General features: G+C 36.9%; 1 pseudogene; it reads left to right on the top strand.

The window, feature by feature from the left end:
- Positions 1 to 20,680: 20,680 nt before the first annotated feature.
- Positions 20,681 to 52,094, top strand: LOC112834986 (glutamate decarboxylase 1-like; annotated as a pseudogene).
- Positions 52,095 to 72,089: the final 19,995 nt, after the last annotated feature.

Genomic DNA, 72,089 nt, shown 5'->3' with positions numbered 1-72,089 from the left:
TATCAGAGGAGGAGACCTTTCCAGTGGGAAGATGTGGATGATGAGACAGAAGAATCATAGCAGGATGAAAAAAGTAAAAACAAACAAAAACCCTATATTTTTTGGTTGCAAAGGGATAGTCATAGCAATAATCATGGTAGGAGATTGGAAACAATTTTTACAATCTGTGCTCTCAGATCCCAAGAACTCCAATATGGAATGAAACAGGAAGACAAATTCACCTTAAATTTTTTTAAAGGATAATGATGTAATTCTTCAAAATTTAAAGAATTCATTGATTTGCATTGTAATAACAGACTAGTTCCTTTAACCTGTTTTTTTAAAAAGATTGATTTATTATTTAAGAGGGGTGGTGAGAGGCAGAGGGAGAGAGAAAGAGAGAATCTCAAGCAGACTCCCCGCTGAGTGCAGAGCCTAATGTGGGGCTTATCCCAGGACCCTGAGATCATGACCTGAGTAGAAATCAAGAGTCAGATACTTAACCTACTGAGCCACCCAGGTATCCCTCCTTTGATCTGTTTTTGAGAGCACAGTATTTTCCGTATTTATTTCTCTTCATCTCGTTCTGTAATACATATCTGATAAATTGAAGACATATTTCCATTTAGTTATCCCATTGCAGACTCCCCTCAGTTTCATTGGGTGCCATTTGCAGTAATTAGGAAAACGTTCCATCACAACTTTTAACATATCCATAAGTTTAATCCTATCTCTCATGAATCACCTTGTTTAGGTTTAGAGTCTCCAGAACTCAGGAGAATATAGAACAAAAATTCTAGAATTGAATATAGAATTGTTTCATCATTTTCCACCTCTCAACAGTGTCCTCAGCTCATTCCCTCCTGATTCACATCCCTTAAAAGTGGAGACAAGATTAGTCTCCAGAGGCTTTAGTATTCTTGGTTTGGAGGGAAATGTGGAAGGCTTACTGTTCCACTCCTAAATCAAACTGTCTATGATCCACTTTATGGTTAATAGTAATATGGAGAGTATTTTGAACTTGCTTACTCAAAGGTATTGAATTAAAATCTCCTACAAATTATTGATCCAAAATATCTATAGAAATATAGTATGAATTTGAAAGTCAATATACAAATGGGGGAAATGGGGGGATTGTTATGAATATTTAATTCTCTTCTTACACTGAACTTGTATTAAATACACTATACATTTACATACTTGTTCAAATAACTTAGAGGTATATAATATGTATTTGTTGCTTTTTTCCTTCTTTTTCTTTGTAGTATAACTTAAAATCTAAGAGCATATGGAATTGACATTTTCACCATAAATCCACAGGATTCCCAACTTTAGGGTTTAATTTCTGTGATAGTATAGGAATATCCATGTATTCACTACCAATCTTAACATTGATCCTGTTTGTTTAATATCTTTTCACCGGTTTGACATACAGTATCTGACACACAGAGGGAATATCTATAACACAAACATAACTTAAGAAGCAAAATGATGAAACAGACACCCATTAACTAAGCTACCTACTTTCCCCTACACTGTCTCATTTCCCTGCCTCAGATCTTTTGTCCCGAAAAATAAAGCATTTCCAATCTTACTGATGCCCCGTGTGCTTCCCTCAGTTCTCTATCTGTCCCCACTGTCTTGAATTTGTTGTATATAATTCTCATGCCAGTTCTTCTCTTTTTTTAACATTTTTACAACAAATATATGAAACCTAAACAATGTGTACTAATTTCATATAAGATTTATTAATTTGATACTTGGAGCTCCAGTTAATTAATTTTATCTAAATATTAAATTAATATGTCAATATTATTTATCCCTTTTTCCAATGATAGTGTTTGGTAGTGATATATAGATATATTTTTTTCTGTATGTGTTAATGCTTTGATGAACATTCTTATGCAAGTTGTACACAGATGCTGAAGTTCCTGTAAGGTGGAGGTTAATTTTTACTGCACATTGAAATCACCTGGGGAGTATTAAAAAACTCTGATGCCTCACTCTCACCCCCAGAGATCATAGCTTAATGGATCTGCAGAATGACTTGGGCATCAGGATTATATTAAAGTTCCCCATAGTGAACTGAGTTTGATATAGGTTTATATATGATATAGGTTTATGTATGGAGAGTTATTAGGTTGTAGGTAATGCATATAAACATCTTCAGATTTACCATATATTAATACAGTGTTCCTTTGAGTGGGGGTACCATTTTACACTTCTAGTGAAAGTGTGTGAAAATTCCCTTTTTAAAAAAATTCGTGGGGCGTCTGGGTGTCTCAGCTGCTTGTGTCCGACTCTTGATTGCGGCTCACGTCATGATCTCAGGGTCATGAGATCAAGCCCTACATCGGGCTCCACACTCAGCAGGGAGTCTGCTGGAGATTCTCTCTCTCTCTCCCTCTGCCCCTCCCCCTGCTCTCTCTTTCTCTAAGATAAATAAATCTTTTTAAAAACTTCTTGCCACCACTTGATATTGCCAGGCTTTTACATTTCTGCCAGTTTAATTAGAGTACGACATTTTATCTTCTATGGGTTTTAACTTGCCCTTTGCCGGATCATTAATGAGAAGGAGTAATTTTTCAATGCTATTGGTATTGAGGTTTTTGTTCTATGAATTATCTTTTCATATTTTTATGCATTTTAATTAAACTTTTTTCTTTCGTGCTGAAGTCATTAATCAGTTCCATATTGTTATTTGTGTATAGCGTAAGAACTCTAACTTAAAAAAAGTTTTCTATTTGAATTTGACTGTCTCAGCATCATATTATTGAATAATCCTTTCTCCACTGATATGCAGTGTTGCTTCAATGATGAGTCAAATTTCCACGTATGTATGGGTCAGTTTCTTGTCTCCTTATTCTATCCCAATAGTTTGTGTATGCCCGCATGAGTAAGTCGCTTCTGTAATATTGACTTTATAATAACTATTTCTATCTGTTAGGATAAATTCCCTTGTCTTTTTCTTCTTTAACATTGCCTCATCCGTGTTGGATCCTTTATTCTTCCTTACTAATTTTAGAATTAGTTGGTCAAGTTAAGATCTTTTTCTTTTTCTTTTTTTTCTTTTTTCTAAGAAAAAAGCCCAACATGGGGCTTGAGCTTACAACTCTGAGATCAAGACCTCAGCTAAGATTAAGAGTTGGACACTCAACCGACTGAGCTGCCAAGGTATCCCTGGTTAAGTTTTTGATGATAATTCCAATGAATGTATAGATAAATTTGAGAAGACTTGCCATCACAAGACTAGGTCATCTTATGATGAGGCAAATAATTCCATTTATTTAGATCTTCCCTTATGGCTTCCAATAAATGTTTATTATACTCTCTCTAGACTAATTGCATCATTTCATTGGATTTCTTCTTAGGTAGCATTTAATTTTGTTGCTATTATAAATGTCTTTTTTAAAAATATAATTTTTAGTAGTCATTCGTGGTATATAGGAACATAACTGATTCCTGTAGATTGATTTTCAATCCAATAAACTTGAATTCTGTTAGCTCTGATAGTTTTCCTGTATATTTGACTGGATTTTCTGTATTGACCGTGATATTGTCTGTGAGTAGTGAAAATTTTAATCTTTAGAATTTATTGATTTTGTTTTACTATGCTCTCTAGGACCTGAAGAAAATTTTGAACACAGTGATAAAATTCATCCTAGAAATATTCCTGATTGTTTTTTTTCTCTTACTCTAAAGCCTATTTTGTCTGATACTAATTTAACCACACAGTTTATTTGTAACTGTCTTCTCCTAGTTTTTCTTTTCTTTCCTTTGACTTTTCATCTTTGGTATCCTTATACCCTTATGTGTGTTTCTTGTTAATAACATACATCTGGATTATGTTCTTTATGCAATTTGATTAACCACTGTCTTTTTTTAAATATAGTTTTATTGGGATACAATTTGTAGAACCATAAAATGCACCTATTTAAGTTTACCTTTCATTTTTTGTGGTGAATTTATAGAATTGTGAAAGCATCACCAAAATCTAGTTTTAGAACAGTTTCTTTTCCCCTAAAAGATCCCCGTCAGCTGTTATGGGTAGTGATGAATTGTACGTTCACATACAAAGCTCGTGTGGACATAGCTCTCATTTCTTTAGAAAAATGCCAGGCAGTACATTTGCTGGCTCTGATGGCAAGTTTATGTTTCACTTTTTGAGAAACTGCAAATTGTTGTCTGAAGTGATGGCACCGTGTCACATTCCCATCAGCAACATAGGAGAGGGTCTCGTTTCTCCACGTTCTCCAACATGTGTTACTGTCATCTTGGAGATGGACATTCAAGTATTTGTGAAATCGTATCTCATTGTGGTTTTAACTGGAATTTCTCAGATGACTCATGATACCGAAGACCTTTTCATGTGTTTATTCACCATTCATATACCTTTGGTGAAGTATCTATTCAGATATATTCCTCATTTAAAAAATTAGGTTATTGTCTTATTATTGAGTTGTTAGTGTTCTATGTTTTAAAATAAGTCCTTTGTAAATGATATGATTTGCAAATATTTCCTCAGAGTAGGTGGCTTTTTCTTTCTCATGTTAATGGTGCCTTTTGAAGAATACTGTACTTTTGATGTTATATATTCAAGAGCTCTTTGCCTAACAGAAGGTCATGCAGAAAGTCCCAGAAGGTCCTGTGTTTTCCAATCCCTCTCCTCAGCTGATGAATTTAGTCCATCTGTTTTTTTGTTTTTTCCTGTCAGATTAGTTTTTAGATCTATCCTTTAACATTTTTTATTCTTTAGTGTCATCTTGTCAGCAGTGAGAGGATTCATGAGTTCAAAGGATGTTCATAGTATTACAAAAGGACAATAATATAAAAGGATAATAATATTATACTTTTCCCTCTTGTTCTCTCATAAGTGGACAGCGTGGGTTTTTCAGAGGCCACATGACTGATGCTGAAGGCAGAACAAGATGTGAGGATCCGTTTCTCTTCCCTTAAGTCATATTGAAGGAGATCGGCAGAAATGTGAAACAATGACACCCTTAGTAGTTTTGGAAAATATATTTTTCATATGAATGTTAATATGGAAGAGGCTCGTTTTGTTTTCCCCAGTGACTTATAACACTCAGAAAAAACTGAGGCCAAGGTGTTTGAGAATTACTGCCCTGCCTCGTGTGTAGTGCAGAGTGGGCTTTGTGTATGTGTGTGTTTGAGTCCTGCTCAGCACGACATGTTCTTTGGCATGAGGGCCCAGAGCTTTCTTCCCTTTCTGGAACATCAGCTGTGATCTCGTCCATCAGCAGCGTCTTCCCCTCTCCCCTCACTCTAGTCTTCCGGACTGTTTACACCCTCTCGTGCTGTCTTCTGTACCTCTCTGTCTCCGTGGTAGTTTTCATTTCTGTCGTACATCCGGAGTGATTTCTTCACATCTGGTTTGAAATTTGTTAACTTATCGTTTGTTTTTTCATCCTTTTTTCTCTCTTTGTTGAGGTGTAATTGACAAATTAAAAAAGTATATATTTAATGGGTATGTGGGATGGCTTTATATACATATACCTTGTGAAAGAATTACCGCAGTCAAGCTAATCCATCCATTACCTCACATAGTTACCTTGTGTGTGTGTGTGTGTGTGTGTGTGTGTGTGTGTGTGTGTGTGTGTGTTTGTATGGTGAGAATCATTCCTCATTAACGGAGCTATATCAAATATGTTGTTTAATTGTTCCACTTGATTTTTGATGACTGTAGATTCATTTCTAGAAATAATATTTGGTTCTTATGAAAATCTGGTTGGTTGGTAGTGTTCTCTTTTGCAGCCTTAAGAAGACTCTATCCCTACCAGTATGTGGGCATCTAAGCTTTTGGTTCCTGAGATGAGCAAAGGCCACCTCTTCTAAATTTCCTTCCCAGTGATAAAACAGTGTCAGCTCATGTGCTTGTCACTATTCTTTCCAGACCTGCAAAGATTTCCCCAGTTCTTTGGAAGGGCTCATGAGACTCCAAAGGGCATACTTACGTGAGGCTTTTACTTAAAGGCAGAGATTGCAGTGTAATAAGAGAAAGAGAATGCAGCAAACATCTGAAGTCCTAGACATCTCAAGAGCAAGATGTCCAATGGTCCTATTCACATGGACCGCACCGTGTCTCCAGGTTGAACCCCAGGATCAATATGAGAAATCATGGCTTTGTGAAAGTTTAAAGAGAAGCTTTCAAGGAGGCCCTTCAGGTAATCAAGCCAAGTTTATCAAAGCAGGTAGACCACCTGCAAAAGCTAGGTAAAGAAGCTAACTCCGGAAGTTACCAGGGAACCTAAAATAAGACATAAAGTAGGATATCCTAAACAGTGCATCTTAAATCCCACTGCCTTGATCTTGACTCAGAGTAAAAACCAGACATGCACACTTCTCTTGAGATAAGCTCAGAGCTTTTCCATTCCATCTGAAAGTCAACTTGATCTCCTCAAGGTCTCTCTTTCCTTTGATTCCCGGAAGTTTCTTTTACTTTCATATGAGCTCAGTTATACAATTGAAGGTATGATTTTTGTATTTTATACAGAATTTGTAGGTGATTTTTAATAGGGAATAGTCCAAGTTGTCTTGGTGTTACTTAAATCAATAATCCTCCATTATTTTTAATAATGGGAGTGACCGAAATTCACTGGGTTTACTATAATCCCAGCGGGCTACAACCCTTTTCTGAACCTGCACACTTTTTTTTTAAAGATTTTATCTTTAAGTAATCTCTACACCCAATGTGGGGCTCCAACTCACAACCCTGAGATCAAGCATTACACGCGCTACTGACAGAGCCAGCCAGGCAGCCCTGAATCTGCTCTTTATTGCGTGTCTGATCTTCTCTCTGAGGTTACTAGATCCCATTTCTTATACTTTAGGCCACTGGCTGGATTGCTAGATAAAAGAACTGTTGGCCATCTTACTTCATCTATTTTACTCAAATTCCTGTTAGTAGAACTTATCTCAATTATGTCTGTTTCCTTTTTTTTGGGGGGGGCGTCCTTGTAACTACAACAGCTCCTTCAGTGCCCCAGCAGTCTCTTGCCTTCATAGGCCACCACTGCTGATATTTGATTCATTGAGTACACTTTATAACAGGGAATTTAAAAATTAAAATTTCATTGAAAGCAAAGAGCATATTTTGATCTATTTTTTTTCCTGTATGAAACAAATATTTTTCTTCAGTCATTTATCTTGTTGGAATTAAAAATTCTACTAACAAAGAGAGATCCCTCCACATAAATATGGAAATAAGACTGATTTCTTGTTAAGCATAAGAGAGAACATGCGTGTAGGTAGTCCATAAAAACTATAGAGCCAGGATAAAATACTACACAATTTATATAGCGAAGCATGTATAAAGTTCACTCGGGACTTGAGATAGCTATTTGTTTAGTTAATTGACCTCCTCCAAAAGAATATTAAAACTTCTTTTATCTTCCCAAGAAACCAATGGTTGCACCTGGCACTGTGCACCTAAAGATCAGAGGAGGGAGTGAATGGCAACATTTTTTCCTACACTTTCATTGTCATGCCTGAGCCTCACAATTACCCAGGGAAGGAGGAAATCACCCCATTTCACAGACCGCAAAGACCCCAAAAGTTTGAAGTGACATGTTCCAGAACATGCAGTCAGTTGGTGTAGTGTTATGACTCCCCTCCCTCCCTCCCTTCCTCCCTCCCTACCCCCCCTTCCCTCCTTCCTTCCTTCTTCTTTTCTCTTTAAACAACAGTTGGAAGTTATTTTTTTCACATCAAAGTAGCACACAGGGATGTAAGATTGTTAAAATATTGCATTTGGGCACTCTTCCACTCTTTAGTTTTCTTTTATATCTTTTGTTCTTATTTTATTCTATATAGTTAAGTTCATTATAATTTTCTATACATGACTAAGCTTTTAAATTACTGCGACATGTTCAAGTCTCTCTCTCATTATTGGGGAAGTGGAATTTCCCCAGAGGGGAAATTATAATTAACTTGATTACCTTTTATCCAGAAAATAAAATAAAATAATATAGAATTGTTTTCCAAGTCAGGTTTTTAAATAAAACTTTCCTACCATTGATTAAAGTAAGATGTTAAGTGTGCTTTGAACTCTGTATTATTTTTATAAATATTCAAAATTATTTTCTTTATAATTTTATCAGGAATTTTTTTTGGTGCTCATTGATTCTTTATTCTATGCATTATATATACATATATACATATTCTATGGCTTACATATACATATAATCTGGAATATGTCAAGCAGAGATTTTGAGTGATAAGTCTACAACAACAAATAAAGGAAGGCTCAGCTTTCAAAGAACTTACACTTCTTTGGGGGAGAGAGATAATATACAATTAAATATATAATATTTTAGGTACAATACTCTGCAGTTACAGCTGTGCAACATAATAGAAATTTAGATAAATTCTCAAGTTTTGTACAACATTGCTGCAGGCATATTGGTTTATCACTCTTAAGGGAACCTGCAATGGAGTCCAGTACCCTCTCTGATAATAGCAATTATTGAGTGCTTTTTCTTATTACCATACACACTTGCAACTCTGAAACACAAATCTGATAATGTCATTTCCACAGTAAATTCCACAGTGGCTTCTTGTATCCTAGAACACTCTTCTCAAGCCTTTCCACCAAAGTACCTCAGTGAGGAAAGGATACAATGAAGGGTGTGATAACCAAGGCTCGAATGATTGTTGAAGACTGTGAAAGTACTTAAATCTTGTATTTTGATATAAATATGCCAGCAGATTTATACTCTATACATAATATGCTTACTTTAAAATAATATTTTATTTATAATTACATAGTATAAGGAGAAAACTTAACCATCATTGATTCGTGGGTACAATGCTGGTGAATTTTGCCTATTAGTTTTAGAAAATTGAATTGAAAGTTGATATATTATTTTCATTTCAGTTTAATTTTGATTCTCAGATTTTGTATTGCATTATTGTAGTGATCTTTATTACCCAAATCGAGTGACATTCTTGATAAGGGAAGATATGTGTGACATAATGCTCCTTTCAAATACCAAGATTTTACTTTATCCTCTTTTAGCTTTGTAGCTGTTAGAAAAAAGACCTTCAAGATAATTTATATTCCTTAGCATAGCAGTGTTGTTTGAACTAGCTTAGTAATAAAGATAAAAAGAAGGAAGAGGTGTTGGAAAAACATTAAGAATATTGGAACAGTTCACAGAAGGAAGTGTTCTAGAAAATAGGGCCACTCTGTTGCTGGGTGAAGTGGGGAGACACTGGGGCCCTAGGGCCTGGACCCAGCTGGACCCAAAGGAGTCACCTAAGGCTCTTGGGCTTGTCATGAGAAGGAATTCAAGGACAGACATGCAGCACAGTGGATGAATAACAGAAGCAGGAATGTTTATTAAAGTGAAAAGTACACTCTAGAAATATGACAACAGGTGAGCTCAAGAGAGCCAGTGAGCTGCTCACCCTGGGGGTTGGGTTTCTATCTTTTATTGACAGTTGTTAGTAGGGCGTGGAATATTGATTACTTGGGGTGCAGAAACAGTTTCTAGCTTTTTCGTCCTAATGTGGTCAGGGGTTTCTTGTCATGACACCCACCATCCTGGGCCTGTCTGGTTTGATCTGACTTCTTGTAGAGTGCTGCCAGGATAGGCCTCGGATTTTCCAATAGCTGGCCATAACTTCCTCATTGCTGACCCCCAGAGTATCCTGTTAGAACTTAATTGCTTACTCTAACAGCTCTCGAGTTCCTCGAGAAAGAACCAGAGTTTGGTTGGATCCAGAATTTTCTTTTTCTGCTTCTGTTTTTTATGTTCTCTGATAATCAGCTTCATTCACTCTGGCTGATTCATGTGGCACAGAACAGTTACCAGCAGTCTGGGGTCAGACACTGATATGTTAGTGAAGTAAAAAGGTCTTTAGCACCTGCTTCAATTAAAAAATTCTTGGAGAAGGGCTCTGACTGTTCTCGCTTGGGTTATATGTTCAACCCTGGATGAATGACAATGGTCATAGGATGTGCGATTGATCATGTCTTAGGGTGTATGATTGGCCCTTGAAGACCTATGTGTTTGACATGAAGTGGAACAAAATATTCCACCCCCAAATATGCCTCTTTGGTATACTGACTTTTTGAGGCTGATTATTTTTAAGAAGGAGCAGATCCCAGAGAAGCTCTGAAAACCGGGTAGAAGTTACTCTTTTGTAAGAGACATTTACATATATAATGGATAGCTCCATTTATAAAGGTGTCTCCATCTCTGTACCAGAAAAGGAAGGTGACTAAATCTTTAGAAACTCTTATCAATAGAGAAGGCAGTGACTTAATCTGAATAACAACCATACCTTTGTTTATTGTGCTTCTCTGGCAACCCCCCATAAGTGGTCTCTGCTCCCTGTACCCCCAACATTTTCTTCTGTCTTTAGCTGGAGATGGTGTTTGAGGTGGTGGCTTGGACCATTTTGGGGAATTACTCAGTTTCTCCTGGATATCTCCCATTGTATACAGAAGGTATGTGTGTTATTAAACTTCTTTTCATTTTTCTCCTGTTAATCTGTCCTCTATTTTGGGGGTCTCAGCCACGAACCTAGAAGGGTAGAAGAAAAATTATTCTTCTTCCCTGACCGACGTATCAGTAAAGGTCCTTAGACTAAATCAATGCAGGAATATGAGTAACACTCACTTGGCTATGGTTTGTAGGATTAGAAGGAAACAAGAGCATAGAGAAGAAATTCAGTTAGGAAGCTACTGAGATTTGTTGGCAACTTAGAAGATGAATGACACAAAGTTGTGATTAAAAGTTGACTCTTCACAGTGAACCTTGATGTGACACATGCTCTAGGTGTCTCAACTCTAGGTCACATCTCTAAAACTCCGTCTCTCCATAGAACTTAATATTTAGTAATTAGGACTTTGACATAATTTAGAGGGAAAAAAATAAAAGACTATATATATATATATTTTAAGATTTTTTATTTTATTTTTGACAGAGAGAGAGAGAGTGTACAAGCAGGGGAAGCAGCAGGCAGAGGGAGAGGGAGAAGCAGGCTCCCCACTGAGCAGGGAGCCCGATGCGGAGCTCGATCCCAGGACTCTGGGATCATGACCTGAGCCAAAGGCAGACGCTTAACCGTCTGAGCCACCCAGCACCCAAAAGACTATATTTAGTATTTATCCTAAGATTTAAGAACATAGATTTTGTGTTTTTTTCTTTTGCAATAGGAAAGAAGGTATTCTTTCATTCTCATTCAATAATAATACAAAATATGAAGATGGTACTCTTGCCACTTGACTTTCCCTGTATCAAGTTTGTTTTTTGTACCTCACAGCAGGAGATTTGTGCTGAGCTGATAGAACTTGCTGAGGTTGTTTAATTTGTTTTAGTTAACAGAAAATAGCCATCTACTAAGTTCTTTGCTGTGCCCCAGATCAATACAGACAGAGCTGATTAAGACACAAAGGTGAATAAGACACAATGCCAGTTTACTTCAGGGAACTGATAATGTAGTCAGTGACATAAAATGTATATAAATAATTACAGTCCAAGATATTTGATAGGCATTTTAAGGTAAAAACAGAATAAAACTTAAAATACCCTATGTTAATACTGAGGAAACAAAATTATTTCATCTTAAGGTATTAAGAAGGATGTAAGGGAGCCCTGTAGGAATAAATAGGACTCAAATAATAAAGGAAATTTGGAGAAGGCATGCAAAACTGAGTTAGCAGTTTTAACAGAGCTTAACTTTTAATTCATGCAAGTAAACTTTCACAAGGAAATAAATATATTTGGACTTATACACAAGACCCTATCATCTGATATATATATAGATCACACAGGAGGCTAAGTGAATGAGTTTGAGTGGGTAGATAGAACTCTACCTCACTCCCAAAAAACTAGAGAGATGAGAGGTAAATGAACTATGCTCTGCTCTTTCTTAATTATCATCATTTCTATCAGTTTTAAAGTTTCCTAATGTGCAAACAAGACTCAAACTAATATCTCATTTTCAAATGGCGTTCAATTATGTAAATCTCTATCTTTCATTTTTTGCTTTTATTAGCATAACGGTGTCCAGTGACTATAATGAGAGAGCATTTTCTCAACTATTCAAATGTCACTTATTTAAGAAGCAAAATTTTGCATAATACACCTACAAAAGATCAAATAGATAAATAATTCAAGGAATATTTATGAGTTTATTCATTTATTTTGCAAGCCTTCCTTCTCGGTAGGTGAATTAAGGTGCAAATTAAATATTCATGAGCCAATTTGTGTTATTGGCTTATTTTGTGATATCCAGATGTTATTTTTTTTCCTTCTTTGTATTCAGTAATGATCATTTGAGATTCAATTGCAAACACTAGGCATGGTTGTCATACCTATGTATCATTAAAAATGAATAATAAGGCACCATAAGAAAAAGCATTTTACTTATTGCGTTCTTTTCAATTTCAATAAGACAATACCATTGGAAATGTTACTTTCTACTTTAGAATAATTTTATATCTACAATATCTATGCTTATGAAGGCAGCATTTTATAACGCGGTAGTTTTAAAACTTTTTGGTCTCAGAATCCCTTTATATGCTTATAAGTTATTGAAAACCTCAAAGAAACCCAAAGAACTTGTTTTATCTGTGGTATAACTAATAATTTTGACTGTATTAGAATCACAGACCTGTACCTCTGAAACAAATAGTACATTATATGTTAAAAAAAAAAAAAAAAGAAGATAGTAGGAAGGGAAAAATGAAGGGGGGCATTGGGAGGGGGAGAGGAACCATGAGAGACGATGGACTCTGAGAAACAAACTGAGGGTTCTGGGGGGTGGGGTGGGAGGGATGGGTTAGCCTGGTGATGGGTATTAAAGAGGGCACGTTCTGCGTGGAGCATGGGTGTTATGAGCAAACAATGAATCATGGAGCACTATATCAAAAACTAATGATGTAAAGTATGGTGATTAACATAACAATAACAAATTTTTTAAAAAGAAGATTTCAAAGAGAAAAAATATTAAATTTAAAAATATCAATTTATTTTAAAATAATAGTTATATATTATATTAATGATCATATATATTAACATTAATAACATTGTTTTATAAAACTAATCCTATTTTCCAAGACCAAAATAAAAATTGTACCAACATTCACTTGTCAACCCACCAGCCTGGCTTCTGTTCTTAATATTTCACTGTGACTTGTTTTGGCAAGGACAAACAATATTCTCTATACTGCCAAATCCAACAAGTACTCCTTGCCCTTACATTCTTATATTACTGGTTTTCTCTGTTGCATCTGAGGAAAATAGTTATATATATGTGTGTGTGTGTGTGTGTGTGTGTGTGTGTGTGTGTACATATATATACATGTATATATTTTTTGCTTTAAACAATTGTTTTTTAAAAACTTAAAATAAGAAAAATGCCTTTACTCACATACTTATCATTTCTAACCACTCTTCATTCCTTTGTGTAGAGCCAAGTTTTTTAAAAATATTTCAATTTTTTTTTTTAGCTTGAAGAACATCCTTAATGTATCTCATAGTACTGTCAACAAAGTCCCTTTGTGATGGAGAATGTGACACAAAATTCTAGTTAGTGTCTAGTTAGTGTCTGCTTGTTTTCTTTCAGTACTTTAAAGAAGTCTTGTTTCTTTGTTTGTTTATTTATAGCGCAAGTGGAGGGAGGAGCAGATGGAGAGAGAGAGAGAATGTCAAGCAGACTCTGAGCTGAGTGTAGAGCCTGACATAGGGCTCAATCTCAGGACCCTGAGATCATGACCTGAGCTGAAACCAAGAGTCAGATCCTAACTGACTGAGCCACCCAGGCACCCCTAAAGAAGTATTTTCATTGCTTTCTGACTTACACTATTTCTGATGAGAAATCTAGTCATTATTTTTTTTTATTAACGTTAGTCCCCTGTACATAATAAATCTTTTCTTGGCTGTTGTAAATTTTTTTAAATAGCTGCTTTCAGCAATTTGATATATGTATTCAGGGTATGGTTTTCTTTGTTTATTCACTTTGGGATTTGTAGAGCATTCTGGGATCTGTGTGTTTATAATGTTGATCAAATTTGGAAATTTTTTTAGCCATTATTTTCTTCAAATATTTTTCTGCATCTCCTCTCCTTCTGGAACTCCAGTTAAGGATATATTAAATTACATTATTTTGCTGCACACATCACTAGATTCTGGTCATATTTTTCCAGCATTTTTTCTCCCTGTGTTTCAGTTTGGGTAGTTTTTATTGCCCTTTCTTCAAATTCATTAGTCCTATCTTTTTTTTTCCTATAACCTATAATAGAAGGTTTTCTATTAGGCCAAGCCAGTGAATTTTTCATTTCAGTTATTTTTTTCAGCCCTAGAAATTCTATTTAATTTAGTTTTATTGTCTCCATTTATCTTTTTATTATGTGCAAGTCTTCTTTAAATCCTTGAATATATTTGTAGCAGATGTTTTTTTAAAGTCTTTACCTGCTTATTTCATCATCCTGTCATTTCTTGTTCTGTTTCTATTCACTGATTTTTTTCCTGGTTGCAAGTCACATTTTTTTCTACTTCTTTGTATATTTTATAATTTTTATTGCATGCTGGACATTGTGAATTTTTTGTTATTTTGAATTTAGATGTCATCCTTCAAAGAATGTCGAGTTTTGTTAGGTAGTTAACTTACTTGTGGGTCACCGTTATCCTTTTAAGGATTCTTGTTTTTAGGCATTATTAGGTCTAGATCAACCTTTTTTCCTAGGGCTATTTTTTAAAGTAAGAAATCATTCTCTTTGTCCAGTCTAATAGGCAATAATTTTATAATTTTAATTTTCAAAATACTAATAATGTATTATCAATTAATTTGTCAATTATTAAAATTTAAAGAGTTTATTAAAGTCATATTTACATGCCATTCCTTGATTTCTTTTGAGATTGATAATTTTTTCACTTCCCTAATGTCTATTTAAAATTTTTTTTTCCTTTATTTCTTGTTTGCAATCTTCGTAGTATCTTCAGTTCAAACTTTGGCGATTTGGCCTGGCTGGAAGGGACTGATTGATTCCAGATTATATAACCTGATAAATACTAATAACCCTTAATTCCTAAAAATATCAAAAAGTTAGTTGGTTTAATTACCAATTGTTACATATGTATTTCATTCAGTTACTGGATTAAGTTATCTCTGAATAACAACAATTCATAATGAAGTAGGTGCCATTTAGCTGTTCTATGGTTTACATAACTGGGATAACTTGAGGTTTGCCTTGATTTTCCAAGGATGCTATAAGTCAGTTAGCATAGATGTTATAGATCTGGTTCAGGCCAGGTTATATTGAAACCTGTGAGATTCAACTTGGAATTATTTGTCCCTATTGGTCCATATTCGAAAATCATTCTTCAGGGCACCTGGCTGGCTCAGTCGGTTAAGCGTCTGACTCTTGGTTTCAGCTCAGGTCATGATCTCAGGTTCATGGGATTGAGCCCCGCGTTGGGCTCTGCACTTAGCAGGGAGTCTGCTTCTCTCCCTCTCCCTTTGCCCCTCCCCCTGCTCCCACACTCTCTCTCTAAAATAAATAAGCAAATCTTAAAAAAAATCATTCTTCATAATGCAGGCTTTGAGAAAATGTGGGAACTTTGGAGAAAAAATATAATTTACATGTGTCAACAAATAGGATGTGGAGATACGAATGGCAATTCAATTCCCTCATTGTAGGGAGCCATTTAGAAAGGCCTCAACGAACTCAGATAATTGGAAGAATTAATGTTGAAAGCAAAGAATTGGTGTTGCTTTACATGTTAATATTTTGTGTTCAAGTAAAAGCATACATTACCTGAAAACAATTTCAAAGTTTGATAACATCACAAGGTCTATTTACTAAGTCACTAGGTAGGCAGGAAGAGTTAGTATGTTATGTTTCAGCAAAATGAAGAGATTAAGGTTGGAAGATCTAGTTTTTGGTCTGGGGTCAAAACTCTGTTCTGAGAGTTGCTACTTGTACTTTGTTGGGCAAACTCTCTTAAGTTTTCTGTAGGTTTCTATACTGTGGATATTTTGTTAGAATTATACATTTGTATAATGCAAATGGTGATTTACAAAAACAAAACAAAACTCTTTTCTTCAACTTTAAAGATCAAGCTAATAAAAGAAAGATATCCTGTAGTTATCCACAATAACTACAAAGAACAATATATGGTTCTGAGTATTTTATATGATTGTGATCTTTTCTCCTTTCAATATGTATAAACAATAAGTTTGCAAGTGCTTATGGGAAAATGAAGGTGAAATGAAAGATGAAAGAATCACATGAATGTAAAGACCAGATGAAAGCATGAGAGATTTTCTCTATATTTTGTGTATTTAGAATATCATGCTTCATGGTATTATCGAAAACAATTTCTCAGAGATGAAAAGAAATTTTCCCAGAAGACATCAGTGATTTACAAAAACAGATGAAGTCAAACAACACAAAGTAAACACGTATCAATGTCTCTGGGTGTTTATCGAGTTATCATGTCTTTCTGTCCCACAGTTTTAGCTGTTTATCTTCAAATTTATCTTTCTCTTTGAACCCATATAATCAGAAATTATGTGGACAGAAAGGCTAATAAGTATGACCTAGGTGAAGGGAATGATGTAACCCTTCTTTGGATATTACAGTGTGACTACACATCATATAAATGTGTAAAGCATTACATGATATTAAGCACTGTGAAAGTGTATAAGGAATTGAATTATACTTTTTCCTCACCTTCAAAGTTCATACAATCTGAAGTATCTAGAGTATCGACATAAGTAAGTTAAGAAATAAGAAAATATTAGGTAACAATTGTCACAATCTTTTATGTATAACATGTTGAAATACCAAACATTTTTTATATCATGGACCAAATATAATTTTTTCCACTTTGAGTAGCTAATAAATGCACAAATGTGGGCAAGGTGCATAACGTTTTTGTGCTTCCCTTTCCTTATCTGAAAATGAGTGCCACAGTATCTGCACATGGCGTAGATCGTTAATGCTTCCCAATATCCATCTCATCTTTGTATTAGTAACGCTAAACCTTCTCTTCTCTGCTCACCTCTTTCCTCCCTTATATACAGTGTTAGCAGGGAAGATGTCCATCCAGCAGGAGACTGTAGTTTCTATCCTAACCTCCTAGCAGCTCTGTGTGGCCATGTCAGCTCTCTGGTCATGTGACTAAGTTCTGGCCAATAAGATGTGCACAAGTTCTAGATCACACCTTAAGTGATGGTCTAATTTCTCTTGTTTCCCTTTCCCCCATTCCTTGGTTTAGAATGCAGATACAGTGCTAATGAGCTAGCTTTGTGGATGAGAAGTGGGTGAAAGCAAAGTTTTGACCTGTGCTGTCTAGTTCAGTGGTTACCAGCCTCATGCGGCTGTTCAACACCTAAAATGTGGTTAGTGTAACTGAAGAAATTAATTTTTTATTTTATTTGGGTTAAAGAACTTTTTAAAAATTTTATTTATTTACTTGAAAGAGAGAGAGAGGGAGAGAGACCATGAGCTGGGGGAGAAAGGGAGAAGCAGACTCCCTGCTGAGCAGGGAGCCCAATGCAGGGCTCAATCCCAGGACCCAGAGGTCACGACCTGAGCTGAAGGCAGCCACTTAAATGGCTGAGCCACCCAGGTGCCCCTCAAAGAACTTTTAAGTATGTTTGAAGCACACATAAATTAGTATTTTTATCTGTTTTTTCAAATGAAGCTTTTATGAAATCTAAATATGGACTATTTCCCAATTAACATGTAATTAAACATCCACTTAACATCTAATTGAGATGCAACACATGTTTGAATTACAATATTTTGGATATAATAGGTTAAACTGAATGAATTTTTAAACATAATTTCACCTGTTTCTATTTTTTTAAATGTGATTAATAGAAAATTAAAAATTACACATGTTATTCCTTACATATATATATCTCAGAGAGCACTGGTCTCGGGGATGGGAGAGTCACAAGATAGAAGGAACCCTGGTCTTTGGATGACCTCATGGACAGAATAATACAACTGCCCTGAGCCATTTACCAGTTTAGACTTCTATGTAGGAGAGCAATAAATCTTCTAATTGGCTTAAGTTACTATTTTTTGTTTCTGTTTAAGCAGGCATATATGGTTTTAACTAATAAACTACTTCATAGAGTTTGGGAAGAACTAAATGAGTTAATGCTCATTAAAGTTTAGAACAGATTGTGCCTCAGACTAAAGGCTCAATGCCTATAAATTATTATCATTATTAAATCTCTCAATTTCATTGAAATTTTCTACCCCCTTATAATTCGTATCATTTTATGTATTTGTATAATATAGTGCCATCATCACTATCAATTTCATGCATTTTTTAAAAGATTTTATTTATTTATTTGAGAGAGAGCGAGACAGAGAGAGAGAAGGAACAGAGGGAGGGGCAGAGAAAGAGGGAGAAGCAGACTCCCCGCTGAGCAGGGATCCCAACGTGGGCTTGAACCCAGGACTCCAGGATCATGGCCTGAGCAGAAGGTAGACACTTAACCAACCCAGGAGCCCCTCGATTTCATGTATTTAAATTAGAATGCACTTTGGAAAATTTTTCAGAAGGCATATGTTCCTTTTCTATAATCTGTTAATCTCAAAGATGATAAACAGCTCTTGCTCAGAGTTTTACTAATATATGTATTACGTTCAACCACCATCCCTTCACGATTGTTTCTACAACCATAAGGAAAACACAGTCATGTCACTGCATATCTCAAACCCTTCTCTGGTTTTCTCTTATTTCTTTTGCTTTAAGGATAAGCACCAAACAAATTCATGTGCCCTTCCCACCTCCCCAGGATTACTTCTCCTCGTTGGTTTTCTGGGCTGTCCTATACTCTGGTTTTCTCTTATTTCTTCAATTGACATCTCAATATCTTGTGCATTTGATTCTTCCTTGAATACGTCTCTTCCCTCAGCACGTAGTTAAATCATACTAATCCTACATGTTTTAGCTCACATGTTGTCCTCTTTAGAGAGGCCTTCCATGTTCGTCTCCTGCTAAATGTTCACAGAGCACCTTGATGGCACCTTCCTGTACCACCCTGTCCCGTGTCTCTTCTAGACTCTATGATTATCATCCTTGTTATAAATGCAGCACTTTTCCCCCTTATTAAAATATGACACTTTTCTGTCCATTACTCACTTTTCTGCTAAGTTGTAACTTCCTTACAGGCAGTATTGAATGTACATTTGGTACTTCCCCTCCCACATCAAAACAGAACCTCTTTTTTTTTTCTTTACTGTAAGCTCTACACCCAATGTGGGGCTTGAACTCACAACCCCGAGATCAAGGGTCACATGCTCTACTGACTGAGCCAGCCAGGTGCCCCAAGACACAACTTCTAATAAATGTATTAAGCTGCCAAATAAACTGTACAAAAATTGACCAATATTTGTTGTGATAATTCAGAGAAAAATAAAGATCACTTCAGCTCACTGATGGAGATAAGAAAATATCTATGGAGCTACTAAGATGTGAGTTGGAACTTCTCGGATAGAATTCAGGATAGGGTTAAGAGAGTGGATTGTAGAACCAGAATAGCTGGGATTGAGTCTTGCATCTGCCAGTTAGTAGCTATGCGATTCTTAGCAAATAACATGAATTCTCAGTGCTTTAGGTTCTTCATTTGTAAAATGGAGTAAGTAAACAGTAGTGTTATAAGGTTTCAGGGAGAATTAAATGAGTTCATACAAATTTAGCTTGGAAGAGTGCTTGGCACATAGAAGTACTTGATAAATATGGATTAAATGTAACTTTTGGATTAGAAGAGAGGAGGAAGGAAAGCATTTAAAACAGATGAAATTTTACAAAATATAATGAGGCGAAGTAAGAAAAAGAGTGAATGAACTTACTTTTGAGATGCAGAAAATTTCTATAAATGCATACTAAGAGGTAACACAAGGAAAGAGTCAATAAAGGACTTTATCAAATAGTGGTTGGGAAGCAGGGCACGCTTTTGGTCAGAGCAAGTGGTGTTCTCAAAATGATTTTTTGTTTGTGTTTGTCTGTCAGGATTGCCAGAGAAAAGAGTGACATAAAGAATTAATATTAGAAGACCTTAAGAGGCATTGTCTCGATACCACAAAGCCATGAGTAGGTATTAGTACCGTGCCCACTTTATTGATGGCAGAACTGAGGTAAGGAGACATGCCAAAATCATAGACTCTCTATGAAGACTCAACATGTGAAAAATATTTAGCACGGTACAAAATACAACAAGGGTCCAGTGAAAGAAATCTACAGGTGTTAATATTAGTACCAATCATAAGAGGGGAGTATTGTCTTCTTTTCCCCTTTGTAGTCCTATATAATGTCGTGTAATAATAAGAAAGCTTTCACATGCTTTGGGGAGAAAAATTGTGGGTTTTAATTTTAATTTATTTGTGTTTACAAATGTATAAAATTAGGGTAAGGTGAAACAAACAACAACATTAATTTTCCTTCGGGCTGGGGAGGGTTTTGTGCTGAGCATGTCTACAAATAAAAGTCTAATTGCCAATGTGAGGACATGAAAGGGAAGAAATGAGTGATAGCTAGAGAGTAACTTATAGCTCAAAACCCATTTCCTCAGAATTGGGATTGTTTGAGGCTTGAACGTAGAGTGCTGCTGGTTATTATGTGTGAGAAAGGAAGGGGCAGGTGAGGAGCTTCGGGGATGAACTTGGAATGTGAGGGATGACTCACTGCACAAGTAGTGGGCGATCATGGGTGGGCCTATTGACGGAGATGAGGGTGAGTCCAGGAATCCTGAGAAGGGTTCATCTTTGCAGAATGAAGATAATGGGACAACCTTCCTTAATGGATGTCATGATACTATTAGAGCAAAGAAGTTCTGCAGATCATTCAAAGGAATGGAAAGACAGCTGTGGGCTCCTTGCGGTTTATTTTTTCTATTTTCCCACATATATGCCACTTCTACCATCATCAGTCAATTCCACTGGAAAACAATGGAAGGGGGAAATGGTTTTCAAATCATCAAATATATATATTTTTGTGTGTTACAGGCTCTAAGTGGACTCCTTAATGAAGAAAAAGTTGCAGTAATGTCTCAAATTGGGTTGAAAGTTATAAATGGCTTTTGATAAACCACAATGCTTTTTTCATTATTGTTAGAATAAATTAAGTTACTTAATCATTTTATAAATTGTACCCAAATGCCTAGGATAGAGGATAATGTATTCCAGATGATTTTCTTATGTGAATCATCTGTGTTTTCCTGCTCTTTCATTAACATGCTTAATAAAGAAAAATAATGTTGACCAGCATATTATTCAATAGTTGTAAATCCCAAGGGATAAGTGGACATTTGATTAATTCTGGAGAAAATGCGTACTTGGAAATGAGGCTCAGAAGTGAAGACCATTATGTATTTTTGGATTATTTAAAATGTTAAGGTTGTCAGGCAGCTGGTGGCTCAGTCGGTTAAGTGGAAGCCTTCAGCTCAGGTCATGGTCTCAGGGTCCTGGAATCGAGTCCCGCATCGGGCTAGCTGCTCAGCGGGAAACCTGCTTCTCCCTCTCCCTCTGCCTCTCTCCCCTGCTTGTGCTCTCTCTCTCTCAAATAAATAAATAAAATCTTAAAAAAAAATAAAATGTTAAGGTTTTCAATCCAAAGGCAAGTAAATACCTGTGTTACAAGGGTGTGAATTGTATTGTTAACATGCCCATGCATTTTTTTCATTTCTGCCCTAGAATGTTAAGTACCTAACACTTCACCCTGCAGATAAAAATTGTAATTGTCAAAAGGGAAGTTGAAGCCCATTCCTTTTTTGACAGGAAATCATACTTTTAAAAAGCCTTAGCGTTTAAACACAAATACATTACAATCATCTTTTGTTTAATTCTCTAAACAAATAAAGGCATTTTATCCCTGCCCTTTTTACAAATAATGAAATTGCTTCAGATTTCTGTGCCATCAATAAAAAGGGCTTTAAGAGAATCTATATTATGTTAGGGCAGTTATACACCTTTCATGGTCAGGTTCTTTTCCATCACATAAAATCACTCCCTGGCTCCAGGTAATCCTTGAAAGCAGATACTATTTCTTCACAGAACATGGATGTCAAGGATTGTGGAGATAGCCTGACAAGTAAATTGAAATTTTGTGAGAAGAAGTGGGAATTCAATGGCAATTATTATTAACTGAAAGAGTGGGATTTTGAGTGTTACTTGTCAAAAAGTGCAGACTGTCAAGTCTTACTTATTTTATATGATTATTAATCACATATATTAATCATATATCACATATTTTGACAAAAACATATTAGCACCAGGAGAGATGATGGACTCTGAAAAACAAACTGAGGGTTCTAGAGGGGAGGAGGGTGGGAGGATGGGTTAGCCTGGTGATGGGTATTAAAGAGGGCACGTTCTGCATGGAGCACTGGGTGTTATGCACAAACAATGAATCATGGAACACTGCACCAAAAACTAATGATGTAATATATGGTGATTAACATAACAATAAAAAATTAATAAAAAACATATTAGCAGTCTTTGTCTTACATATTTAAAAAATCATTTTGTTATTAAATATAAATTTAATATAATTTTAGGTTGTAGATTCAATGTATAGTTGAACTATTTTTTTTAAAGATTTTATTTATTTATTCATGAGAGACAGAGGAGGAGAGAGAGAGAGGGAGAGAGAGAGAGAGAGAGAGAAGCAGAGGGAGAAGCAGGCTCCCAAGGAGCAGGGAGCCCGATGCGGGACTCGATCCCAGGACCCTGGGATCATGACCTGAGCCAAAGGCAGACGCTTAACCATCTGAGCCACCCAGGTGCCCTGTAGTTGAACTATTAATGAAGGATAATTCTTATACCAATATATCAGATCTTTGGTTTTTACATAATTTCTTTATAAACATTTGTAATACTGTTCCATGTGTAGAATTTTTTAAATTTCACTTTCTCTTATAATTGTTATTTCCACCAATTATTTAAAAGGAGTTATGCTTCTAAAACTTTATTTACTTTAGGATTTATGTTATTAATTATTATTCATTCTGTATAGCAGTGACACTTTAAAAAGCAATTTTCCTCTAGAAAAAGAATTTTTATGAAGAATTAACCTAATATATGTCTATCTACAGGGTCAACATGTAATATGGAAATTTGTTTTTAAGTACTTTGCATGCTTTACTAACAATCTCACGTTTTTGTAATTTCTGTCTTGCACAGTTTTTTCATGTATCAGGTTTTTATTCTTTATGAGAAAAGGTCTAATAGAACATTTTTATCTGTCATACATAAACACTTAAAAATGCTTAAACATTGTATCAAAACTAAACCAAATTGATTTTGCTACAGTCTAAAAATGCAATCTGAAATATATAGAGAATGGCTTATTTTATTTTAAGAAAAATCCATTAGAACTGGAAGCATTTAATACCACTAAGCTTATAAAGTCAAAACTATAAAATTTAGCTAGAAACTATTTTCTGATTGCTTCATATTTTCTGTCTAGCTGTAGGCCAACACCTTGATATTATGAATTACAGTTTATACGTCCTTCCCTGTCCCACATGCCCAGAACATTAAAAGATATTTAAGAATGACTTGTTTGCTTGATTGGATATTTGGTTTAATATTTTTATTGAAGAGGACTTCAGGATTTGCTGTTTTTAAATACTGATTTTTAAAGGATAACTTAATGGTCTTTGGATTTAAACATCTGTCTATAAATCCTAGTTCTACCATATAAGCTATTTTTGTTAATAATAATAGCACCTATATCATAACCCTGTGTTATGAGGATTGAATAGAACAATACATATGAGATTTTAGAATTACTTAGAATTATTTATATTTAGGATTATTACTATTACTTAACTTCTTTAAATTTGTTTCTTTATCTGCATACTGGCAAAATGGGATTATGTTGTAGAATTATTGTGAGGATTAAAATGTGTGCAAGGCACTTAGAGCTCTTAATATATAGTAGACATTATTACATGTATTAAAAGTTAGTAGCAGGATCTTATTATGAAGTGGGCATTGTTATTTATAATTAAACATTATAGATCTCAATTACTAAATTCCTAATCCTGTACACTAAACTGATATGAAACTAACAACCACAAATTGTATCATTTGTTCTCTATACAGTTATAAAAGAGCTTACATAATTTCAGTAGAATTAATGCTTCTCGCCAGTTTATACCTACCCATCAGAGATCACATGTGGATGTAAATAAGAATTTCACTGGTTATGAATTTCTTGAAAGCATCTATTTATAGATAAAAGCACTAAATACATATTATCAGCATGCTTTAATAATCACAAAATACTTCCTTTTTTTAACTTAGGTAAGGAACAGAGGAGAAAAAAGTCTGGTCATGCTTTTCAATCAACTGAGAAAAATGTGACAAAAGATGCTCAGACAGACAATGTAATGACTAATTTATCAAATGCTTATGCTTCAGGTATGGATGTCGGTAACAAATGTTGTTTGTTTCATTCTTTTTTGTCATCTACATATTTATTGAAGCAATTGTAATTTCTTTAAGATTTGATGCTTTAACTTTTTTTTTTTTTTGAGAGAGAGAGAGAGAGAATGTGCACGGAGGGACAAAGGGAGAGGGAGAGAGCGAATCTCAAGCAGCCTCCATGCCCAGGATGGAGCCCGACGCAGGGCTGGATCTCATGACCCTGAGATCATGACCTGAGCTGAAACCAAGAATCAGCCGCTTAACTGACTGAGCCACCCAGGCGCCCCTCGATGCTTTAATTTACTTTTAAACGTACAATTATCAGCTCATTTTTTGACTAGACAATATAATAAGATCCACCTGGGGGATCTTGATGGTTCAATTACTCCAATGGCATTAATCTAAAATGGCTTTTTTCTTCTTTTGGTGAAAATTGTTATCCAATGGGACTTTGAATGAAAATTATAAGTAAGATTTGGACAAATGCTACTTGTTACTTGACATGGCCTTTTAATATCTTTAATCTCCAATGAGCAAAACTCTATCCCCAGTGGTGATTTTCTTTGGTACCCTAGTTACCAACCTGGCTGTTTAACTCTTTTTTTTTTCTCTAGATTTGTTGCCATCGAAGGATGTGGTAAAGATTTAACAAAATGTTTTTTGCTACAAGTGGTAAATGTTCTTGTGCATTACATCAAAAAACTTTTGATGTTAAGAGTAAAATACTGGACTTTCATCATCCTCATCAACTTCTTGAAGGTTTGGATGGGTTTAACTTGGAACTGTCTGACCTCCCTGAATCTTTGAAGCAGTTACTTGTTGACTGTACAGATACCTTAAAATACGGTGTTAAAACAGGTAATTTTCAAACTGATGCTCCTGAACTGAAGATGGATTGAATAGTCTTAAGTTTATGTGTATGTTGAAAATGGTCCAGTTTTACTCATTTTTATTTAAAACATTGGTGTTATCACATATGAATTGTTTATTAATTAACAAGAAAAGTAAATAAATAGTTTTGGTTTGGGGAGTTATATCCCAATGGCAACTAAATGTCCCATTTTAACTTATTTTCACTTATCTATTTCGTTCGGTCATATTTAATATTGATGCTCAATTGATTATCCTTTTACATCAATAAAATATAGAGATAAAAATTATATATGTATAATTATGTATATGTACATCCTATATTTTAGAAATTGTGTTTTCTGATTAGCTTTATTGTAACTTTATTCTTTTTTTTTTTTTATTGTAACTTTATTCTTAACCACTTAAAGCAATGATACTTCCAGGAGTTAACACTGTTTCAATAGGCTCTATGGAATTCTATTTCTAAAATCTTAACTGTATACTAAATAATGTATTGGAAACAACATAATCTTTGGAAAGACACACACACCAAAAGGGTTCAACTATGACCTATATCCCTGGGTTTATTATTCATTTCTTACTATGTGATCTGTGAAAATATTTCATGTATATTTTAATAACTAGAAATCATTTGTGTATGATGACTAGCCAATATTTGATAGACTTCAAATAGACACTTAAAATAATGTATTTTTGACATTCCAGAAACTTTCAGCATCACAAATATTTTATCTTCAGACCAAACTGATCAACCATGCCATCAAGCAAAAATGACTTATATTTAAGAATGCTCATTTTTGCATTAATTTTAATACCAAAAACCCAAAAAAGTATATTCATTTTGACATTTATCTTATATAAACTGGATATCCTTTGAGAGGATACTATGCAATGTTACCATTTAAAGTCCTAGGAAAGTCATGGGGAATTTCTCACAGAATTTTAATCATTATAAAAAGACATACCACAATATACACAATGGAATATTATGCAGCCATCAAAAGGAATGAGATCTTGCCATTTGCAACGACGTGGATGGAACTGGAGGGTGTTATGCTTAGTGAAAGAAGTCAATCAGAGAAAGACATGTATCATATGACCTCACTGATATGAGGAATTCTTAATCTCAGGAACACACTGAGGGTTGCTGGAGTGGTCGGGGGTGGGAGGGATGGGGTGGCTGGGTGATAGACATTGGGGAGGGTATGTGCTATGGTGAGCGCTGTGAATTGTGCAAGACTGTTGAATCACAGATCTGTACTTCTGAAACAAATAACGCAACATATTTTAAGAAAAAAGAAAAGAAGATAGCAGGAGAGGAAGAATGAAGGGGAGTAAGTCAGAGCGGGAGAGGAACCAGGAGAGATGATGGACTCTGAAAAACAAACTGAGGTTTCTAGAGGGGAGGAGGGTTGGGGGATGGGTTAGCCTGGTGATGGGTATTAAAGAGGGCACATTCTGCATGGAGCACTGGGTGTTATGAACAAACAATGAATCATGGAACACTACATCAAAAACTAATGATGTAATGTATGGTGATTAACATAACAATAAAAAATTTAAAAAAAAGAAAGAAATAGTATACATACGAATTAAAGCTTATTGTTGTGACTTTAAAAAAAAAAGACATACCACAAAATAATATGCTTAATATGATTTCAATTATATTTATACTTTAAACTCTGTGTGAAAGTGTATATATACACACATATAAAACTACCTATTTACAAAAACACATTCTTAAGTTATACCTTCCAAACGTATTTATTGTAAATATTGAGATAGCTATGTAGATAATTTCTCTACATATATGCATAAAAATTACTGTTCTGTATCACTTTCTATTCTATGCGCTTCTCTAATATATAGTATATTTACAACTAGAAAAATATTATTGAACAAAGCAAAAAGAAAGCCTCTTAGGATTCCGAAATAAAAGGCATGTTTTAAGACTAAGTTCAACATTTACAAAGTAAATGTGAAGTTGAAACAAGTTTTCGTTAGAAATAAAAATAGCAAAAGAAGTTCTGAAAAAGAGCAGAGCAAAGGGGAAGCACTATGACAGATGTAAATCAAGTTCTTTTTCCTTCCCTTATTCAGCATTGCAAATGTAGATGAATCTCTAGGGGCCCATTGCCTGCATTTGCATTTCCCAGGATCAAGCACAGAGGGAAAAGGCAAAGATGCTGAGAAAGCGAAAAGTAAATAATAGAAAGAAGCACTTTGTAACAGCCACAACTTCCAGGCATTCCATTCGTTTCGTTTCGATTTAAGGAACACTTCCTGAGCACCTACCTGTTAAAACTATGCAGGCTCTATGGGAAGAGGGGCGCTGCAAGCCAGGGAAAGTGACCTGAGGAAAAAGATGTTTGCAGAGTGTTGTGATGCATGTCATCCTTGAGCTATGTTGTCAAAGAAGTGCAAAGGAGCTAAGGAGGAAATTAATTTAAACTGAGTTGAATATAGAATGTTCAATGTGGCAACTAATGCTTGGTGATTCTTCATTAATATAAGTCTTCAAAAACTCATTGTAAATATCAGTCCAAAAAAACGTGGAAGCAGCTTTTGAGAAAAAATTATTTAATTTGATTTCGGTGGTCCTTTCCCCACTCACTGAGGTGGTTTCATGCATCCCAGCCTGGGTCTTTCTACTTTAGACCCGGGATGGGTCCCTGCCCCTCAAGCTTAGGAGCTCTTCCTCAACTCCCTGACTCCTCACAAGCTGTCCTGCTACCCGTGATGCGTCTCCTCCACTCTCTGTCGGGAAGCTAACTTTAGATCTTGCTTGAAAAATTACTTTCTCCAAGAAGCCTTCTCTAAAGATTGCTTCTCCTGCTCCCCTGACTGCCTTAGGCCCTCAAGGAATGGTCTTATGGTCTTATAACACGCCCATCTTTTCCTTTGTGGTGCTTTTCACAATTGCAGTTAAGCACATTGGTGTTTTCTTCCACTGATCAGTAAGATCCGCACAGTAGTGGCTCTGTCCACCTTATTTACGATTGTGTTCCCCCGTGTTGAGTACTGTCCCTGCCTCTGATAGCTCTCAGTAGTATTTATTGAATGAAATAATTCGTTTATGTGTGCTTGATCCCTGGATACTTGTTAACTGAGAAACTGCTAGAAAATTGAACTGCTTTTTAGCCCCGTGTTTTTATTTTGGCTCATTTGTAGTTTTGTCTTTTTTCTAGGTCATCCTCGCTTTTTTAACCAGCTCTCCAGTGGGCTAGATGTGGTCGGACTTGCTGGGGAATGGTTGGCCGCCACTGCCAATACCAACATGTGGGTATCCTTCTGGGCCAAGGAATGTGAGCCTCAGAGACACGTGTAAACAAGAGTGAAGATGTAGATTGTATATTTTTGCTGGATACGATGATTGCCATATCAAAAACAAATAGTCCGTACCCTGAGAGAAATGCAAAGAAGCTGCTCCATGTTCTCTGGGTTTATCCAGTCCTCTGGACAGTCTCTAGAAACTTTCAGAATCTGAATTCCTTGGTAAAGAGTAAAGGTCAGTTGATTAGTCCGGGTTATTGGTGCGCAGACTGTGAGTCCAGTTCTAGGGTTGGAATCATTTAAACACTACCCCCAAAGAGCCCACAGCATACGGTAGTCTAAAAGACATGCACAAGTGTATGGGAAGTTGCCTGAATATAAATTAGAACCCGAATCTGATCAAAGGTGAAGAAAGTAAACTTCTAAAGGAAATCTAAACCCAACTCCAGTGTGATTCTTTAAAAATTTGACCTTTGCCATAGCAAAACTGTTGGTCATATAAAAATCAGATCTACTTGCCACAGTGTTTTGAAGTAAAGTTAATTTTAGGGCAATATTTTTCAAGGTTAAAAGGACAGGGAAATGATTGGGTATGAAATTGAAAGGAACAGTCTGTGTCAAATATTAATTTAATTTAACTAGCAATCAAAAGAGAGGGCTGGTAGGAATTTAAACTTTAAAACCAAGAACTAAATGTTTACGAGGAGAGACTGCTTTGCGATGTGGAAAAAGTAAGGTTTACTTTAACTGTTTAGTTATCACTGGGGCTTTAATGATGCATGGCTCATGGTAGTAATTAGCATTTTGTAGGTATGAAAGGCAAACATAAATGGCTTACACATGCTACTGCTATTTTTAATTTTCATTGCTTGATTATGGCCTTTGAAATATGCACAGAGTAATGTTACTTAAAAAAACTTTATCTTTGGAGAGAATATGTTTCTTTGCTCTATAAATGATGACAGAAAACTCAATTTCTAAATCTTACTCCATTGTTTAGAATCCCACTGTTATGAGACTTAATCATTCTCTATTGAAGAAAATAAAGAAGAGTAGAAAGAACACATGGGAGATGCAGAGAGAAAGGATTTCAGAGAGTCTCCTTGACCTTCAGTTTCTTCCTTTTTGATGAATGGAGATCTCTTAATACACTCTGAGACAGTGGGATCATGCGAGGTAGAACTAAGGAGAACCTGATTCCAGTCCTAATTCTACCCTCTGCAGTGCTGGGAAGTTTAGTGAGTCTGTTGCCTGAAAATAATAATGCCTACTCCATGGCACGGAGATCGAATCAGAAAGGTAATGTGTGTAGATGTTGAAGCTGGCATACCATGTGCTGGCAGAAATGAGCCGGTTGAAGTACCAGTGCATACGGCTTGCTTCTTAACTTTGTTTCTCTTAGGACTAGAGTCTTAATTCTCAGAGGCAATGTGTTTCCTTACTGGGTCTCTGTGTGGGGCCCCCTGGGCAAGAGCTTATGCGTAACTACTTTATTAGGCCATGCCATCCTGAAGAACAGGGTTGAGGAAAGATGAAGGGAGTCAGGACAGGACAGAAGAGCAACATGAGGGAGATGGTAGACCTGTCTATACCATTAGTACAAGCAGAAGCGAATGCTTCATCATCTGGGATGCAGTGCCCTCTTGTAAATGACTGCTTCAAAGGGCAGTCCATCTGTCGGGAACAAGGGGAAAGAACTGATTTTCAACCAGCTCTCTTATGGCCAAAGGACTGCACTACGGGATGTTAACTCCCCCATTAACATTGGGAGTTAACACTGGGCATTCTTGGGACTCCCAGAAGATTCCATGCCTTGTCATGGCTGGAGGCAAAAGGCGACCCCCAGGCTGTAGGTCAGTGCCTGCCTTGTAGGTGGCAAGGGATTCTCTGTCGGCTTGTGAGTGTGTCTGAGTGAAAGTGGTCACAGCAGAGGCTGGGCCTCCATCACATCCAGAGGCTTTAGAGACAGGGGAAGCTGAGAGCATCTCAAGTGGCACATCAATGGTGTCTGATACTGGGGTATCTCTATCTAAGAACACTTACAGGGGTCCTTAAAAGGTGTTTGAGGACAAATAAAAGAATTTCTTGAAAATAACCGAACCAACTCTGATTTCAGAATGCACAGTAAGTACTTCACTGCTTATTGTATACGGCATGTATAGACAAAAGCTGATAGCCTTCTTTTTAATCTTAGCTGCTTCTTTTTGTGGAAGGGACTCTAATCTCACGGGGTGACTCAGAAGAGAGTGAGTCCCCATTGCTATGCTCTCTGAATTCTTGTTCATGAATCCCATACTGTTCTTGCCTTATACCATCTACTTGCTTCGAGCTATTACTGAAAACATAATAGTTTTTAGCCTTTTTTTGGTGTGCTTGTCCAAAGTACTATCTTTAGGTAGAAAATCTTTATCAATCAATTTTGAGAAGAGGCTTTTTCTACCTATTTCATGTTCTGCACAATATTGTTTGTAGCTCTAGATCTCTTTCTGACTTGTGATATATGTATATATATATATGGGCATTTTCTGGCCATAAACGGTATTGTGTATGTGCTGAGGGGTAGGGTTTACTTTCCAAAATTACTTTTGGTGGGAAAGAAATTCCCAGTTACTGCACAAAACAATGGAGTCCATGATACTTTCCTTGTAGAACTTTGTAGAACTAATATACTCTTAATCTGGAAGGGACGATTTAGAGCATATAAGTTTTAACTATTTCTTCTACAGTCTTCTATAGAATACCAAAAAATGTGCATAACCTTATCCAGCACATGATTTTATTTATCCTTTTCCATTTTATATGATTCACAGTAGAAATCTATGTATATAATATAGGTTTACCTATGAAATAGTTCCAGTATTTACTGTCATGGAAACAGTTCTTCTTAAGAAAATGTATGAAATTATTGGCTGGCAAGAAACAGAAGCAGAAGGAATATTTGCACCTGGTAAGAAAAAGCAAGAAATCATTTCTCTAAACTAAATAAAATACATATTAGGAGACACTCAAAATATATTTCAGCGAATGCTATTATTTTTAAGAGATAAATGTTCATGAGCCATTGTGTTAGTTATAATTATAAACAAAATTTCCATAAATCTAAAAGTTATGAATTTTGGTGTTCGACATTTCTCGCAACACTTTCAAGGAAAGACAGTTTTAAAATAATGCTGGTGCAGGACGCCTGGGTGGCTCAGTCGGTTAAGCATCTGCCTTTGGCTCAGGTCATGATCCCAAGGATCTGGGATCGAGTCCCCACATAGGGCTCCTTGCTCAGTGGGGAGCCTGCTTCTCCCTCGACCTGCCACTCCCCCTGCTTGTGCTCTCTCTCTAATAAATAAATAAAATCTTTAAATAAAAAAATAAAATAATGTTGGTGATTTGGCACCATGTTAGTTTCAGAAAGCTCTCAGATTGTCATGATTTCAATAAACATTTCTGATTGTTGAAATTAGGTTAATGTTACTATTTCTTTTGCATAGGTGGAAGTATATCCAACCTCTGTGGTATGTTAGTAGCCCGTTATAAGCAATATCCGGAGATAAAAAGACAAGGCATGACCGCACTCCCGTGCATTGTGTTATTTGTTTCCAAACAAGTAAGTGCCAAGTCTAGATTTTTCCAACTTTTAAGAGTCTTCTGGGATAAACTGTAAAGTAATTGGAAGTCAGAATATTAGCTTCACTCTAACAATACATAGATTCAGTAATCTCTGTGTCTGGGTCTGCATACTGATATTAGAAAGAGAAAAAAACAACTTTGCAGTCAATATAGGCTCTAGAGATTAGCAATACAGATAATTCAGGATTAAAATTTAATTTCAAAATATGAGAAACTAACAAAAAATGTGATTATAAATATAAAGCATTGTGCTATCTTTACCAAAAAAAAAAATCAAGCCATAAAAATTGTAAAGATTTAATGATTTTCTCTATCATTGAATGTAGAGAAGAATGTGATTGATGTTTTATTTTTCCAGTGAGGATCAAAGGAATCAGTTAAAGAGAAAGGCTTATTTTTATAGACTAGGTCCTCAGCCAAAGGTTTCTGATATTGACAATGTATCCAGTGATGTCTCCTCTTGTTTTAGTGTTCCAATCTTGTATACGGCATCATTGCTTCTTTTTTAAAAAATCGATGCTTCCCTTTAATAAATCTGGTCACATTTTTCTTTTCCACCTGAGCAACATTTGTGATATTAAAATGTAATAGTCGTTCCAGTTTGAGAATTCCACCTAAAAGTGCCTCTAAACATAGGGTTTTCTTTGAAGTGTCTCTGTGTTTATAATATGTTTCTATGACCAAACTCAAATTGGCATTATATATAAGCATATTATCAAGTTGGAGACCACTGCTGCATAACTAATGTCATTTACTGTAAAACTTACATAATTTAAGGTGCTGGTTTACAAATGTCATTTTCATCATTTGACATATAACTTTTGCATAGAATGAGTAAATATGCTGAATTTCCATAATGTAGATTAAAAAAATCATTTCCTATTTAACTGGTGCATTCTCCATTGAAATGAATCATAGTTAGGGTTTTAAATTTCTGCATTTTTTTCTTTCATATATCTGGTCTTTTCCTGACAACTAAAAATAACCAGGTCCAAGTTTAGATCTTGAGCTGTTAATACCTCCATCTTACTGATATTATTTACACCAGGCAGAATGATAGTTATCTAGAAGGCAAGAAATCGAAGTTGATGTCAAAGCGAAAATTCAGAATTGCAGGCATCAGAAGAATCAATGCATTTCTCCAAGCCTTATACCTTAAAAAATATATAGATATAGATGATATAGATATCTGTAATGCAAGAGTTACAACTGTCTGGAACTTGTAAGGATTTTATCACTGGAGAATATTATTACTAGATTTATAAGTGACATGACTTCCTGTGTATATCGAGAACTAGAATATTCAAACCCCCACTGCATGTGAAGAGTTGTGTGATGGTGCCTTCTAAATGAGGTGTCACAACCTCCTACATCTGAACAGATGTCACGATGAGGGCCTGGAAATATGCCTTGAGACCCGTGCGTGTGTATGTAGATGTATGTACACATGCGCAAACCCATTCAAAGCTATGTGTTTATGCCCCCAAATGCACTAGTGTAAATGATCATGAAAGGCAGAGAAATGAATGCCCTTCCTATTTTCATTTTTGTCCAAGGGTCATTATTCAGTAAAAAAAAGCTGCAGCAATCCTTGGTATTGGAACTGAGAATGTAATTGAAGTAAAATGTGTTGAAAGGTATGTTTCTAACACATTCTTAAAAATCATTATTATCATTATGCTTCGTAGATTAAAATCCTATTTCCTATTCCAATTTTTAGCAAGAATACTCTCCCAATTTCAATAAATTTTAACTGCCATTAGTATGATAAGAAGTGCCAAAGTTATCCTATCCTATTCCTAAAATTTCTTTACTAAATATAGTCTTATATGAGAGGGACTGTCTCAGATCTTCCCTATTTTAAATATATTGAATTATATGCATAATAAATACACATAAAAATGTAATAATATTTGTAGATAAAAATTCAACTGCTTTAGCAATCTACAAAGTAAAAAGATATTTCCATTTTCCTTAAATACCAGGTTTCAGAAATAAATAATATGACAAATAGTACATATATTCTGAGGATCATTTTTATTCATAGCAAACTTACACGTCAATTCTATGTGTATTCTGTAACTTGCTTTCATAGTTTTTTGGTTTTAGAATATGTTTCAGAAATCTTATCCCATGAATTCATGCAGACCTTATTCTTTTTTAATTACTTATAGAGTTTTCCATTTTATAAATGTAACAGAATTTCATAAATTGTATTTTAAAAGACAATTAAGGGTTTCCCGCTAGATGTTAGTGTTTAAGAACAATGATTAAATGAATATAATTGTATAAAAATATTCAAGAGTCTGTTTGAATATCTCACATGAATTCCTAGAAACTGAATTATTGATTCAAAGAATGTCTGGATTTACAATTTCATAAAGATTTTTTATTTGCCCTTCAAATATGTTTAAGTTAATTGATGCTCTTATCTACAATGCTAACCCCAAATATTATCCATACTTTTATCATTGAAAATTCTGACCAGCCAATTGCATATTACCATGATTTGTTCATGTTCTTTGCCCATTTTTTATTGGTTGTTATTATTTGTTATTGGCTGGTAAGGAATCTTTATGTATTTAGAAATTCTGAAATATAAAGTAAATGAATATAAAATATCTTGCAAATGTGTTTTGTGAGTTTATTATTCAGTACTTTATCACAAGTTGTTTGATTTTCTTTATATATTCTGGGTGTATCTCCTGAGAATCACCCCCACCCAAGATACTTTGCATCTTTTTTATTATTATGAATGGGATATTCTATTATTTATTCACAACAATTAGTTTTTAAAAATAAGAATATGATTTACTCTTGTAAGCACCCAGTTGCTCAACATTCTTATTATTTTCAAAAGCTTTTTAATACATAATTTTAGGTATTTCTGGTATACAGCCATATGTACTCCCATTAGGTTTTTTTCCTCTTTCCTTTTTTCTTCTGTTTTCCTTCCTTTCTTTCTTTCTATCATACATTTGAATAATAGATAATTTCTTCAGAGAAAAATGCTATAGTACTGATGGTAGTGAGCATCCTTACCTTATTCCTGACGTTAGTAGGAATGCTTCTAGTGAACCATCAATAGGCATGCTGGGTTTCAGTCTGATACCTGGACTGAGTAGAAAAATATTGACTTTTTTTTCTCGGATATTTGCTGTGAAGAAACGTGAAGGTCATCTGAAATTTGCCACCTTTTTCCTCCTCCTCCAATTGGATACCTGATTTTTATACCTTGATGTCAAGAGGCTTTTACTTTTTATTTTTTAAGTTTTTATTTAAATTCCAGTTACTTAACATACAGTGTGATACTAGTTTCAGGTGTACAATATAGTGATTCAACAGTTCCATACAACACCCAGTGCTCCTCATGACTAGTACCCACCTTACTCCTCATCACCTATTTCATCCATCTCCCACCCACCACCCTTCTGGTAACCACCCGTTTGTTCTCTAGAGTTGAAAGTCTGTTTCCTGGTTTGCCTCTCTCCCCATTTTCTCATTTGTTTTGTTTCCTAAATTCCACATATGAGTGAAAAAATACGGTATTTGTCTTTCTCTGACTGACTTATTTTGCTTAGCATTATACCCTCTAGCTCCATCCATGTCTTTGCAAATGGTAGGATTTCATTCTTTTATATGGCTGAGTAATAGTCCATTGTGTATATGTACCATATATTCTCCTTCCCCCCGCCCAGATCTTGGGTTAGGTTTAGGGTTACAGCCAGGGTCAGGGTGAGGGTATGTGCCAGAGAAGAGGTTTTTACTTTAAATTGAAGTTTAGGGATGCCTGGGTGGCTGAGTCGGTTAAGCGTCTGCCTTTGGCTCAGGTCATGACCTCAGGGTCCTGGGATCGAGTCCTGCATGGGGCTCCTTGCTCACTGGGGAGCCTGCTTCTCCCTCTCCTTCCGCCTACCACTCTCCCTGCTTGTGCTCTCTCTCTGACAAATAAATAAATAAATAAATAAATAAATAAATAAATAAATAATAAACAAATAATATCTTTAAAAAATAAAATAAAATAAATTGAAGTTTAATCACTTGAAAAAAAGATTATAATTCTGTGTCTTTCCTTAGAAAGCGTAATACAAATTTTAAGATGACCAAATAGCACACTAAATATTCTTTAATTCAACATGATATTCACCATTAGTTTTTGGGAACTGAACATTTACCTAATATGTGTTTACACACATATAAATGCCTTAGGGAGACACTAAAAACTAATTTTTCTTAGTCTTGCATATCATTTATTCTTTTCATTGGTAGAATTGGTATGCATATTCACTCAGGATAAATCAATGTGTATTTGTATTTTTAAGGGTAAAGATGATTCCTGCTGAGTTAGAGAAAAATATATTACAAGCTAAAACAATATGTTCTATAGCTCCATACTTAACATGTAAATTCATTTTTATTTTCTTTACCTATTTTCATTAGTGGAAAACAACTGTTAAGGTAATTGCTAAGAGAAATAAAATAATCCCTAAGTGTGGGAAATTCCTTATAAAATTAAACTGAAATAATTAAGTTAACATTGCAGTATTTCTCTCATAATTTTCTGTCAGATATCCAATGAAAAGTTATCAGGACATGGACTATATAAAGGAATTTGGTCATCTCCATTTTTGTGGTATTATTTTACGAAAATAAATTTGGAAAGAAATATAATAACTGAAACTCGGAAGCAGTGACATGAGTTCCTATTATGGTTACGCTACTTCTTCCAGTCCTGGAGATACCTCAGAATATTTGAAATTATTAGGTACTTAGTGTTCGTGTCCAAGTCATCCAGCTTCCTGGTGCCCAGGAGTGCAGTGGTGAAGCGACAGGATTATTCCTGTGCTCCTCCTGAGTCTGTACCCACAACTCAGCTTGTGTCATCACCAGGGCCAGACTCCTTTCTGTGCCACAGCCACAGCTGGCACCACAGTGTTTGGGGCCTTCGACCCTCTCCACGACATCGCCGATATTTGTGAGACACACAGACTCTGGGTGCACGTGGACGTAAGTCACCTCCTTTAGTATGACTCATAACTTCCCCTTTAAAAAATGTATCCTATGAGCAGTCCTTAAAAAAATTGCTTCATTGGCATTGGGGGCCAGGTGAAACTTTCTCTGGAAACTAATTTTTATAATGAATAAAGTAGACTTAATATATTAGCCTGGAAAGAGCTACAAATGTATCAAGTATTTTAAAAGAGCCCAAACCTCTCTTCAACCAACAATTTAGAAAATCAATTTGATGAAATAGTTAAATCTGATTGTATTTATTTATCTATTTATCTATTTATTTTTATTTATTTGAGAGAGAGAGAGCACTCTTGAGCGAGCAGGGGAAGGGGCAGAGGGAGAGGAAGAAAATCTCAAACTGACTCTACACTGAGTGCAGAGCCTGATGCGGGGCTCAATCTCAGGACCCTGAGATCATGACCTGAGCCAAAATCAAGAATCGAGCACTTAAACAACTAAGCCACCCAGATGCCCCTTAAACCTGATTTTAAATCAAAAGAAGATTTAGCCCATTACTCTAATAAACATTTTAAAATTAATACATATTAAGGAAATCACAATTTAAGGAAATCACAATTTTTGATGCTATTAATTTAGTACAATGACTTTGGGCAAAACTTTCTTCAGCTTTGGTAAGAGTTAGACAAATTTAAAATTATACAATATGGGAGAGATGCTAATTTTTCTGTGGCATTGCCAAATTTGATGCCAACTTTTTTATCTGTCTCTGGAAATTATACAAAAGGTGTTTGAATTAATTAGAAACCTAAAACTTTACCGTGTCACGAATAGGCAATGAGAATTCACAGGAGGAAATTTTAAAATGCATTGTTCTTATAAGTAGTATAATGATAGCCAAGTTTATAATTATCTAACACAGCAATTAAAGCGTCATCAAAGTTTGAAATAATTTAACATGGGAAAAAGCGGCCGATGCTATTTAAAAAGAAAGAATTAATAGAAGAACACATATCTTTTGTACCTGTAGGCAGCCTGGGGAGGTGGATTATTGCTGTCCAGAAACCACTCCCATAAACTCAGTGGCATTGAAAGGTGAGACCTGCGTCATTGCTTGTGAAAGCAAAATTACCTGTTTAGGCTTCTGTTCTCTTTCATTAGACTGTGAGCACTGATTGGAGCTGTTTTATCACCTAGGGCCAACTCTGTGACCTGGAATCCACAGAAACCCATGGGTGTCCCCCTTCAGTGCTCTGCTATCCTCATCTGGGACAAAGTAAATGATTTCTATTTTTAAGTAGTGCTGTGATGGATGTCTTGGTAAAGACTAGCTTCATTGTGAATGTTTAAAATCAAAATAATTATGGCCTTATAGAATTAGCACAGTGCAGTACAATTTGCCCTCCTAAACTGACCCTTCTCCCTTGATCTTTAAGTAGCCACTGGGTCATTGAGGTGCCACAAAACCAAATGACTGTAAGCACAGGTGGTACCTCCATGGGTGGATAAGATCTGGGATGACACAGTGGGCAGTGATGAGGTCTATAAAAAACTTGATCATTCATGCCACACTTATTAAAAACACCATGAACAAACAAAATGTCTCTTACGGATCAAATTTGGCCCACAGGCCATTTGTTATTTCAAAGTGTAGGGCCAAAAATGTCGCTTATTTTAAGTGTAGATAACTATGAGTAACTGCAATATATTTTTAGCATAGAAAGCACAAATTTATGGGTTGTATGAAATTATTATCTGCTCATTCATTTGTGTATTTTATCTCCATCAATAGTAAACGCAATGCTACACAAAGAGCTGAGCCCATGATCTCCTCCAAGGAAGGATACAATGATGAAGTTCAACTTAGGAATTCTTATCTCCATGTCATTGTCAGAAATGCAAATGCATTTTATGTAGTATCAGTTATAGCTTTATTTTCTTTCTCTCTTACTCACCAGCAATCCAAAGAGTTTGGATATAAAAATAAAGTGTCAGTGTTCTTATTACAATTGCCTTAACTTACTCTTTTTTTAAAAAAAATATTTTAATTATTTTTAAATAGTGTTTAAATTCTAGTGTAGTTAACATACAGGGTAATATTAGTTTCTGGTGTACAATATATTGTGCTTATCTCAAGTGCCCTCCTTAATCCCCATCATCTATTTCCCCCATCCCTCCCACCACCTCCCCTCTGGTGACCATCAGTTTGTTCTCTAGGGTTAAGAGTGTGTTTCTTGGTTTGCCTCTCTCTTTCAGCCATAAAAATAAAATCTTGCCATTTGCCACCATGTGGATGGAGCTAGACGGTATCTTGCTTAAGCAAAGTAAGTCAGCCAGAGAAAGATAAATACCATGTGATTTCACTTATATATGGAATTTAAGAAACTCACTCTTGAGTACTCAGTGCCCACTCTGTCTCTTCTGAAAGAGTCTTTATTCTCTCTTAGCCTAGGCCATTCTCAGAGATGCAGGCTGGAACTTTTAGCTCTGCTTCAGACTGAAGTTGGCCACATGGCGGCCATATTCCTTCAATATATGCCTTCAATAAAAGGGCAGCTGCCTTGTGTTTGAAGCCTGCAGGTTAATAGGCTACTCCTTCCTGTCCTCTCCTGTGTGTGCAATATTTGGAAGTTATAGTTTGACTACATTTGTTTTCTTTAAGAAGCTTCTGAGTTTGCTCCCTCTTCCTGTTGCTAACAGGTCTGTCTTCAACGTTCAGATTTCTGATAGCTTTATGTTTAAGACTCAAAAACAAATGTTTTGCAGTCTTCCCTGATTTCTTCATCCATAGTGAGTACATTGAAATAGTACGTTTTATTCTGTTATCACATATCATGTGTTCCTCAAAGAAGTTAAGTTTCTGTTTTCTTGTTTTATACTTCTTTTTTATCATTTCTTAAAGACAGATAGATGATCAATGGAGGGAGAATAGAACCCCCAAACTACTAAAGCTTTCACTATTTTTAGGGTCATCTCTGGAAAATAAGCCTATTGTGGTGTAGCCTTAAATTAAGAGGAACATTTGATCCTTATCTATTAAACCATCTGAGTGCCTAAGGTTGCACATTACACCATTTTAACTCATGCCTTAATGAGCAGTTTAAACCAAGTATATTCAAGGGGCGCCTGGGTGGCTCAGTCGTTAAGCGTCTGCCTTCGGCTCAGGTCATGATCCCAGGGTCCTGGGATCGAGCCCCACATCGGGCTCCCCGCTCAGTGGGAAGCCTGCTTCTCGCTCGCCCACTCCCCCTGCTTGTGTTCCCTCTCTCGCTGTGTCTCTCTGTCAAATAAATAAATAAAATCTTTAAAAAAAATAAAATAAAATAAAAAAATAAAAAAAATAAACCAAGTATATTCAGTATTTGATGAATATATTTTCTGATGCTGAAAAGGCACATATAAGCACTATACATATATATATTTTGCTGTAATTGTAGATAAAATACAATTAAAACTATTTTAAATGTCTTTTATTTAAATATTTATTTATTTATTTATGTTAAAGATTTTATTTATTTATTTATTTGAGAGAGAGAATGAGAGAGAGAGAGAGCACATGAGAGGGGGGAGGGTCAGAGGGAGAAGCAGACTCCCCGCTGAGCAGGGAGCCCGATGTGGGACTCGATCCCGGGACTCCAGGATCATGACCTGAGCCGAAGGCAGTCGCCCAACCAACTGAGCCACCCAGGCGCCCTTTTATTTAATTTTTCAAGGGAAAGGAAGTGCCGTGTGCTTTTGTTTTTGTTTTTTTAAAGATTTTATTTATTTATTTGACAGAGAGACACACAGCGAGAGAGGGAACACAAGCAGGGGGAGTGGGAGAGGGAGAAGCAGGCTTCCCGCAGAGCAGGGAGCCCGATGCAGGGCTCAATCCCAGGACCCTGAGATCATGACCTGACCCAAAGGCAGATGCTTAATGACTGAGCCACCCAGGCGCCCTGTGCTGTGTGTTTTTGAAATGAAGTGCTAATCATGTCAATCTCTTTCAACCAGAAGGACTTTTTCATAGTGCAAAATTGAAACCCATTCAGTGGCTTCTCATTGCTTTTAGGATGGGGATTAAAATCCCTGACATGGCCTACAAAGCCTGGGAGGTACAGCCCATACCCTTCTCGGCTGTCCCATTCATCTTGTGCTTCCTTTTGGTTTCTGCCCTTGATATCCCTTGACCTGCCCTTACTTCCCAGGAGTCATGCAGCTTGTACCCTACGACCTTCACAGGAGTTTCTGCTTCTGCCTATCAGGGTCTGGCTCCATTTTGTCTCCCACACCTTCCCCCTAGCATCTTTCTAGTTTAGCTCCCACTGAACTCGAAAATGACTTTTACCCAGAGGTCTTCCTAGACTTTCAGACTAAGGGAAAAATCCTTGATCCTTAGAGCAGAATATTCCAACACTGTGAAACTCCTTCATAGCATTTAACCTGGGTACAATTTCACATCCACATGTGTCATATTTGGTTTAGTGTCCAACCCACCCAACCTCCTGAAGCCCAGGTTGTAAGGTCAGTGGGGCAGAGCATTTCCACCTTTGCTCGCCACAAATCCATGGCCCCCGCACAGTGCGCAACAGATTGTGGGTAAATATGACTAACGTAGCTTACTCATCCCATCAGGAGAGTGGATAAAACTTACACTGATTATGCTGTTTTAAAGTATTTTAAATAGTCTCCAGCTCTTGTCTAACATAACATTAAAAGGGAGTTTGAAGTAAACTAAGAAAATATTTACATGTGTAAAGAGGAGTCCTAACATATAGATACATAAGGCACTCTTTTCAAGGTATCATTTCTATTCCTTTCCCCTAAATACTTCAATTCTTACCACCACATTGTGCTCCTGATCCACAGCCTATCCTAAACAAAGGAGTGTGAGATTTTTCCTTTGAAGTTGGGTTTCCACAAACTCCAAGACAAACTGCCCTTCTGTCAGATCCCAGATTGATCACTGTTTGTTTATGTGACCTTGAAGATTGCTCAATATGTTAAAGTATCCATTTCCTCAGTCTACAAAAATGATATAACAATAGTACCTCTGCTATGAGTTTTCTGTGAGGCTCAAATGATATACTATTTGTGAAGCGGCCAGTGTGATAATAAACACATAATATTGTTATTTGCTTCTTGTACAAAATTATGCTTAACGTATATTTAAACGGTACCCCGTCTGTGCACGCGGATTTAGCCTTGGTTGTGCACACCCTTTGAGAAAAGTCTCTCTTTAACTGGGTGATGGGAAACATTTCTTTTCTCTAGTGGTTTCTTCTTAACCCTCCAAAGCAGATATTTCTCCATTCTTTCAACATCTTTTATGTGAGAAGCACAAAATTAAATGAATGGGTTACTTTATTCTCTACCTACTGTGACTCTCAGAGCAGTTTGCTAACTGGCACCCGAACGGCTGATTCATGGGATAGTTTAGTTCAAGTGAACGAGGCCCTCAGTTCTCATTAACTTCAATATATAGTAGCAAGTGATTTCAAAGAGCAGCAAAACTTCAAGGACTTTGAGAAAAGTTAAAGAAAAATATAGAAATCATGTTAATCCAATTATACCATCTGTTGTTCCAGATAAACCCAAAGAACAACTGGATATATTAAAATCCTAGAAAAGTAACATATTTTTATATAAGATAAAATTCTCTTTAAAAGTGCATGCACTGAATAACATACAGAATTGTTGAATCACTCGATTATACACCCGAAAGTAATATAACACTGTATGTTAACTATACCAGAATTAAAACGCAAAACTTTATACAATTTTAAAAAATAAAATAAATGAAGGTAACCAAAAAAAAGTGTATGTAAAATAGAAATGCTAAGTTAACTGAAATAAATAATAGTGGTTTCTTATTGAAATGTATATAGTCTGCACGTAGATATATTATTCCTTCTTTAGGGTCTTCTGGAAGCATGCAACCAGATGCGAGCTGGATATCTTTTCCAGCCAGATAAAGTCTACAATGTAGACTTTGACACTGGGGATAAAACTATTCAGTGTGGCTGACATGTTGATATCTTTAAGCTACAGTTAATGCGGAAACCAAAGGTAGGAATTTGTCATCCCTTTTAGTAGGTCCTCCTCATTTGGATAAAGAGTATAGATTATTCCATTTTTTTAGAGTTCTATTTGGGTGTCTTTTCCAAAGTTTTAGTCTCATCATTTTCCTAAACTTCGCTCAAGAAAACCGCTATGTTTCTAATTACAGATGACAAGCTTGGCTTCTCAGGTCTAAACCCTAACTGAGGGCATGTCCCACTGTTACTATATACTCTACCAAACTGTAGGAATAAAAATCTGATAAGAATATAAACTTGTCGGGCGCCTGGGTGGCTCAGTTGGTTAAGCGACTGCCTTCGGCTCAGGTCAGGATCCTGGAGTCCCGGGATCGAGTCCCACATCGGGCTCCCTGCTCAGCAGGGAGTCTGCTTCTCCCTCTGACCCTCTTCCCTCTCGTGCTCTCTATCTCTCATTCTCTCTCTCTCAAATAAATAAATAAAATCTTTAAAAAAAAAAGAATATAAACTTGTCTGCAACTTTTTTTTAAAAAAACTGTTTTTTCCCTCCTACTCATTGGAATTGTTAATAGTCAACTAGACTTAAGTCAATATAGATTCTCAAATGTGAACCCTTATTTATTCATGGATGTGCAATCTACCTTGGAGTCAAGATCAGCAGATGGTCTCTCCAAAGATTATGACAACAGCAGGACATGTTCTGTACCCTTCGCCTGCCCCTTATTTATGTGTTTTAACTTAAATAATTAGCATGCTTTTAGAAGCTGTTTCTATCACTCCATCCCCAGTCCTCTGTAGAAAGATGGACATTGGGTTCTGTGCAGATGAAAGCTTTGACATGAACTAACACCATCTATAATGTATTACTGACACTGCTATTTAATTTGACGTCTTTTTTGTTGTTGTTGTTAGAAATCTATTACCACAAAACCAGAGATACCACTTTTCATAGAAGTCACCCAGCAACAGCCTGATGAATAGGCAACATTCTGATACAAGAATATCAGTTACTCAGGAAGACAATCAGCTATTAGTTCATCTTGGAGTTTCACTGATAACTTTCACTATTCAAAGATATGCATTGTCTAAGTTCTTTTCCTGAAGATTTTTAAATATCCAGTTTGGAAATTTTGTTTAAACTTGCTTTAAAAAATATTCTAAGTTCAAATTTTTGCAAACACAAAGCTCAAAATTTTGTGTAGATCTCTCAGACACTGATAATCCAAATATCCCTCAGTCTGATTCTGTACAGATTTTATTTATGTAAATATTCTCATGGACCTCCTGAATTCTGTAAGAGGTTGCTGGTTCTGCTAAAGCTTAGCTGTCAGTCACTGCATATACCTTGACTTTCCTTAAATGAGTATATACACCTAGATATTGTCAACAGGTTTGTCCTTGAACTCATAAATGCTCAATATATATCAAAACATTTATAAAAGAAATTATATATATAAGGGATTATGAAAAGCATCATAGAGTTCATCTATTATTTTATACAATAGAGGAGTGGCATTTAACCTTTTTTAATGCAATCCACAGTAAGAAATAAATTTTATGTTGTGGCCCAATAATACATATACACACACACAATTAAAACAAAAGTTTCAGGAAAACACCTTATAATATGAAATTCTCTAATATTTTCTATTCTACTCTTTCTCTTTGAAAGAAAAGCTGGAATGACCCACTTAACTGGTTCTATTACCCACCAATGGCCTATAACCTGCAGTTTAAAAGGTACAGATAAGCACCTTTGGCCTGGAGTAAGCTAGACTGTCAAAGAACTGTGTACTTGGGCCACCTTGTTTGGCCTTCTATAAAACAGATGTGACCAATGAATATTTAGTATCTATATTTATTTACTTCATCTTTCTTATAAACATAAGGTTTCCGAATCAGAGGAAGATCACCTATTTACTTAGAGAATATCTCAGTGTCAGTTTCCCATACCCCGGTTCCCCCTCAGGGCAACACGGTGAGGCCATGTCACATCACCCTATGCGTGCGAAGGAGATTTCTACCACAGGACAGGGAGCCTGCAGTTCGGAAACTGGAATCTTGTACTTGAGCTGGCACACCCAATCAGAGGGAGAGGGAGGGAAGGAGAGAGCTCAAGTTTACTCCTGAATGCTAAAGTATCCTCTTTTGAAAGGCATTTGACTCCTGGGGAGATAAGAAAAATTTAATACCCTTTCCGTGGGTGCAGATGATTACATAAAAACTCAGTATACACCAGAATACAAATGCTTTTCCCATTAAAAAAAAAAAACATGACTCACACTGGAGATCAAGTTCAGGAAATGTGCATGGCAGGTTCGAAAGGGAGGAGTTGACTTGCAAGTTTGAAAAATTTTGTCCTCCTTTGCTCTAATTACAGAATGCATACTTCACTGATGGTAGAAAGAGGAGCCACTGTTAGTGAAATTCGTATTTCTTATAAATAAAATCAATTACATAAAATACTGTGATAGGTTATAAAAATAAGGAGAAAATCATATACTAATATAAGATGCTACAAACATTGACTATACATGCAAAAAAGCAAATATAACACAAAAGCTTCCTTTTACATGGATTTTTCTACATGGGTTGGACCACTTTTGGATTCTTAAAATGAATCTGTTTTGGCCATGAGAATGCTATGGGGAGTTTAATTGTCCAAAAGCCCCATCTGCTTCTCTTAAATTCATAATTACATTTGCCCCGGGACTGTTTCCCAAAGTTTTCTCCCAGCCAGTGACTGAGTCTAGGATTCTAAGGCATTCCCCTTCCCGAGAGGCGTAAGGCTCTTCTGACAGCTGACTTGGTGTGAGGGCCCTCCCCACTGGCCTTTCTGTATTTTCCTCAGACTTCATGGTAGTCTAGGGAGCTCAGGCCATTTAGCCCCCCTTTCCCCTTCACTTAGGGTCTGACTTCTTCTCGCAATCTGAACAACTCCTCCTACTCTCTTCCAACAAGTTACTTCCACCACTAAAATCCTGGCACTTTTAATCTCATCATGATGTCTGCTTTTTGGAGAACATGGGCTAATGGGGGCCAATAAAGCTTTAACTGCAAGTGCCATTGTCTTTAATATTCAACCTCTGTAGATTTTTTTTCACAGAGCTTAAAGATGCATTTGCAATATGGACACATACCTTGATGTTTTTAAATGCCAATTCAATATGCATGAATGCCACCAAAAGTTCTATATGGAAAATTCCTGGAGAGTAGTAAACTCTATGGTAATCACTTCAATGATCCTTGGCCTCATTTCTTCAGAATTGAAAGTAGGAACATTCTTCATCAATCAATTTCTATTAACTTTTCTGCTTCCCTTTTTAACAGTTTATAGCTTCCCCCGAACCAGATTGCCCTCAAAGAAAAATTTCTGGCATAATATCAGGTGATAACGTGGTTATCACAATCCATCAGTCCATTGATATTGAATCATTCCTATTCTTAAGCATTTCAAATACTAACAATGCCTTTTCCAAATGAATGTTTGTTCAAAATTGTGAGAGTTGTTGGTTCTAACCACATATTCATGTAATTAAATTTTTTACACATATTATATATGTGTACATATAAAATATACATATTATAAATATTACACAAAATGTACATACATACTTCCTGTGGAGAAAGGTATTGAATTCACTGAAAAGGATAAGGAGTGAAGGAAACGAATTCTGTTGGAAACAAGTTCTGGTTTGAGCATAAAGTGTGGTCTCTTAGGGCTCTTAACATCCCCGCTTGCTCAGTTGGGTTCACCTGTACTTGCGTGGAGGGTCACGGAGCTCCCACATACGACAGGGCCAGTGGAATTCTGTGTTCCTTGAACATTGCAAATGCTGTGTGTGGTGAGGTGGCAAGACATGGAAGTTACCTGTATCTCCTTAGCTCACATGCATGATCCACTGTCTCATTAGGCACACTTTACTCACTTTACCTACAAACACAAGCCCAAGGCAAAATTTTAAAGAATTTCAGGACAGCAATGGCAGAGAATTAAATTAAACACAAAACCCTTCTGAGTATAGGGCCTGCGTGACCGTGCAGGTGGTATGCCCATGAAGCCAGCTCTGATTACAAAGGCTTATGTTTTGAGAATCCTCTAACTTGCCACTTCATGTGGTTGTAAAGCCTAGAATAACTGTGAATGCATACCCACATTTTGGGTTATAGGTGTATGGACAGAAGCAGAGATCAGTTAGGAGGCAATTTCAGTAATGGGGAGAGAGTGACTGGGCTGGCAGAGTGGCAGTGGACAGGTTTGTGTAGAAAGATGAGGAGTTCAGTCTTGGACATGCCATTTTGAGATGTTCATTAGTCATCTCAGTGGAGAGTTGAATAAGTAGTTTAGTATATAAGTCTGAGATTCAGAGAGAAGGTCTCAAATGAAAACAGGGGGTGGGAAATTCACCCCCTGTATAGGGCTTAGTACCATGAGACAAGCAGAAATCACCAAGGAAAAGAAGGTAGGTGGAGACACAGACTGGACAATGCTTCTGTGTCTCAGTTGCCCACCTTTTAGGGCTCTTCTAAAAGTAAATTTAACCAAGTGATTCAAGTACTGAACTACATGCCTGTGTAGTAGCAGAAGCTCAACGGTTGTTAATTTTTAAATACATTCTGCTGGCAAATATGCCAAGAGCTTTATTTGTAGTATTTCTCCCACTCCTCATAACATTATATGTAATTTTTAAAAATTTGCTCTACATACTAGACAGATGAAAATTACATGTCAAAATATTTAGCGAACATGTGTAGATCTAGGCACTGCAGTATGGAAGGCTAAGTAATTGGCCTTAAGGTCACAGACAGTAGGGATCAAAGGGGGATGAGGATCTGGAAATAAAAATGAAGTAATAATGGAGAACACCTACTAGTAGTAAGATAATAATCACATTATTTAAATAAGTACATTTAAATAATTATAATCAATTTCAGGAACTTTTTCAATGTAATTTAAGGAAACTTACTTTTGAATGGAAACTTTATTTTGATTTTTTTTTTAATTATAGGGAACCCGTGGCTTTGAGGCACAGATCAACAGATATATGGAACTTGCAAAATACTTCTATAAGGTTTTGAAGAAAAAAGATAACTTTAAGCTTGTGTTTGATGCAGAGGTAAGGACGTCTTTTCTTTTTTTTATAATTTAATTGGTTTATACTTTGCTGAGAATTCTTACCTGAATCTTATCTGAGATCATTTTAAAAGTATACTTAGCAAGTATCATAAATATTTTTATCTTATCTAAATGCAAATCACTTAGGTTTTAAAACCTGTTTCATTTAAGTTTTATGTCTTGTATGCCAAGGGTTCAAAAGACTTTGATGATTATATTCAATATTTCATTTTTAAGACAATTAAAACTACTTGGTTACAATTGCTTTTCTGATTTCTCTGGCACAGAATAACAGTAATTTAATTGTTCCTAACTTTTTTCTTGTATGTTATACTATGCAGCTGGGTTTCTGGACAGTAGATCATAGGAGAAGGTGGACTTCAAGTTATGATAATCTTTAGTAGATCATTATTAAGCTACTAAGTAGATATTAATGAAAAAATTGAGATTTTTGCCAGCATTTTGTCCATTTTCCTATCCAAGTCCCAGTCAACCATCCAATGGCATGAAGCCATGCTAATAAAAACAACTGTTAGGGAAAAAATATGCTTTGTCTGTCTTTGAAACTGTTTTCCTCTGACTATATTATTATCTTAATTTTTGTGAGTCTCTTGCAGTCTTAAGTGGAAACTAGAAGTAAAGTCTTTTTTTTAATTTAATATTTTTTTAGAGAGAGAGAGGAAAGGAAGGGGCAGAGGGGGAGAGAGAGAGAGAGAATCTTAAGCAGGCTCCACACCCAGTGTGGAGCCCCACATGGGGCTGGATCTCATGACCCTGAGATCAAGACCTGAGCTGAAATCAAGAGTCAGACACTTAACCAACTGGGCCACCCAGGCGCCCAAAAGTCTGCCTTTTTTTAAATACTGTATATACTCTACGAGTTTATTTTCCTTTCTGAAATGAGCTTAAATTTAAGTAAAGTTCTCTTACGCTTTTTATCTATGTGAAAGACATCCAGTCACTGAAACCAGTGAAATAACCTTTTAGAGGTTATTTCAAGGTGAATTCAGAGAGAGGTTAATTATATATGTCGGAGATTTTGGAAATATAAGTCCTCCGATCTGTACCCACAGCCACTGTTTTAGTGAAGTCTTCTCCATTCTTTCCTGCCTTACTATCATAGCCTAATATTCTAATAGCTAATATTCTTCTCTCTCCACTTGTTCTCTCCTCTAATCCATTGTCCATATTTCAACCCAAATGACCTTTCTCAAATATGAAACTGGAACTAGCATTATTGTTTAAAATATTTTGAGGAATGGTCATGGAATGGGCGGCTGAAGATCTCTGAGGGAACTGATAGCCCAGAGCACGTTGAGGATGACCTGCAAAGACAGGAAAGTCACCAAGAATTGTGGTAGGAGAGGTTTTCCAGAAAGACAGCAGGAGCCTATGCCAAACTGGGAACTCTGTGAGGACAGTGCCCATTTCTGTTGTCTCTGTGCCCAGGGTCTGATGTGTATTACGTCCTTAAAAACTATTTTTAAACATATTAACAATCAAATTCATTAAAATACCTCTGAAATACTTAAGGAATTAGGTAGGGTTTTAAGGATACTTGTAAAATTTTTGTTTGATTTAGCCTGAGTTCACCAATGTCTGCTTCTGGTATTTTCCACCAAGACTTAAACATATGCCAAAAGGTTTTGAAAGAGATCAAGAACTCCAAAAGGTAAGTGTGTGTGTGTGTGTGTGTGTGTGTGTGTGTGTGTGTGTGTGTGTGTTGTTTTTAATTTTAATATTGCCTTTTAAATAATGTGTCTGTTTGGTTAGTTTGACTGGCTAGTACATGGTGGTCATGTGGCCCCAAGCCATTAATTTAATACTTGTATAGAGATGAGCTCAATCTCAACATGTCAGTCATTTTGCAAATTAATCCAGTCATAATTTATATAATTGAAAAATATTTACTGAGTATTTAATATGAAATATGCTGAGTTTCTTACTCTTGCTTAAGCCATTCATCAATTAATGTATATCAGGTGTTCCAATAAGAGTTAGAGGTATAAAATAAATTAGACAGAATCCCAGTCCCAAATTGGCTAAAAAAGCTTAGTAGGAGAGAAGACAAGAATATAAATCATTACAATTCTTAACAGCAATAGAAGAGGTAGTTGGAGAAGTGTTACAAAATTTGAAATACTTATCAAAAGATCATCTGAGCAAGAATGTGAGATTTTATTAGAGAACAATAAACAATAATACTGAAAAAAAATCCAAATGAATATCATAGCACGGGGGATATTTTGTCTTTACCTTAATGATATATGTTAAAGTAAAGAGGATCACCACCATTATATGTAATTTATCACATATATTTATTGTAAGTTTTTAACCAATCTTAAGCATGCATCACAGATACACATTTTACTTTGAGTTATGCCAACATCATAACCACTTATGTTGGGTAATGTGAGGTGTCCTGGCATGCACTGAACACAAACTCTCTGATTTCAGTATTTAAGAGCTTCAGCTTTTTCAATCATCAAAATCTCACTGGGCTTGTAAGTCCTAAGTGAAAATAAAGATTGTTTTGTTTTACTTTTTGCTTCTCATAATACTACTTGTTAAAATATTTCATGGTTTGAGGTAAGTTTTAAGTGAAACTCTTCATAGTTTTCAAGTGTGGTCTTCCATGAGGGCAGTTACTACCAGCTGAGAGCTAATAAGGCACGTATTTACACAGACTTGCAAGCCAGCCCCCGAGGTACACACAGCTTGTTTACCAGTGAGCTGTCCCTCTCAGGGACATGTTCCTGGATGGAAGGCAAGGGGAAGACCATGAAACAATTCCTTAAAATATTGCAGGCAATAACTAGTATCTATTATTTTATGATCATCTTGATTAACTAAAATATTAACTAGGGAAGGACACTACATGAAATGCCCGACTAAAAGGGACATAAATATGTATTGGCTTCTACACAGCCATTACATAAGCCTTAGGGGGAAGTTAAGTCATGGATAGCATCTGCAGCATTTTAAAAATGAACTGTGTGCAGAAGCAAACGTTTTGAGAAGAGGAGCAGGTTGAGGTGTTCTAGAATGCCCTCTTCTGGCTTTCCTGAGCGTCCGCGCCACTTTGCCCTGTTGATAATAACCCGAGAAGGTACTAATGTGATCCAGTGTCATGTGTGTGTTGTTGTTGGAAGAGCCATACAGGATGATTACACAGGCGGGATTTGTTTCTGTGAAATTCACAAAGAAACTGTTTTGCTGCAAAACAGTGACCTTGTAGAAAAACTCAAGATGTAGTAGAATAATTCAAATAATGAAAGTTATAATACCAAAACATGCCATTTTTCCATTTCCTATTTCCTTTCACCTCTTTCTCAGATACTTCTATTTGAATTGCCATATAAATATAAGCAAGATATCATACAACCTTCTTTAATGCATTCTAGCACATTTATCTTATTTTATGCATCTGGTCATTGTGAAGTAATGAGAGCTACAGTATGAATGTAGAGCATGATGGGTGTATTTTTTTTTCCTGTACTAAGCCTCTTCTTAAAAATTATCCCTGATAGTTTTAAATTGCCTGCTATTTACTCCGAACTAATGATAGTTATGTAGCCATCTAGAATGTGGGAGAGCATATACTTGTAAAATTACCTTTTAATAATATTTACATTTACACACAGATTGCTCCGAAGATTAAACACAGATGGTGAAGGAAGGCGCAACCGTGATAAGCTACCAGCCATGTGGGGACAAAGTAAATTTTCTTCGAATGGTTTTTTCTAACCCTGCCACAAGGCGAGCAGATGTTGACTACCTTATTGATGAAATTGAAAGGCTTGGAAAGGATTTATGAGACTTCAGTATGAGCTTGAATACAAGTGTGAACAACAACTTAAAAAAAATCTGCTGCTGAAGATAACAAGAGAGGAATACTGTAAGTGGTATCCTCTTTTATCCTTTGCTATGTAAGATGATGAAAGGGAAGCCGGTTCACTGAAGATAAATAAGTTCAAGTTCATTCATGTATTTGTTATTTTCATTATTTTGATCAAAATTATTGAAAATCTGTTAAATGTCAGCTACTTTTCTTGGTGTGTTCAGAGTATACCAGTGAGTCAGAAAGATAAAAATCCCTGTTAGAGGATTTTTGTAAAGGAAGAAGTTCCACTGTGGGCATTCAGTAACTTGGCATATATTTACATGTTGGAATTAACTGAATAAAGACTTCCTGAATTGAAATCATTTTCAATATCACATGGTAGTATTCTGTCTCCATAAAAAATAAAATCATACACAGCATGTTTCTCTTTTTCAAACAGATCAGATGGAATAAAGTGTTCTGTATTTTGGAGCAAAGAGACAGGAATGACAGGGTCTGACATACCTCCCTTTTGAACCTTGCCTTTGTATTTAGAGGGGACTGTGGGTCTACCATGTTTCTATGCAATAATTTAATTCATTTTTTTTCTGCAACAGCATTTTTAATGTCTCTAAAGATCAACTGCAGCGACATCTTTTACAGTTCTCCAAAAGCATATCAGCCATATTTTATAAAATGGAATCAGGTGGCTCCATATTGATGATATCATTAGCGTTTTCCAGCTCCACTTTGGAGATAATAACAGCTAACATTAATAGAGCACTTGCTGTATATCAGATGGTATGCTAAGTATTTCAGCTTGCACAGTCTCATTCAGTTCTCTATTAATGCTGTGATTTAAGTAATTTATTATCTCCATTTCACGAATGAGAAGATGAAGATTTAAAGAGTTTAAATAATGTGTTTAACATCATGCTGCTGCTAAGTAATGAAACCTAAATTTGAAGCTTAGGATGGTTTCTTCTCAAGTGTGCATGACAAAGAATCTGCCAAATATCTTGCTGTAATTAACATTCACTACCTACCAGTTGAGCCGTTTGTCAAATCACTTGACTTAAGCAGTTCTCTTTGCTCTTCTCTGAAATAGGAATAATAACGATGCCCATGCTACAGGTTTTTGTTAGAATAAAATGTTAAATATTTTTTTAAATTGTGTCAGTTTTTTTCTTTTACAACGTATACATGTATCAAACCATCATGATGTACACTTTTAATATCTTACAATTTTGTCAATTATATCACAATCAAGCTGGAAAAATAAAAAGATATTTTCTCGATATAGAAAAAAATCAAATGATTCTGTAACTTCAAAGGAATCTGAAAACCTAAAACTTAATATCACGTTCTGGGAAATGTGGAGGGAAATATAGGGTTGAATCTAGAGAAAAATATAAAGAGGGAAAAAATTTAACATAGAGTATATGTAACTTCTTCTTTATAGCCTGTTGACAATTCACTTTCCCCCAATAGACAAGGAAGAAGCTAGAAGAGACCTATAACGTTGACCGTGTATAGGCTTAGCGCATAATTAATGTTAGTGTTGCATATTTCATTTTTTAGTATGCCAAATAGAACCAGAGACTTAAAAATATATACCAAGTAAAAATAAAGTTCCATAACATTGGTTTTATCTTTATTAATCATTCAGGGTTACAATCAGATATTGTCACGTTTCTTTACTGCAGAGGACATTGTACCCTTCAGTTTTCCAGGCTGCGTTGCATTCATTCAAGTTAAATGTGTAAGAACTTCTATATTTTAGAAAGAAAAACACATGAATTGGGATAGAGATTCTTTTCAATTGTTTTTCTACCAAATAAATAAGACATTTCAGATCCAAAGTTTTCCTCAGAGGAAACATAAAATTGATTATGCTGCAGATTTTGATAGGCTGTGTCTTTGTGGGATACAGGGAATGGCAGTTTAATTATCTAAGTGCAATGTATCCCTTGATAAGAACTCCTGCTCTAGACAGGAGGGTTTGTTCCAAATGTGATTGGGTTTGTCAGGCTTAGAAACATAAATCTGTTTCTTCCCTATGCATTATGCATGATTGCCTATTATTACATAAAGGTTATCAAAGACATATTAAACATTTCCTTTTCAAAAGTGCACCTCAAGTTTCTTTGTCCCTATATTCACAATTGTGGGTACTGGTGTTATTTCTTAAAAAACACTTGGAAATAAGAATATAGGAAATCATAATACTACTTCAATATAATGTGCATATTGTGTGGGTTATATAAACAGGTTAGAACAGTGCTTTCTTCTAATATCGATTCTATGGATTAAGCAAATATTTTTTGTAGCATTTCTAGAAATCTACAATCTGAGTTTTTCAATGGTGCCCCGTTAATAGCAATGAACCTAATAAGAATTGTTCTGTTATTTTGAGGTATGCAACATTTTCAATTATTTGGATACCTTTTTTATACAAGGTTGAAAATTTGTGACATTTAAATTAAAGGATAATATTCATTAACCTATGTCACCCCTTACCTCCTTGACCTTGGATTATTTTCTATTTACTGGTCAATCAAAATTATCTTAGCCACAGAACACTTAACCACTTTTCCCATGGCTATGTTCTCTCAAACAAGCATCTGGCATTAGCCTTGAATTGCATGAAATAATGTGTGAGTTTGCCTTCCATAACTTACAGAAATTCTATAGAAAGGCCCCTTTCTTGCTGCTAAGAGATTTAGTTTAACATGAAATTCTTAAAAGAATATTACCAAGTTGTTTATTTGAGTTTTTACCAAACATAACATAATATGTTTTTAACACTATGAATGTCATTCATTTAACCGAAAGAGAAGACTCCCAGAGAGACTGTATCTCCAGAATTTAGAGTATCAAAAAAAGAAGTTAATGTATTTCTCAAAATTGTATTTTTGATTCAGAGTGCTTCTATAGAATCATGCACAACACATAGGCTTTTATTCTGATGGCAGTTTCAAGGATGCATTAGAGGGGGTTCAAGCCTTGAGCACAGAACCTTAGTTTTAGAGGCTATTGCAATAAGCCAAGGAAGGATAAGGGCCTAGTGGTGCCAACCAATAGGGAATTAAGAGCTATTTAGGAAGTAAAATTACCAAAATGTATCCAGAAGAGAAAAGTTGATAGAGCCTGCTGTTCAGTTTCTAGCTTGAGAGACAGCTTAGATCTTAGTAGCACAGAAATCCAAAAGGGAGAGCCTTATTAGCCCAATGTCATTGGTCTATTTAGCTTGCGTATAGTAAATAAACTGGAATTTATGAATTCAGAGGGTTTAGCGTTGTGGAAAATATCACTTAAACTATGTAACTATTGGTGTATAAAATGGAGATGTTTCATGATTGAATAAGCTCCCTTCTGTGTAATTAATGTAGAATCATACATTACTTAGAGACTCTATATGTTAATGCAGGTCACAGAGCATCCTGAACCAGCACGAAAGAATCTGGGAAACCATTGGGTAATTCCATACCTCTTCCTACTTTCTGCTTCATAATCACCTCTATCCTCAAGAGTCTTAGTAAGGCTTTGTACTGGGTAAGATCTCCGGTTTGTTTGAGTCTGATTTAACAGTCGGATCCCTTGTATTATCGCAATGGTAATCTTTTACCCAAGAGACTGATAAGGAATATTTGAAGCCTCTGGTGTAGTTAACTCTTAAATATTTCCAGTGCAGCCCTGCAGGTGTGGGCCTGGAACAGGGAAAAGCCACTGAGGCCCTATATTTATTATAAACAATCTCTCTTTTGCTGAATCATGTTACTCTATATCCTTGCATTCTTCAGTTTTCTGTCTGGCTTTTGTCTCAGCTCAGTTGGGCCTATAACTCCCTTTGATTGAAGGGTCAAGGTTTTGGGTTCCCCCCCCCCGACAAATGTCTGACTTTGACATCAGTCTTCTATCCAGGTCACAGCTTTTCATGTTCATTCTGACCAACCAGTCCCTTGCTTTTCCTCATGGGCTGTTTGTCAGACCCTTAACCCCCAGCCCACATCAAGGGTCAGGAACACCAACCCCCAAGTGTCTGTGCTCTACTTGGCACCTTCCTCATTCACTTCCATTGTAATGAGACCTGGTTCTTTCCATCAAAAGTGTACTTATTCTGCAAGGTTCAACCCAGGGTACCTCTGAGTCTTTTTCCTGGGCCAAACCCTCCTGTAGGAAATGTGAGTACAAATTCAACAAATATTTTATAAGAATATTGGAATTTATTCCCCCAGTCTTATGTGAGGTCCTATCTCTAGGTCCCCATTATAGTTTTCCTTTTTACAAATATAGTAGTTGATGGACATTAAATCTTTCTCATCTTCATTCCCACATGGAATGTCCTCTCACGTAGAAAACAATTTTGCAAGAAGCTTCCTGGATACAATGATGATAGCAGCTATGCTGATGTTATTTAAACTATATATAGAAATAATAGACATCCCATTAAGTCATATCCATATACTCCCAAATTAATGAACCATTTATAAAGAACATGGATATGCCTTCAATTCTGCACCTCAAAGGATATTTCATAGTCTTATCCTCTCCCAACTTCCACACAATATTCTGACATTTCCTGCTAAAGTGGAAATTTTCTTAATTTTCTTGAGAAAGTAATTTTGAGGGATGTTTGGGTGGCTCAGTCGGTTAAACATCTGCCTTCGGCTCAGGTCATGATCCCAGGGTCCTGGGATCAAGTCCTGCATCCGGCTCCTTGCTCAGCAGGGAGCCTGCTTCTCCCTCTGCCTTCCACTGCCCATGCTTGTGCTCTCTCTTTCTGACAAATAAATAAATAAATAAAATCTTTTAAAAAAAGTAATTTTAGTACCTCTAGTTGCAAACCTTACTATGTTTTTAATTATAAAATAATTAAATTACCTTTGGTCAATAAATTCTAGCAGAACCTTAGGCTATGGTTGTTGAAAGACCATGAATATTTTTGCTATTTTTACTGTGATGAAAACAAATAATTAAACTGGTTTCTACAACTGCCTAAGTTTAAATCACTGGTGAACTGCTTATGAAAGTCCTATGGGACTACATCAAAATAAATAGTTTTTGTACAGCAAAGGAAACCATCAACAAAACAAAAAGGCAACCTCCTGAATGGGAGTAGATATTTGCAAATGATATATCTGATAAGGAGTTTCTATTCAAAACATATAAAGAACTTATACAACTCAACACCAAAAAAACAAACAATCCAATTAAAAAATGGGCAGAGGACCTGAATAGACATTTTTCCAAAGAAGACATACAGATGGCAAGCAGACACATGACAAGATGCTCAACATCATTCATTGTCAGGGAAATCAAGTCAAAACCATAATGAGATATCACCTTACCTGTCAGAATAGCTAAAATAAAAAAAATAAGCAACAACAAGCGTTGGCAAGGATGTGGAGGAAAAGGAACCCTTGTACACTGTTGGTGGGGATGTAAATTGGTACAGATACTGTGGAAACCAGTATGGAGGTTACTTAATAGAAATATCATATGATCCAATAATTCCACTATTGGGTATTTACCCAAAGAAACAGAAAACACTAATTTCAAAAGATATATACACCTCTACATTTACTGAAGCATGTTTACAATAGCCAAGATATGGAAGCAACTTAAGGGTCCACCAATGGCTGAATGGATAAGGAAGATGTGGTGTATAATCACAGTGGAATATTATGCAACCATAGAAAAGATGAGATTGTGCCATTTGAGACAACATGGATGGACCTAGAGGGTATTATGCTAATTGAAATAAGTCAGACTGAGAAAGGCAAATACCACGTGATCTCACTAGTATGTGGAATCTAAACAAAACAAAGCACTAAGTGGATAAAACAAAAAGCAGAATCAGATCTATAAATACAGAGAATAAGCTGGTAGTTGCCAGAGAGAATGGGGCTAAGGGTGGGCAAAATTCGTGAAGGGGAGTCAGAGATACAGGTTTCCAGTTAGGGAATGAATCAGTCATGGGAATAAAAAGCACAGCATAAGGAATATAGTCAATGATATTATAATAGCAAGATAGGACATATGGGGACAGATGGTAGCTACACTTGCGGTGAACAGAGCATAACATGAACGTATGGAATCACTAAGCTGTACATCTGACACTAATGTAACATTGTGTATCAAGTCTATGCAAATAAAAAACGACAAATGTGAACATTTGTTGAAAATGTGATAATAGGTAATAATAATACCTGATCTTTGATAGCTGTTTTCCAGTTTAAAATCACATTGACATAACTTATTTTATTTTAGCTGATTGTTTTCTAAAGAAGGCACTGTCACAAAATCTGTGAAAATAAGGAGTATACCAAAGAGGTTAAGAGCCTGGATGCTGGAACCAGGCTTCCTAGGATCAAATCCTAGCTCCGTCCCTTACGAGCAGGCAAATTGGGCTAGTGCCCTGCTTCTTCTGTATTCACTTTCCCCATCTCTCTACTAAGTACCAGTACTACTTCCTCACAGGTTGTATAAGAATTACATGGATTACTTTGCATATGTTACATACTTTAAATGTGCCTGGAATGGAATAAGCCTCTAATACATGTTAATATTTATACCAGAAACACAAGCTTTACGAGCGTTCTTGTTTATTTGTTTGTTTAGTCTTTTAGGTAGGTTTCAAATTCACTATTCCGTTTCAAAAGTCGGATTCTTTCTAGTTTGCCGTGCTGCGTTTCCATGTGCAAAACGTGTGTGAAAGGCATGATGTGGAACAGTCTGTAGTTGGGCCTGGAAGCCTCGGCAGGAATTTGGCAGATGGCAGTGTCAAGAAAAGTATGATCTCAACTGTTGAAAGAAGAAAGATGTAAAGATTATGAATCTGTTACTTGAGTGAAAGGTATTTCAAATAATTCGACAACACCCCCAAAATGGAAACACTCTTACTCTGGTTCTATCATTTTATTTCCTAGGTGCCAAGAACACCACCTTTCTGATAAAATGACCAGACTTTATCAGAAAATGTAACATTAATCTAGAAGGAAGAGGTATATCCTTATCTGGGAAAGAAATTTTACCAGAATTTCAGCCCTGAGTTATTCTTGATCCAAGGTGAGTTTGCCCATTACATTAGGATGTGCCATGAGTTTAGGGTCCACCTGTCCGAGATAACAGCAAGAATAAAAGCTATTTTTGAGAATCCTACTCCCAGTGTTGACCAGTATAAAGAGATATATGAGATACTTAGGGATTATTTTTTTTTCTTATTTACCAATTTAAAATTTCTTATTTCTTTTTCGAAAATTTCTATCTAAATTCTAGTTAGTTAACATACAGTGCAATATTGGTTTCAGGAGTAGAATTCAGTGATTCATCACTTACATATAACACCCAGTGCTCATCACAACAGGTGCCCTCCTTCATAAGAGTCTCTTACGGTTTGCTTCCCTTTACCTCTTTTCTTCTTCCCCCTCCCAATATGTTCATCTGTTTTGTTTCTTAAATATACCACGTCTTCTTTATCCATTCATCAGCCAGTGGACATTTGGGCTCTTTCCATTGTTTGGCTATTGTGGACAATGCTGCTATAAACATTGGGGTGCATGCACCCCTTCCAATCTGTATTTTTGTATCCTTTGGGTAAACATCTAGCACAAGTGCTGGATCATAGGGTAGTTTTATTTTAACTTTTCAAGGAACCCCCATACTGTTTTCCAGAGTGGCTGCACCAGTTTGCATTCCCACCAACAGTGCACAAGAGTTCCCCTTTCTCTGCATCCTCTCCAACACCTGTTTGTCGTGTTGTTAATTTTAGCCATTCTGACATGTGTGAGGTGGTAGCTCATCATAGTTTTGATTTGTATTTCCCTGATGTTAAGTGATGTTGAGCATCTTTTCATGTGAGACTCAGGGATTTTTGAGACAGCAAGCAACACACTTGGATCAAAATAATCAATGTTACATTTGCTGAGGTTGGTCTTGTATTCCCAGGCAGACCATATAATCTTGGCTACAGAGACCTCGCATGTATTTGGAGCTTGTACTTGGAACTGACCCATGATTTCAGATTTTCTCTTGGCAACCCTGCAGTCCTGTCTGGGAGCATTTTACCACTGCAGTCCCTTGGGAATATTTCATGCCACAGTTAATCTTTCACAGATAGTAAACACAGTATTTCCAAGTCTCAGCTCCCTTATTCCCATTCGTCAAATTATTTAAAGGTAAATAGAAATAGAAGTGAAGCCATATCCAAATTATCCTTGGCTTAGTCAAGAGCTAGATGTATGACACGATTCATAGTTTACGTTAATTCCCTTTGCCTGATCACATATCTCAGGAAATAACTGGCATAATTAAAAGTGCAACAACCTCATTCAACACGTTAACTTTACCATGTGCACTCTATTTCAGTGACTTATGGATAATTTTGAAAATCAACATTACTCAGCCCTTCTCAGATCCTACGGATTGATTTTTGTATAATTATAGCAGGTGCATTCGGTAGCTGTGATGAATTAAAATTTCCTTGGAACAAATGATTTATGATAATTCAACAGTTCCAGATTTTTGCTACAATAACTGTATCAAAAAGTTAAATGCCCCCAGGAAATAGGATGACAAAAATGTGACAATGCCAGCTATATATGGTTGTTTAATAGCTTTGTTAAATTTGGTCTGTACTTCTTCCTTGATTTCCAATGTGAAGAACATTTCTGTGGTTTTGTTTTTCTCTTATGTGAGAAGAATAATTTTGTATCATTTTTCTTTGCATTTTATGCTTACCTTTCATCTCCTAACTCCAAGACCATGAAAGATAGAGACTTCCTGGTTGAGTATTATGAAACAGGGCTTAGGCTAGGACAAATTTCCTTCTGCTTTAATTTGTTCTGGAGGTGGTCTTAGGGGTAGAAATATTATATTATGCTGCTATGGGGAAATAACTGATATGCTGTACTCTACTGCTCATTCCATTCCATCTGGCTTCCTCTGTCTTGCATTGGCAAGTAAGTTTCATGCCCTCACCGTGACATAACTTCAGTTATTAGTAACTCCACAGTTCTGTATTCTTGTAACCGTTCAGCACTTACACTGACCCCTTTGGACTTGGAAAATTTCCAATGCTTTCCCCACACTATGTTAGGGATGCTGGACTCCCTAGGAGAATTGCAACGTAACAAGATACACCACAATTTTTGCTTTTTGGCCCTTTCCCTAAACCTGTTCGGGATCTTTCTGCTTTCTGCATTACTTGTCCTACTTGCGCAAGACAAGAATGTAGACTGACTATAACTCTCAGAGATTGTTCTGGGAATGCAAAATAGAGCAGGCATGCTGGAAAAAACGGACTTTTTTGTATAAAGTGAAACACGGACTCACCATAAGATCTAGAAAATTCCATTCCTAGGTATTTATCTTACAGGCATAAAAACTTATATTTTTAGAAATCCTGCATGCAAATGTTTATTTATAACAGCTTTATTTCTTTATTTCACCAAAAAAAAAACCCTAGAAAACCACCCAAATTCCCTTCAACCAGCAGATGGACAGATTGTGGTACATACTCCATTGTACACTCTCAGCAAGAAAGATGAACAAACTCTTGGTTCTGTTAATAACACAGATGATGCTCAAATCCATCTTGCTAAGTGAAAGAAGTTACATATGAATTGTAGAAAAAAGGCAGAATTATGGAGACAAGAGATCAGATGAGTGGCTCCATAAGCTGAAGGCTGGGGGAGGGGCTGTCTCTAAAGGGGCAGCATGAGGGAATTTGGGGGCCATGGAACTATTCTGGGTCATGACAACAGCGATGGATACACTACTCCCTGCCTTCGTCAAATCCCAGAGAACTGTGTAACACAAAAAGCAAAATTTAAAAGAGCCTATATTTCACAACTCGAGCCACATGACAAATTTCTACTTTGGCAGAAGATCTGAAGTATGAAAATAACAGTGAGTCACAAGAATTTGGGAGAAATAGGAATTGAATAGGATCCTGTATAGTGGGCTTCTGAGTGACTCTGCCTGGAGAAAGGAAAACAGAGAAGTTGATATCAAGTTTCTCCCTTTAATTTCAGACGATTGATCCCTGAGCCCTCAGTGGGTCTTTTACATTTGTTGCCATGACAATAGAGCTGTGGTAAAAGAGCCACAGACTATGGCTCTCCAGAAATTACATGTTTCATAGGATGATGTAACTAATAAAAAATGATAGCGCAACATACTGCTCCGTAGGCTCAATCTGGTTCTCTTTTGGTGCAAGCTGTCTTCCTAACCATACCATCAGTTTTTATGACTTCAAAGCCTGGTGAATCATTTGCCCTTGATCCACCGATCGTCACAGGCTATGGTTTCTTCAGGCCACATAGATTCCCGCAGTCTCTTCCGCTGAAGAAGCTACTCTTATGCCCAGTGCACAATTTTTACTAGTTTGATAGTTTTCCTGAAGCTTGTTCATTGGCAGCAGAAGAGAAAGTCCTTGCTCAACTGACCTGTGGAGACAGTCTACTGAGTTATGACTTCTAATTCTGTCTTTACAGATATCTCTCCACTGCAGGTGTTGATGACTCATAGGAAATTTTTTCCCAATGTCTCATTTTCAGTTAGATGATTAGCTCTATAAGGACAGGGACTACCTCTTGAATCCCATTTTGTAACCAGTGCTAATGACATAAATGGGAAGAACACAATTTATACTTACCGACTGCTAACACTGAATACATTGCACTGAAATGATATGCTTGGCAAACTGGCTCTCTCACTGGATAGCAACGTCTTCTGGGTCAGGGATGAGGTCCTATTCTAGTCCTAGGAAATAATGGGAATGCACTGATGCCTAGTATATCAATGAGTGTCATGCACTCAGATGGACATAGGAAATGCTTCAGAATTTTGTTAATACTATAGGATAGTGGAATTTGGAATTATTTTTTATATTTTTTCTATAACGTGTCATTCCTTATACCCTGTTCACAGTAGAGAAATGATAGAGGAGCGTAAAATAATTTAATGCATAGAGCATATATGACATCAACTATGGATATATAAAAACTGCATAAAATCAAGAGTTAATTATTTCATTAACTGCAAATGGCCCTAAACAAGTCATGTAATATCCTGAATTCCAAGGTTTTAGGTATGTGTATCATAGGGAAGCAAAATCAGAATTTTTAAATATAATGACTTTATCTGATTATGTGCCACCCATTATCTTGCCAAGGTTGTTATGGCCTTCTCCCAATCCTTAAGCAGGTTTCTGCAGTGCACTATTAGAGAAAGATTACTGGGCTGCAATTCAGTGCTTTGGGTGTTTGAACCTCGTGTTGTTTCTTGTAGTTCTTTTACTCTGGGTCATGACCCCTGAACATTGGTCCAATCCTGTGATTCTCCAGGGGAGCTTTTTAAAATTATAAAAATGCATGGATCTACCCCAAACAAATTAAATGAGAATTTCTGGGGTTGTGGTCAGACTATTGGTTATTGTTTTTGTTGTTTTAAAGCAACCCTAGCGATTCTAAAATGCAGTTAAAGTTGAATCACTGGTTTACAAGCCAATAAAGTTAAATAGAAAAGTCTGACCTCACTGGGTTCTATCCCCAGAATAGCCACAAAGAAATTGGCTCAAGAGAATGAATTTATACATTTATCGTATTCAGTATCTTGCTCTACTACAACATTTTTTAAAAGATTTTATTTATTTATTTGAGAGAGAGAGAATGAGACATAGAGAGCACGAGAGCGAAGAGGGTCAGAGGGAGAAGCAGACTCCCTGCTGAGCAGGGAGCCCGATGTGGGACTCGATCCCAGGACTCCAGGATCATGACCTGAGCCGAAGGCAGTCACTTAACCAACTGAGCCACCCAGGCACCCTCTACTACAACATTTGATGAAAGTTCAAATATTTACTTTGAGCCTAAAAGTATCCAGTTGACCAAAAGAGCTCATTTATCTAAGCATTTAATATGTTAATACTATGATCTATGATTTTGGATATAGGTTCTAAGTAGAAAAATATATGATTGGTCAAAGAGGTCTTATGATATTGAGAGAAGCAGTCATTCATTCTGGAATGCAAGTAGCTGAATCTATTTCAATCATGTCTCTCTCTAAATCAAAAAGAAACTATAGAATTAAAGCAAAACTTATTTTAAGGATACTTAAAGGTCTCATGTAAGTGACTTCTAGGTCTGTAAGAGGGATACAGATAGACTATTGTGTTTCTCCATAACCTCCTCATGTGTATCAACTAAATTGAGAAGACTTAAAGGCAGCTACTTATAAGGAATAAAAAGAGATTGATTTATTTAAGTGCAGGAAAAGAATAAGAAAGTGACAATACTCCCGGTCCTCTCTGTAACTCCGTTCACCAGGTAAGGTTGCCTCAGGGTTGTTTTGTCTCTCCCTCGGGAAGGAAGAGCAAGGCACAGAAGAGGAGCTAATGACTCCTTCTAGACTACAGCTCAGCTACAAGGGGATGAGCTTGCTGGTCTCGGAAGAGCTGAAGGAATGCTGTGGGGTCTCCTGGGATGATGCAACAGAAAATATGGCATCACTCCCTCAGCGCTTGGTGCTGGCTACAACTGAAAACATTTTTTAAATGATTTAAAAACCACTCCTTGCTCCTCTTAGAAACAGCCCCAGCCCCAGCTTGTTACTCATGGACTCATTTTATCCGGTGGATGGCGCTGGTATCTGTGGCAGCGTGGGCGTGACCGCTGTTTTCAGAGGCTCAGATTACCTTTGGATCCGGTGCTTTATTGCACTTAGAAAAGTAACAGTATAAATCAATCAATCAATCTTAAAAAAAAACAGTATAATTTAAAAGAACACAACTGTTGTGGGTTTTTCATTCTGCCCCATATAGATTAACATGAGTCTCTAAGTGATTTGAATAAAAATATACTTCATATCTTAATGTAAATAGTTTTATCTTACTAGTTTGGGACTACTTGCCTTTACCATTAATCTGGACGTTTCCTTCATGTAGGCTAAGAGCTGTTCTTTCACCTCATCTTCCACGGTGGGAGGCTTTGCAGTGTCTCCATAAATATGTCAATAAGCAAGTAACTTCATTTCCATAAGCTCAAATTTTGGATGTACATTAAAGAATATGTAACATTTTAACGTGCTTATTAAGAATTTCAATGTGTCCTTTTCTGAACTTCCCTCTCAGAAAAGTGCTGATTCTTGGAGTTTTATATCTTCAATTCTTAGAGCTTTATATCTTGCCAAATTCTCCATTATATTCATCGGGATAGGTAGCAAACAACCTCAGAGCCTTAGTGACTGATGACAACAAAACTTTATTTCTTGTTCACGCCACTTGTCCATTGCAGATTGTCAGGGTGCCTGGTCTCGAGTATCTTATTCTAGGCTGATAGAACACCCACTGTCTCTAATGTCACTGGTCACTGTGGTAGCAGAAAAGAGATAAATCACGTGTGGGTTCTTAACATTCCCAGGAGGAGTTGTATGTCACTTCCCATCATATTTGTGGACCACAACAAGTTATGTGGTTGTGCCTCATCTCCAAAAGGGCAGCTAAATACAAAACTAACGTGTATCTGGAAAGCAAAGACATGGAAATAATTTGGTCAATAGCACTAATTACTAACACATCTGACCTTCTCATCATCAAACTGGACACTATCCCATTTCTTTGACCAAGATAAGCTCAGCCTGTCTCCTGGAAGTTAACTCAAACAACAACAATAACCACAACAAAACCCAGTTTCATTGCAGGATCAAGATCAAAGTTCAGGATTGTTGGGTAAAGTGTGGTAATTTCTCTTTGAAGGAGCGGTAAGCCATAGTCTGCAACCAAGAACCAGATGTGGCATGTCTTAATTCAAAGACCGATAAACTCAAAGACCAGTCATGTGTCCTGAACAAACCCAATACACAATGATGGAGTAGACAGGACTAACACTGGAATACTCCCTTTCAGAAAGAGGACAAGGAGACATTGAGCTGTTATTAGTACATAGTAATGCTAAAATTTCACTGTGAAATGTCAGGAGCACCTTCTACCATGAGGGAAGGGAATATATCCTTTGATTAGGCCCCCATTTGATTTATCGTTCTGACTCCCCAACCCACTCTTCTCAAGAGTCCCTGGCTCTGCCATTTGGAGGCTTTTATTTTTCCATTCCCTGCCTTGCCACAGATGAACTGCAAATTGCAGAATCTGACCTCCTTGCAGATGAGTGGTTTTCTCAGCCCGCTTCCTGTCTATAGATGCTGGAGTACCCAAGGCTAATTTAATCGCCAGGTAGTCATATTTTGTCTACAATCCAAGTTGGCTCTTCCTTTGTTAGGATATCTCTCTCAAAAACTTAGTAGGCTTCTTATATAGTCGATTCCAACAGTTCACTATGTGAATAGTATCATCCACAGATCTTCTCCAGACTTGTAGCTTAGAATTAATATATTTCTCCACGGTCTCGCCTCAGTATCCAGCCCCCCCACGCCCCCCCCCCCCCCCCCCCCCCCCGGCCCCCCCCCCCCCCCCCCCGGTTAGGTGTCTCTATCTCTCTTTCGGCTTAGTTGTGGGTCCCTGAGAGCTGTTCAGTCTTCCATGGGACAGCTGTCCCTTTAGTCTCTTTCCCCTGAGCCATTTTGACCAGTTGAAAGAATTGATCAGAAACTACTTTAATCCACTCTTTGATTTCAACTAAATACAGTTAGAAGAGCTTGTTAGAAAAACGTCCTTCTATTTTCAAAGCATAAAGAATGAGTCTAAATTGGAGAAACCTGAAATGTGTGTGATCTGTCTCTACCGAAAGGCCAAAACTCTAATATTAGACTTTGATAGAAGAAATATTTATATGACAAATTTGACCTCCAAAACTACTCAACTTCTATGTTGCTGACACGTTTAATATTTATTTTAAAAAATGAAATTCTCTTGTCAAATGAAGTATCCTCCAGACATAAATAAGTAAAACAAACCTCTAGCCAAATGATCAATAAAAACATAGAAGAACAAGTTAACACTGGGCATGAAACAGGGCCTCAAATATAGATTCTACAGAGATTTAAAAAAAAAATCATAACAAAATTCAAAGAAAAAAACCTATGCTACCAATTTTGAAAGATATATTACCATAATTTTCTCAAGAAGAAGTAGAATAATAGAAGAAAGTGAAAACATTAAGGAACTGATTTAATAACTCCACGGCACTATGAATAGAGATACATCAGGCCCTGGTGGTTTTACGGATGGGTTTTACACACTTTCAAGGAACAGAGAATTCTGACTTTATATAGACTACTTTATCACAGAACAAGAAAAGAGGGCGATCCTCAATCTACTTCACACGTGTATTCTAATTATTTTAATGAAACCAGAAGGCAGCAGTATAATAAAATCACATTTTATACCAAACTTCTTTGTGAACACTGACATGAATATCCTAAACAAAATGCCATTAAGTCACACTTAGCTGTGTACGTACATCTAAGAGAAGACTCCGTATCTTAAAATAGAGTGCTCTGTTAATCTTTTAGTTCAAAGCCATTTTGATCAGCTTCTCGACAGGTGTTTTCTGTGTAGTTTCCAAAACACCGCAGCCTGATTTCAAATTTCTTATAGAAATAAAGAGTCAAGAATAATTGAAGTCAGTCTGAAGTACAAGGAAGAACTGGCCCTACAAAACTTTGTGCGAAACCGGAGGAATTCAGGCACTGGGGGACTGGCACCGGCGTAGGTCAATCAATCACTAGGTGACTAGAACTGAAAGTGAGAGTTCATACATAATGTAATGAAAAAGGAAAAATGTGGGCAAGCGGGATATGCACCAATTTCACGATTAATAATTTCCTTCTTGAGAGAGGGTGAGTAGTGAGATGGGAAAGAGTTCAAACAGCAGTTCAACGAGATACGGACAGTTACAGTTAAGTATTCTTAAGCAAATACGAACAAAATATTAAGTTTATTTGTCTCCATGATGGGTGAATGGATATTTGTTAAATCATCTATACGACTGAAATATTTCATAAATCAAAAACTCAACTTTGGTGTGGTTGACCACGTTAAGCTGACAGTCGGAAAACTTGACTTACGGTCCCTCCTCAGCCTATAATTGCCCCTGTAAGTTCACTGTCTAAATATCAGGCTTCTCATGTGTAAAGCCACCAGGATAGCTATGTGGTTTCAGGCCACACAGTCTGTGCCCTTCCCTGCCCAATGGTAATGGCCGTGGCCGCTCCAACCCATGTAATTCCCAGGAATTTCAATGTGCTTTACATTTTGGCTGGGTGTATCCATCAGCCGGCGTTTGTCAGGGAGGTAACTACAGCTCTTGCTCCCTCCTGCGCATCCCCCGAGGAGGCAATTACGACGGGATCACCAGTGTAGCGAGCTAACTGGCTCTTCCTGCCTATCCTTTCCAATCCAACCTCACTTCCTTATGGTAAATGCGCACAAATTCAAACTCCCCTCTGGGAAAACAGTCCACGTATCCTGGCTTTCATCCAACAGGAGGCACACTGAGCCTGGACAGGCTCCATTTTTGAATCGAAAAGGCCTTGGTGAGGTTTCTCGGGGCCCACGGGCTCCCTGCAGATCCCTCCCGCCTCCCGGACCACGGGTTGCTTACCAGACACGGAAGACTTAGTCACAGACCCGCCTTCGCTCATCCTCTCGGCGCCTCGCCTCCAGACGGTTCGCCCGACTCACTCACAGACAGGACAGCCCGGAGGGGTCAGAAACAAAACTACCGTCAGTGATTTTTCTCAGTCAGAGTAGTGACCGCTTGCTTGCTTGCTCTCCAGGCGGTTCTAAAAGCTGACAACCAGCACGGCCTGGAAAAACCAGGCCCCGAGCCGACGCAGACAAGATCTCCACGGCAAGGGTAAGGACCGTCTGACCATCCGTCCCACTAACGCATTTGGAAAAAGGCAGTGGGACTTCGGAATCATCTTTCCGATTACACTTTCCAGTTTGTACCCCGACCCACACCCTAACATCCCCTGCAACGTGCAGTCGCCACAGCTGCGCCGCCACCGGGCGTCTCCGGCCCTCGAAGGACGCCTCTGCCTCGAGCACCCACCGCCCACAGGAGTCAGTGGCGGTGCGCAAGCCGCTGCCCGATGCCTTGCCCCCCGCGGCACGAGGCCTGCACCCGCCGCCAGGGGCTGGTGCTCGGTGAGATTCCATGCTCTCACCGAGAGGGCAAACTCGGCCCTGATTCAGATGTTTCATTCAAACTAATGAATTTGGATTCCTCCAGGCCTCGGAGGGATAAGGAGCATGGATTAGGTCATCCTCATTTAAAGAGTTTTGTTTGGATGGGCACGGAGGAGGTTACTGGAGTTGGCGTTTGTTTGATCTTGTCAGGCTTGGTTTTACTCCTTATCAAGGCAAATGTATCTCAGTTTTTAACTTCTGGCCTTTGTCATGCCCGCGGGCCTCCGCAAGGCCCTTCCGCCTGCCCGGAGCTCCCATCCCAGTCAGTCCCAGGGCAGCTACCCGCCGCGCAGCTCGCGCAGAGCCCGGGCGAATCCAGCCACACGCAGCCTTCCAGACCTCTCTGCAGGGCAGCCTCTTCCCTCGGGCCCTGTCCGATGACTCGCGGCCGCTCCAGAACTTCAGCGCTCCCTCTCAGTTCACCGAGACCCTGTGTCCCCCGCGGGGGCCACGGTGGCGGCCACGTGCTCCGCACAGGAAGGGTGACCACTGTGCTTCCCGCTTCTCTTCTCCGGAGGCTCGGGTCTGGCTCTGCCTTTGTTCCGTGCGGGGGAATTGCTTGCTGCCCCAGATGGTGCCGTCCGGTTCATAGTTCAATATGACCGTAGGGCGAGCTCAGTACCAGTTACCCAGTCAGGCCTGACAATACACGCCGGTCTTGTTTTCTGGAATGACCTTAAAAGAAGAGTCAAATCAGTATGTTTTCATGGAAGGGCCAGCAGATGCATGAATTTTGTACTGGGAGGTCTAGTATTTCAGTATCAAAGTCAGGGTTGCGTCAAACACCTCCATGGTCTACAGGTAACGACTCCACCTATGGTTTCCTTTGGTTGTGCAGGGGTGGATAGGCCGGGCTCCTGTGGGTGGAGCACTCCTAGCCACTTCCGGTTTGGCACTCTGCCCAGTGGTAATGGAATTTTGCTCAAGTAAACTCTTTTTTTTTTTAAAGATTTTATTTATTTATTTGACAGAGGGAGACATAGCGAGAGAGGGAACACAAGCAGGGGGAGTGGGAGAGGGAGAAGCAGGCTTCCCACTGAGCAGGGAGCCCAGTGCTGGGCTCGATCCCGGGACCCTGAGATCATGACCTGAGCCGAAGGCAGATGCTTAACGACTGAGCCACCCAGGCGCCCCTATGACTTGTTTTTTTAATCTTTTATTTTTGCTTTTCCTACACAAATGATGTAAGTTTCTTAGGTATTTCATTTAAAAGCATCCAATAACAAAATGTTAAAATGTCACAAGATCTATTTCTTGATATTGGGGTTGGATTGAAGCTTGTGTTCCATTTGTAGTAATTCTTTGAACTACATACTTGCACTGTGTGCACTTTTTTTATGACTGTTTACCTCTATTTTAAAAAAGTTAAAGAAAATCACCACCAGTTTAAGCTACTATGTGGTAGTGTTTACCAGACTTATACTCCTGTGCACCTGCCAAAAACAATTAAAAACCGTGGGTAAAATACAACAAAACATCTCTTTGGAGAGCTGCTGGGGCATCAGGAATCTCACTGAGATGAGAGTAAAATTAGGATTCCACTTCTGTCTGAGCGGCATTTGATGATTCTTGGCATAGGTGGGGGCGGCTAAGAGTCATCAGAGTTTTGAGCAATCACAGTGCTAACACGCAAAAGCTGGAGTTCAGGATTGTCCTGGCTTATGTCCCTATCAGAGGAGTCAAGCTTCCAGAGAAAAGGGAGGCACAAAGAAGTGCCCCAAGCACTTGGAGGTTTTCCCCTCGGGGCAGTTGCTCTTCAGACAATAGGTTAAAAAAAACCAAGCGGACAGTGGGGAAACAGCAGGATACATATGTGTATTCTTAGCTCTGTCTGCTGAGGCCTAGAAAAATGATAACCCAGTAGCACTGGCTACACCTAGTACCCAGATCTCGATATTTAAATTCATTCTCCAATAAAAGGAAGCAGGGATTCTGTAGAAAGGGCACAGGAACACAGTAACTCACTTGAAGGGCCTCCCAGTGGCCAAAGCTGAGGGAATTTGAACAACCAAATAAAAAATGATAGTATTACATTTTAGCCTATAGAATAAAATGGATCTGTGTGAACCTCTTCTGATATAAATGGATAACTGAACGGAAATTCAAAGGGGGAAGAAAAGACTTTATTTACATTAGAACAAAATGAAGAAAATAGTCAGTCCTCAGTACACAAACACCGCAATAATAGTTCTTGCAGATAACGTCAAAGGGTGCTGACTCGAGTGGACAAAAGTATGATGAAAAACATAATATTTTCATAGTCTTGAAGTATTTTCCCCATGTACTTATTAGTTACCAAAAAAATGTGAAGCAATACCACCTTAATCATGTGATCAGAGAGAACATCAGCCAGTCATCAGATATACCAATAAATTTGATGCACTGAAAAGGCACATCACACATTCTTCATATGTGCCCAGGAAATGAAAAATGATGAAGGACCAAACATCTGCCATGGCGATAGTGAAGGAAACCGAGGAATCGTGACACCCAAATGCAATGAGGGATCCTGGACATTACTGAAAAAGTAGAAAAATTCTATTAAGGTCTGTAGGTTAGTTAACAGTCTTGTACCAATGTCAATTTCACGGTTTTGATAATTATACTATGTCTATGTAAGATAGTAACATTGGGGGGGCTTTGGGAAATAGGAGAACTCTGTCTCATTTTTGGAAGCTTTCTGTAAGTCTAAAACTATTTCTAAATAAAAATTAAAAATAATGTCACAGGATATATCGTCAAGTAATTTATGCATGAGATTTTTGATTTTTTCTGGTTTAGAAATATCTTATGCTCTAGTGTTCTAAATCAAAGGTCAGTCAACTTTTTTTTGTAAAGGG

The sequence above is a fragment of the Callorhinus ursinus genome, unplaced genomic scaffold (genome assembly GCF_003265705.2).
Source record: "Callorhinus ursinus isolate GAN/ISIS: 27379988/994484 unplaced genomic scaffold, GSC_fseal_2.0 scaffold11, whole genome shotgun sequence".
NCBI classification, from domain to species: domain Eukaryota; kingdom Metazoa; phylum Chordata; class Mammalia; order Carnivora; family Otariidae; genus Callorhinus; species Callorhinus ursinus.
The sequence above is the reverse complement of the archived record's forward strand: the minus strand, read 5'-3'. Positions and strand labels throughout refer to the sequence as shown.